General features: G+C 35.9%; 1 protein-coding gene across 1 annotated transcript; it reads left to right on the top strand.

Moving 5' to 3' along the window:
* Positions 1-3417: 3417 nt before the first annotated feature.
* LOC148834985 (kazal-type serine protease inhibitor domain-containing protein 1-like) lies at positions 3418-25036 on the top strand. Its single transcript, XM_088916751.1, has 5 exons — positions 3418-3566; positions 7377-8000; positions 19645-19805; positions 22059-22206; positions 23817-25036. The coding sequence occupies exons 2-5, from the start codon at positions 7493-7495 to the stop codon at positions 23909-23911; spliced, it is 912 nt and encodes a 303-aa protein (XP_088772877.1). The 5' UTR covers positions 3418-3566; positions 7377-7492; the 3' UTR covers positions 23912-25036.
* The last annotated feature ends 47053 nt before the right edge of the window (positions 25037-72089 follow it).

Raw genomic sequence — 72089 nt, forward strand, 5'->3', positions numbered from 1 at the left:
AAAAATATTCACTTAAAAAAATCTGTATACATTTGTCATTAAACAAAATGGTATATCATTGGAAGGTGGTGAATACTTTTGCAAGACCCTATACTTGCAACAGGCCAAATAGAGAGAGAGATTTTAATGCAGGATTAGAAAAAAACTGATTGTGTCCTGTATCTTATTAAATCACTATAGATATCTAACAGTTCCGTTCATTTAAATTCATTCATCTGCGGTCACAATCTCTTGTTGGACTCATTCATGAGAGTTGATACAGATAGCTCCACCTGTTTTGAGGCTAGACCACAATATTTTTTTGTCTTATGCTTCTTTGGCTGGCATTTGTGCAGTAGTCCATGGATAAGAACTTGCACAAGCACATCAGGTTTACCTTTGACTTCCTTTTCATTCAATTGCCTCAAGCTGGGGGAGGGAAGTGTCAAGATCTTTTGAGCTTCAAAAGCAAAGCCAACTTCTTCACATCTAAAGCCATGACCTCAGTCTTCATTTTACCATTAGTATTTCTTTGTGATAGGGAAAACAGCCCTCACGGGTTAATGCTGTGAACTGGTGACCAAAAAATCAGGATTAGCTTGTCGTTTTAGTCATCTGCCATGCTTAAGAAAGAACAACACATCCCAATTATTACACTCTCCTTCTGAGGCTGGGCTTCCCGCCTGTCTGATTGAGGCAATATGAGTGTGAGATGATAGGATTTCATCTAATTAGAGGACAAGAATGTTCAGAATTACAGAAAAGGGTAGACACAGGCTGATTATTGATTTAAGAGGAGTGTGCAGGCAGGGTCCCAACTGGAATCTAGTTTCCTTGTAAAAATAACTGGGAGAACAAATGAAATGGAAAGATTCTCTTTCACTTTTATTTGGGCATTTATAACAATGTCAACTGTATTACTACTATTACTACCACCAACTCTATACCTGCTATTCTTATTAATGTTTCTTAAAAGAAAACTAAAATTATAGGCATGTGGCAAGACCACCACTGTATATTTTAAACAGTTGCACATATCCTTGGAAAACAGCAAAACGTTCCCAATCTTAAACTTTGTACAGGCAATTGCAGCACATTTTTCCACACATAATAATAAACACTTTTAAGGAATGATGAACTCAAATGGCTAGTCTTTCTCTTTGGCACGTCGGTTTACAGTAAAGACACTGGAAAAAAAGACAGAGAGGCCAGACCAATAATTTATTTTGTTTCCTGCTATTCTGACAAGACATTCATCAAAGACTGTCTGACTTTGTATTACCTGGGCCTGTTATATTATTATAGTTAAACTCTTTGACATAATGAGTGCCTGCATGCAGTAGCAGATATGTAATAGTCTGTGGCAACCTCACAATTGAGAATGTGGTCACATGTTAGGATCAGTATCAGTCTGTGATTTAGAAAAACGAATGGCACTTTAACCTCAGGGTGGAGTAAAGAGATACACCCACTGCTGGATGGTTAGATTTAAAAATAACCAATACCAAACATTTTAAAATCAAAACTACTGTTAACAGATAATCTATATGACATAATTGTCTCTCTGCATATAAAGCATAAAAATCTAAAATATTATATATACAAAACACAAAATATGTGAAAATAAAGCATAGTTCAGCCATAGTTTTACTTAAAGTTACATGAAGATGGTAGAAAAACATTTTGGGCTTCCTCATGCTGATTGGTTCATCTGCATTGTCTCTTTCTGACTGGGGAAACGCAGTTGAGGATATTAATAACAGTTTAAATCATACTAAATACTAAAAATAATATATAATATACTGATCAAGTAATCCATTTTGTCATCTCCTTAATAAAGGATCAGAATGTCCAAAATTGTAACGTGAGTATAATCAATATTAAGATCTGACTTGACTCTTTACTCAGCAGACTAATCAAGCTAATTCTAGTGAATTAAATACATGGACAACACAAAGAAAATCTGAGAATAATATAATGCTTTGACTGTGTTTCTTCCACTTCCAAGCCATTACCCATCAATTCAGAGCCAGTAAGGGTATTCATCCTATGATCATGGGTTCGAGTCCTTTGTACTGTCATTACCAGGACTCCCTAAGCAGCAGGCAGGCCAGGGCTTTGTCTGTCTGCAGTGGCACAATGACCCCTGTGGCCTCCAGGAAACTTGCAGGCTTGCAGTGCTGCCTGTGATGTATGAAAAGAAAAATGGTTCGAAGGTTAAAGGAGTCAGTCTACATTTCCTCATTCTCCCCTGTTAAAAATCATATGATTTGTACAGTAGCTGTGAGCCACGACATGAACAATACACAACTGGCTTTTCCTGGCTTGGTGGGTGACAAAAATAATTGATGATTCTAAATTAAAAAAAAATCCTTATACCAACCTCCATGAACAAATGTTTTAATTATTCAAGTTCAATTTAATGCTCCATTTATTGCTCAATCCATAAATCCTTGCATTTATTGCATTTATGTAGTTTTTTTATCCCAAAGGATTCCAAAACACTCTACATATAGAAGGGGAACCCACTGCATCCACCACTGAAGTGCAGAATACATTATAAGCCTGTAGACAGCTGATAAGTTAGAACATTGAGAAAGTGCTGCATTGATTGAATTGATGAAGAATTTTTAGAAAGGCCAGATTGTGCAAGCCCAAGATGGAATTTAGTCAGGGACACCAGAGTAACAACCCCTAGTCTTCTGAACTATGGAATGGGATTCCCTGACATGCATGGTCAGGTTCCATCTAAGCTCATGCATCTCAAGTCTACATGTTTGGAGAGAAAACAAGCAGAGTTGCCAGGCTGGAGGAAACAAGAGGGGGAGGAACAAAGTGTAGAGAGCTGGGAAAAAGTGTAGAGATTTGTTTCTGCAGCATCATGTCAGCACTGCTGACATTTTATTGTGTTAGACCTTTTTTGTAAGTTTGCTCCCTTGGGACCATTAACATACATGGACGTCAACAAATTCCAACACTGTGTTTTAACAACCATGGTTAACCACACTCAGAAGATAGGGTGAATAAATGGAAATGTTAATAAAGAGAAGAAGTGAAGCTTACTGAAGACTACAGTTCAGATTTTATTGGCATTTAAATCATCAGCTGCATCAGACCACAAAAATAGCTGACTATATACTGTAGTAACACTTTTCAACAGAACACAGTGAGACCCTCAAACTCACAGGGAGTGCTGGAGCTTTAGACCTTAGGATCAGAAAAGAAGAGAACAAAGAGAGCAAAGAAAGGAATAGACACAGAAAAGAATAAAAAAGGACTGGGTGGGGCAGTGAGAGGGGTACCCGACAAAAGAGAAAACAGCAAGAGACAAAAGGAAGCAAGAAGCTGAAGGGAGAGCAAGGGAAAGGCAAAGAACTGGGTGGGGGAGAGAGAAAGCCAAGGAGGGAATCACATTTCATTCTGACATCACAAGTCTTCATTGAGAGACGGGCTGTGAGTAGCAATAGCCACTGGAAAGGAGCTGCTAAAACACTGCATAGTGCTTCTGTTCACTAGACTGACAATCTCCCTTCAATAAGGGATTCCTGCTATCCACAGCAGCTGACAACTTCACAACAGATTGAACGGTAAGCAATACATTCTGCCTTAAGATTCCATATTCTCAACGAAGCATTTGCATCTTCTATAAAGATGGTTCATAGTAATATTATTGGGTTTTTTTCCATAAGTACTGTATGCCTAGCACACATTAGCCATGAAGAGAGAACACATCTGAGACCAAACAGAACTTTTACATTGTGTATTTAAACCTGAAATTTACATGAAATGTTGTAATTCCATATTTCATTCAAGATCATTCATTCTGAACAACTTTTTCTGATGAGAATATAGGGTACTTCTGTACATTTTCACCTGTAGTATCTGTTATCTACAGATTTTAAGGTGTTTTACGAAATGTGTGAACAAAAATGAGTTATAGTGAGGGATAATAAATGTTTTGGAGAAAATGATCTTTTGACTTTAGCTTTTTGTAGTGTTTGTATTGCTTAGCAAATAGTTTGCTGATTCACTAGGTGGTGGAAATATTTTGCTGATTTTATTTATATTAATTGTGCTATGTGCACTTGAAACATGTTATTTTTCTGAAATCTAAAACCACAGCATCTTCTATATTCTACCCCCATGGCTCCAAGTCCATATTAATTTTCCACCTGACCCTGAACTCAACTGAAATCTGATGAAAGAAATGAATCAAGATAAAGCAAAGCTGGCTTAGCTCATAGCAAGTCAGAAACGTCCTGCATGGTTTACACTTTACAGTATATTCAAAACAACCTCAGCCACTGTCTCATAATATATGGCAACATACTGTAGTTTGCCTCTGTGATTACTGAGGAATGTCACATTTATCAGCATATTAGAAATTTATGAATTTATATTTCACTTTAGCAGATGGTCTTTGATTAATCTTGTGAGGCGATAAACTTCACTATGTCAACAATATTTTTTCAGCCAACAACATCTTCCTCATTAAACTTCCCACTTGCAGTTAATCTGTTTCTTCAATAAAATTAAACTGGTGCATAATATTTCTACCTCACAGAAACAATCTTTCTTTGAGTCTTCCAATACAACGTACTGTAACTGTATGAATTATGTGCAGAAATGAGGTGGGAAGATTGATTCTTTTAAATATCATCTAAACTTTGAAAACTGCTACATTTAAAAAACCATCAAGAAAAAAAATAGTTTTATTTCAAGTCATATGTTGGTTAACTCATAAAAGCTTGATTGTGAGCTTTCTGATATTTTTCTGTGAGCTTGGCAATGGTGTCTACAGACAGATGTGATTTGGATTAAATATTGTAAGAAACTTCAAGTATAGCATCACTATTAAATGTTCAAATAAACAATTGACCATTTCAGCACAAGTATTTATCCTGGTCTGTTTTGTGCTGTTGGAGAAAGTTCATCTCTTGAGATAATCTCAGTGAAGGAAACAAAATTAAATTCAATAATAAATCTGATCTTGAGAGACTTCATGAAAGTGATGAAACTGGGCACAGCTAATAGTTCTTGGGTAAAGAAGACTTAATTTGCTTAATTGGAATAGTGTTTTAAAGCTACAGAGCAGGAATCGGGGTCAGGGGTCATGGCACATATGCAACAGATGGGGATGGTTTGGAGGGAGACAGGAAGAAGGGAAAGCTGCCTGTACAAAGAGTCAGTCTGCAATAACAGTTAAGGCATGTTCTAAGACTACCTTTAAAGAAAAATAAAGGATAAATACCACAGGGACTTAAAAAAGGAAATCAGCAAATCACACACTTTTTGCCATTGCACAACCATCTACTGTAAAACATCCATGCTTTTTATGGAGCTGAGTGATTTCTACTGTATACAAAATATGTGGAACATTAAAAGCAACCCAGTACTTTTTGTTTCAATACACAGAAGTGTAATTTTCGTGTGAGGCAAAGTGGCTCCTTAAAGGCGTAAAGCTTCTACTGTATCAATCTAGAAATATGTGCTTTAAATGAATTAAAAGCAGAAGAAGATGAAAGAGAAGTTAATATCCACCACAGTGATTAACAACATATGGATCTCCTCAACCTGTCAAAATCCATTAACAAAATAATCTCACGTTTTTGTACCTGTTCCGTGCCAGGAAGAATAATACAAACAAAATGTCTGAATCTATTAATTCATTTAGATGGTCTGTTTGACAGGTATTAAGGCAGCAGGAAATGCAAACTGTGACAGCAAGGAAAATAAGACCAAAGAGACGAAAATAAGATACCATATCTTTGGTTTCTTTTATTATTGTTTGAACAGTGGGTTAATGTTACAGCAGCCAAAGTATTATGTTGGATCACAACAATGTAATTTTTGTATGGCTGGCATTTCAGGAAATGTCACATTAAAGATTGGTTCTTCAAACTGTTTTATAAACGAGACAAATTCTGTAGTCTTTTAGAAGCTGCAGTTACTATAACTGCTCTGTTTTAAAACTGTGTAGGAATTAATAAGGTAGTTAAAGTAATGTAACACAAAACATTTCTTTCCCACACCATGTATCTTCACTCCAAATTCATAAACATTATACTGAATATGATTTGAGCAGAGCCATATGTTTTTTTTAACATTTGTATAGAAAAAATTAAAGAATATATGGGCTTGAGTGCATTACAGTAAAATATTTTAGAAAGAGGTCTTATGCTATTATAAATCACAAAATCAAAGCTAGAGTTGTAAATTATAGATTAGATCTAGTGCATATTATAGATTAGGTCAAATGAAGTAGCAGTTTCAGTACCACTTATCTCCACCCCTTGTAGCAATTACAGCAATTCATTGACTTAAACAAAGCTCACATACAGTATGATCTTGGTTGATTTGATCTTGGTCAGTCTTGCTCCATTATTGCTAGGATTTAGAAAATCCTTTGAAGAGTGCAAAATTGACACACAGTGATGTCTCAGATAAAATTCATGTGATTTAAATCTTAATTCATCAGGGAAAAGCACAATAGCCAGCTGAATTGGGTCATCCATTTAACTACAGCTTGGAGGTGTCTGGGGACAAGAAGTGGTCACTGAACAGACTGATGAACAGAGATTTCTTTTATACATAAGTGCCTCAGAACAGAACACAGACTAATACTATCATGCCAAAGAAGAATTTCTGCTGTTCAGTAAGCACTATGAAAGCAATTTCTAGACTGCATTATTTTGGTGCAGTGATCATTGGCAGGCATACTAACTAATGTCTGTCCATTTTGTAACAGGTGCCTCATGGTCTTACCAGCATCTCCAAAGATACTAGACAGTTGTGCTTTGCAGTTTGAAATGTTCTGTTATATGTTAAACAAGGAGCTTTTCTGCAGAGGTTGTATATTAGGATATTGTTCCTTTCATGGAAATATCCCAGTGACATAAAAAGTCATTGACCAGCATTCAAATACAAACGTTAACCTTGAGGTTGTGAACAACTTTAGTAGCCTAAAGAGTGTGTACTTGCATGTGCTGCTCTTTAATCTCAACCAAGTGATGTCTCCTCTTTGAAAATGCTCTTTCCATCATTTCTGTTATTTATCCATAATGGTCTGTACTTTAATAATAATTAAATCAAAATGCAATGTATACCCGAAAGGGAATGGACAGTTTTCAAATAATAATGAACAATTAAAGCATGAAGTTGAAAAATGAAAAAAGTCAGCCCCTTGAGTATAAAATAATTTTCCTTTGCAGAGGCAGGTTTTGGTCACTCACGTGAAACACACTCAGTATTAGCAGTTCTCACCAAAACATGTGTTGCAGTTTCTTTACCTACTGAACGGATTTCCGCTACCCCATGCCATATATTAATTACTCACTGCATGAAAGAGTTCATTCAATTATGTTGAGGAAGAAGAAATTTGTGTTTTGTTTCCAAAGGGCTGGAGGGGCAAAAGTGTAATGACTATCGGTCAACCTGAAAGGAAACAAAGAAGCAACACAGGAGCAGGACTTGAAGTGATGGATTATTTTGGAAGAAAACTCCTAGCTTGCTGATGGAAATGCAGCATTTGAAGTACCATATGTCCTGTTGTGGGGCACTGCTTCTGCTCTGCCTGGCCTTAGCACCCCGGCAGCTGGTCTTGGCAGCTCCCAGCGGCCCGGAGTACCTGCAGCGTGGCTGGCAAAGACTGCTGGAAGAAGGGGAAAGTTGTGCAGACTGCCAGCCTGAAGAATGCCCTCCACCTCGTGGCTGCCTAGCTGGAGTAGTAATGGACCACTGTGACTGCTGCTGGGAATGTGCCAATCTGGAGGGCCAGATCTGTGACCTGGACAACACCAACCACTTTTATGGAAAGTGCGGGGAGAACCTGGAGTGCAGGCTGGACATGGGGGACCTGCGTGAAGGGGAAGTTCCTGAGCCACAGTGCATGTGCATCTCCAACAAGGCAGTGTGTGGCTCTGACGGGAAGACATATCCTGAGATATGTAAATTTCAAGAGGCTGCTAATGCCAGGCCTGATGCCAAGCTAAATATATCCCACGAAGGGCCATGTGAAGCAGGTAAGATTCTCAAATTGTGAACACAGAGTGTTAAATTCAGTACTTGGTGTTAAACCCTTATTAAGAGCAGAACACTGATTACGAGCATGTTACAGTGTTACATGACACCAAAAAGCTGGAGAATGCAAACACAATAAACCTTAAAACAGCATGACGTTACGAGTTCTGCTAGTATCCCAATTCACACATTAAGGTATTAAAACAAGAGTTTCCAGAGCAGAACAAAGCCACAGCTGTGAAATAGTTCTCTAGATTTTTTTCAGAAGGTGGTCAGTTACTCATTTCTTCAGCCATGGTACTTTTCCAAAACAATATGTTTTCTCTCCATGGAAAAGAGCTGAGAAAGACAATGCCGTACTGTTCAGTTTTGAGCTGTTTCTTTTGAATCCTTCTTATAAGAGTGATAGTTTATTGAACACAGTTCTGCACATTTACATTGGTTTAAAAACTTTTAAAATTAAATTAACTTTGATATGTGTGTTTTTGGATGACACACTATAGCTACAGTATTACAGTGCTTGAACCTTCAGCACTGTAACACAGCACTTCAGAACAGTACCTTCTGTGTGAGTTTGCATGTCCTCCCCATAGCTGTTCTCTAGGTGTTCAAGTTTCCTTGACAGTCCAAAGACATGCTGTTTAGATTAATTGCTGCCACTGAATTGTTTCCCACATGTGTTATATTTTTACATTACAGGTTAGGTTTTAGGCAGTTGTTTCTTCTCTTTCAATGATTCTCTGTTGTAAATGTTTGTTTATTGAAACAAACATCTCAACTTCAGATATAAGGAACGTACTAAATATTTTTAAATAATTAAAGCAGTGAACAAATTTCTGCCTTTTACAGTCAATTGTCAAATCCAGATACTGATGAGCACTTGCGTTTCCGTAGTTAGATTGTAATATTACTGTCTTTAGTGGAGGCAAAAACCAGTTTACCTCCATAACTGTAATACACCTGGTGGAAATGATTTGATCAGCAGCAGACATCTCTACAAAGTGCCACTAAATACAGTCACATGAATAATGCGTGATCAAGGCTATTTTAAAGTGTATTTCAACATATTTTCTTTTTCAAAGAATTGCAAAAGCATTTCATTTAATAATTTCATAAAATTCTGTAAAATCAGTTTACACAGGACTTTATTTCTAACACAAATGTTTGAGCTTCTCATTACAGTGTTGTGAATGTTTTACTGGTCTAGACAGGTGTAATTCCTATAAATAGAGAGGACACACAGGGCTAATTGATGAACACCTGGTCTGTGACCATTTGGCTTTTGGAATTCATGACGTTCTTGTTATGAAGAATCTTTTTTTAAGGTTGGTGGTGAAGAAAATGTTTGAAGCATCTGGTTTTAGACGAAGTCTTACTAGAACTAGGTGATAATTTTAAGATTTCAACTGCTTACTCCTGAAATCATAAAGAACAAATCCAGATTGCTGACACTTTAAACAAGTGGTTGTCTGACTTCATTGCATTGTGTGAGCAGCTATTATCCATTATAACTATTTAGACATTTTGTATAAATCTTAAGAAGGGACATTATTACATACTAATGACAAAAAAATTAAAAACCACAAGTAAATAACCATCTTCCTTACAAACGGAACTTTATAATGATAGTGTGAAACAATACTAAATATCCATGAAGGGCATTCAAAAGCCACCTTAACAAGCTGCCAGTACTTTGGGGAGCTGCCAAAGGCTGTAATTATTCCCTGATTTATGGGTTGTCAAAAAAGCTTGATACTTAGCAGTGTGATGGCTTTGGCAGCAGAAGGGACTAAACTTTTAAGTAGCAGTCGGTATTTTAATGGACAGCATTAAGTGCTCCTACTCTCTCCAATTTCTCTCAGGTTTCAAGGACACAAAAACAGAGCTGGTACGTTCTTCTGTCTTTTTTAAGGACTAGGGTCCCTCTCAACGTAAAATGTAAAAGTAAAATGGATACAAAAATCTTTTCCAAGGAAGGAAACATTCCAATTTGAGCTAATATCGTGTGGACATTCTATAACAACACAACTGCAAAAGCTAAAACACTTTCTTTTATTTGTCTTGTTACTAGTTAGCAAAAGGAAGACCATCAAAATTTCATTGAAGTCTATACCAATTTCAAAATGTTGAGTCTTTCGTTTGGTGTATGCAGATTTAGGGAAGTGATGAACAATTCCAATTCAAAAAAGTCTTGTTATAATGCACCATTCCAAAGAAGGCAGATGGTGTGTGGCAGCTTCTAACATAATTTCAAATGGAGACTGTTGTAAATAATTTTAGAAAGAGATTACCAAGGTGAGGAATGTCAAATTAATTTTTAAATTCAGACTACACAAACCAATATGCTCCACAACTAGACATGACAATTGCGAAACTTACCTACCTTTGCATTCAATGCAATGTACTAGGTGTTGTGGATCATTTTATTGTTTTATGGAACCCTCATCAAAGAATGATTAAGATGTTTAAGAAAGTCAGCCCTGCCAAAACATAACATAAAGACAATTGAAGATAAGATCACTGCATTATCATTAAAGAGGTGTGTTTTTCAGGTCATCTCAAAGAACATTTCTAGTTTCAAATAAAGGTAGTTTCTTTTCTCTTTTAATATATACTACAGTGTAGGAAAGTGGTTCAGGGAAGAAACCAAATTTCAGATTTCTACAATGTAAGTGATCTAAAAGCAGATATCCTACAAATCCTGCTGTGTTGCTGACTGTTTTTTCCATAAGGAACATTTTCACAGACAACTTCATCAACAACAGCTGAAACTCCAGCTCATACTCCAGTATAACTAGATTTAGAAAAAGGTGTTATTTTAATCCTTCAGAGGACATGCCAAAACAAAAATCACAGACAAGCCACAGTTAATACTACAAACAAATGGTGCGGCAGCAGTTGCTGTGTCTACCGACACAAACTGTCAGTTCTTCTGAATAATGAAAACCTAGCTTGCTATTGCTGTGATACCACTGTTATATAGGAGGTTTACAGTATATGCGATTCAGATTCACAGAGCAGTCGTGCATTGCATTGTAAACACAAAACCTTTGCTTGTCTCCTTGGTGTTTATTCATTTTGGGGTAATTTGTTTTTGCTGAAGAATTTTTTCATGTAACATTTTACCTGCATTTACCATTAATTTTATTAGTTGTTTAACTAGAACTACACACAATAAAAAAAGAACATGTCTAACCAAACAAAGAAATTAGTTATATATTAGTTATGGACCTTCAAGGCATACTAACAAGTAATCAAAAGTAAAATAATTAATAGAACTAATTCTAATTCCTGTTTAGTTGGCATTACATACATCAATGAAAATGCAATAACTTATGCAATATCTACAGTATAAATATAATTCTTTGGTCAAGCATCCTTGTTTAGCTGTCATTGTACCCTATAATGCCAAAAGGTCATGTGTCTGCTGGTTCTTATTGAAGTCATACTACTGTTTTTCCTTAAACAATGATATACTGTACTGTACATTTAAATTAAATGTAGGCAGTTGTCTGAAGAACCTGAAATTGTAAAAACAGACACGTGGAAGTATTTGTACTTCAGGTGCAGAATTACGTACTGGAGACATTGTTCAATTAAACATATGTTCCGTACAATTTTCCGCCAGTAATTCTAAATAGATTCTGAAGCTTACTGCATCAGTCTTTACAGCAAAAGAAATTTGAAATGACAGGTCAAAAGAAATAAAATATTCTAAGAAAGCAACAATGAATGATTCTAATAGTTGGCACAATTTTGCTGATTTTCTTAATCCTTTACAATATTTACACACAACTATTGAACTAGAAGATTTCTGCTACTTTATATACCATGGCATACAAACATAAGTCTTGAACTAAGCTGGAGAGCAGTTATGTAATATATAACTCATTCCACAAGGATTGTGAATATTGTATCCAGGTAAAGATTTTTATTCAAATGGCAATACTGCCATTGCCATTTCATTCTGCTTGTATTTAAACAAACACATTTTTGTATTTGCTTTATGCAATTTATTTTACAACATTAGTACATTTAAATAAAATCTCAAGATGAAGATCTTTTCTCTTAATTCTTCAAAGTACAGAACAACTCTTAACTCCAAAATACTGCAGGAATTCGTTGTAGCTTTCCAAAGTATATTTTAGTAGTAAAGAATGATCATACAAATTTTGATCCCTTTTTTAATGAGCCTTTTGGAATGTATTTAATATTTAATGATGTGTTATTAATAATAGAAATAATTTTCATTTGTTTAATTAGTATTTGCTTTAATGATAATGCAAGCAAGATTGCTTTTTTTAAAGAGTTGTGCAATAGTTAAAACAAACAACTGTGGTTTTAAACCAGTTCTGTGAAGTTCTGTTCCCAAACAATCCCAAACAAAGAAGAAAGCTTGCTCAAAAATAGAACTTAGAAAGTGTGTTTTGTATATAACAGCAATGGACTTGATGACCCTAGGCTATTTTTTCCTTTTTTCAATACCATTTTCCAAAACTGGCATAAGTGTTTACAGGGGTGAAAAGTACTGTATACCACTGAGAAAAAAAACCCTTCTATTTAATCAGTTTTATTGTTGCAAAAATAATGACACAATTCATCTAAACTATTACAGATGTTTAAGGCAGATGTTTCAATAATTTTGTTACCACCCTGTATTAGAATGTCTTTTCATAGAAGCAAAAGTGAGGTCTTGCATTCAAAGACATTCCCTTGCGTGCCTTGTTTTTGTTTTCAGTTATGGAGTCAACATAAACTGATTGAAATCTGTTATTCAACTAATAAACAAGGTAGGGCAAAATGAATCATGGGCCATAATGAGACAAACCAGAATCTCATCTCTTCAGCCCCTGAAACAACACTACCCTAGTGGTGAACACAGAAACAACACATCTAAATAATAATTTTATGACTGGCATTTGCCATCCATACGGACAGTAACAATGATGTTCGCATGGTTTAGCTACACATTGGTTAATGTTAGGCATTTTCCTGTGTTCAAGTAAAGTTTGTGTCACGATCACAAACCCCTCCTCTTAAGGGCGCTCCAGCTCTTCCTTGTTTGCCTCATTCCCTGCACCTGTTCCTTGTTCCAGCCCCTTTTCAGTTCCCCCTTAAAAGCCAGATGCTGACTTAGCCGGGCTCTGCATTGGTTTCCGCATCATGCGAGCCCGGGACCTGGATGTGCCTGGCTCCGTTATGGTTTTAGCTTCTGTTCTTGTTCCCGTTTCCGATTCCCCTGCTGGTCCCGACCCGGTTCTGGTTTTAAATCGGCTGTCCCGGATGGATTGTCTGGCCTTGGACTTTTGCCCTGCTTTCGGATTTCCCTCTTGACTCATCCCAGGATTGTTTGCCTCGGCCTCACCTCCCCCGACCACCAGCACTCCATGGACATGCCCCCCCTGTTTCATTCCCGTATCCTGCATGACTTTTTCAATCAGTTCTTTCCAGACCCTATGCGGACGACACAATCCAGAATTGTGAGGAAACATTAGGAAAAAGATCATGCAGGAATACGGGGATGAAAACGGGGGCGCGTCCGAAGTGCGCTGGTGCACGGGGGAGGTGTGGCCGAGGCAAACAATCCAAAAATAATCCAGAGAGGGAATCCAAAAACACAAGAATAAGTCCATAGCCAGGTGATCCATCCAACAAGGAATTAAAAACATGAACTGGGTCGGAACCGGCGGACAGGGAACGGGAACAGAGATTAAAACCTTAACGGGACCAGGCGCTTCCAGGTCCCGGACTCGCACGGTGCGGAAACCAGATGCAGAGCCTGGATGAACGTCAGCGCCTGGCTTTTAAGGTGGGCTGGGAACAGGGGTCAGGTGGACATAATCAAGTCTGAAGTGAAAGAGCCAGAGCACCCTTAAGGAGGAGGGACTATAATCGTGACAGGATCGTCTCGTCTGCATAGGGTCCGGAAAGAACTCTCTGACAGTTTGGCTGTTTACTGATAATCTGTGACTACATAATATATAAAAAAGGTCACAAAAGATATAAAAAATGAAGATATACATTTTTCAATTCAGCAGAAAACATGTATTATCTAATGATAATGGATATTAATTATATTTGAGATTCACCAGCCTTTGCTCCATGCAGCATCTCAATCTGTTCTACAGTTTCTACAGGTCCTGAATGATAAATGACACAAATATGAATTCAGATACAATAGCACATCAATTGTATAACAGCAGAAATCGAACAATATTAAGGAATTAATCCACCCACTAACTCAGACCTTTAGTACTTATTGCCAAGGTTTTGTTTGAATGACATATGAAATCAATATGTCTGGTTGACAGGTGAGGAATCTGTTTATTCGTCATTATTCCTGGTGTTTTTGGCAGTTCAGTAAAACATAGGATATTTGCAGCGAGGCCTAAAAAGAGCAAAACAAATTCTAAATTTTATTGGAACTTTTTCTAATAATGAGGTCTGTGTTTGATACTGAAGATGAGTTTCTGCTTACTATTCTTTACAATGTCTGACCTCTTTTGTATTGAACACTAAGCAGATTTTAACCTGTTTCATTTATGTATGACTGTTAATTGACACCTCACAATGGTGAGGGAAAAAACTGCCATAGATTCTTTAGGATTCAAGGGAGCAAAATCATCAAAACATCAAAATCATCAAAAGTTGGTATCAATTAACTATATTTTTTTACTGGTTGACAAATAAGGTCAACACTCGAGTCACATAAAAAGAAAATGAGAAGTGAATATAGGAATATGATTTCAAAGAAATATACAGTCAGGAGTAAAAGACAAAGAAATCCTGGAAATCCTTGAATAGCTGACCATTCTTCTCAGCTTCACAATCATTCACAATTGCTGTGGCTCTTAACAATGCCTCCCGTGATTTAAAAGGAGACATGAAGAATAAAACAGCAGCTGTGTGTGGAATCAGCAGCATAATCTCATAAACTAATGGCTAAATCTTTAAGATATTTTTAAAAAATTAAATATGCTCATATTAAATATGCTTTCCTTCTGCAAAGCAGAAGTAAGTAAGATCTAAATTTCCCTGCTGTTTCCAGTCGCTTAATTTCCCCTCTGTGCAGTTCTCAACTTCCTGGAATTTCATCTGGTCTGGTGCTTGTGGAGCTCCAGCAGAGGACATACTGTCTAGGGCTGGGGTGCACCATCTAGTTCCTGGATGGACAGTGCATCTACATTTTTTTTTCAAACTCAGCTTTTAAAGACCTAAATGAGCATATTATTGGCTTTATAGGAAATTTATAGGTTGAACTCAGGCTTTAAGGGGCTGGTGCTTTAAATAACCTAGAATCCCTGCAGACACGTAGGACCTTCAGGACCAGAATCTAGCAATAGAAGAGTATAGCTTGTCCAGTGTGAGTTATTTTTCACCTCTGTCATCCACTCTGCTTAATGCTGTCTAAACTGCTCACACACTGTAGTTGGTCTTGTGACTAATGCTCTACAAGATTACCTTTCCTCAAGCTGTTTCTCACTCTCTTTCAGTTCTTCCCATACAGTGCATGTCTGTCCATCTTTAAAAATGGAGGAAAGGGCAAATGAATGATTTGCTTCAGTTTAATTCAAGGGTTTTATTCATTACAACTGATGGAATTGTTTTGGTAAGCAAGATATAATGAACAGAGGACAAAATATAGCAACAAATAGAATAAAATTAATTCAATCCAAAACATAGTTAATATGTAACAAATTAAATCTAGAATATAGCAAGATAATTCAGTCAAATTTCCTCACCCTAATTTATAACTTATAAGGTGACAGATTGAGAAATGTTTTGTTCACAGGGTTCTTGTCACGTAGCAGTTCTTTCCGGGCCCTATGCAGATGACACAATCCGGTTGGTGAAGACACAGTAGGAATAAAATCATGCAGGAGAAGGGATGGAGACAGGGGGCGTGTCCAAGGAGTGCAGGTGTCCAGGGGAAGTGAGTCTGGGGCGAACAATCCAAATAGGATATCCAAACGGGTAATCAGGAACAGAGGCAAAAGTCCATGGCCAGGCGATTCATCCGGGGGGATAGGGAACAGGAACCGGGTCAGAACCGGCGAGGGGAATCAGGAACAGAAAGTTAAAAGCATAACGGAGCCAGACGCAGCAGGACCCCGGGCTCTCACGAAACGCGATTCAATGAGGAACCTCGAGTGACATCTACGTCTGGCTTTTAAGGTGGAACTAAAGAGGGGCTGGAATAAGGAACAGGTGTGGGAAATGAGGTAGAACAAGGAAGGGCTGGAGCGCCCTTAAGAGGAGGACTAGTGATCGTGACAGCTCTTCATCACAAGAACTTAAAATGTTCAAAAAGACACACATAGATATTTCACCCTTAAAGAGAATTCCAGAGGGGAAAAGAAACACCATGTAAAGCAAAAAGCATCTGTTGTGGCTTATTATGTATCCACCCAGATATTTTTACTGCTTGCATTTGGCATCCAAAGAATGCAAAAATGATTGGTGTGTATCAAGTGATCCATGCAAAAGGTTTCTTCTCTTGAAATGTAAAGCCAATCTGAGCGTGCAGTGGAACAATACAAAACACTGTAATCCCTCTGAGAAATAATCTTGTATGGAATGTGCATGCCAGTGGTCAACCTAACAAGATTTTCCAAAAATCATAAATTCTAAATTCAGAAGAAATAGTCCCTTCATTCACATTTGGGTTTAGGGAAGGAGAATTGATGTGTACTCAATTATAGAAGTATTGTGACAGGAGCCTGCAAAAAGTTATGGGATGTTAATATTATTTTCAAATGCTCAGTAGAAGTTACCTTATAAAGTGAGTATAAAGTATATGTATAATATAATACAATAATGAAATACATATAGTATATTAATTAAATGTGGATTTTTTTCTTTGTCATTAAATGTTGAATACAATAGACTATAGATCGTAACATCTAGAAGAAAGGTCTTTTGGGGTTGGCTTAAAATTAAAAAGGAGATCACTAGTGAGATCAATGTGCCACACAATGAATCTGGTAATAACGAGATCACTTGAAACCTAATGTATCCTATAGAATGAGAGTACCAGTGCTACACCATACTAACTGTTCTGAAAAAGAAATACGCATGAAGTTGTGGAGTCTTTTCACTAAAAGACAAAACAGATTAACAGCATAAGTTTAAAAAAGCATGAGTAATATTTGAAGTATTGTTTAAAACACAGAGAATAAAAACATAAAAAATAAAAATGTACATGAATAAGGAAATATGAATTACTGAGCCTAATTGCACATGACAAAATGAAATCATTAGGATATGAAGATTTCCAAACTTGACAGCAAGCAAGAATGTTTTTATTTGTGAGAGGAGACAGATTACTCCTTGCTGAGACTACACAAAGGGACTTTGTTTTCCTGAGGTCTCTAAATATTCAATAAGAGAAAGGTAGAAGGTTTTGGGATCAAAAGACTATCTTCTGATGAAAACATAAATTTAACATATTCTTACTATACTCTGAGTCTTATTGTGTTCAGCAGAGTCTATTTAGAGCTGACGATAAAAGACCATCAGTTTTTTTTTCTGAAGAACAAATAAAAAACTGCATCTTCATAATCTTTAAATGATTTAGCATTCAACAAGAGAAAGTGAGGTTCCTTTAATTACAGACTCTCAGCTTTAAATTAAAATGGGCATGTCTTGCACCATTAAATCTGCACGTTGAGTACTGAAAAAGATGATGGTTGACTTTAGTGCCAGTTATGCAGCTGTGAGCATGACATTTTCAAGAAAAAATAAATGTATCCTCTAAACGCAAAGCTGTAATGTAAATAGTCTGTGAATTTCACAGTTACTGGTGAAGTCTCTCAGTATTTCGAAGACCAGCACATGCATGCCATTTTTCAAACAAGGTTTTAAGTATTGTTAACAAGCACATTTTTAGGTGTGCTGTGACCCAAAAGACTTTATAGTTGTTCTTTATTTCTGTTCATTTTTTTTCTTTTATCATTTTGGGAGATACAAGGCTGTCTGTTCTTATAAGGTGGGGATTTACATCGGTAATTTAGAAAATATTATAAACAGGTCTTTACGTGCAGATATTTTTTTCTTTCTCTCCAGGTTTATGAAATCCATATTGAAAACCTAGCCTACGTAATATTTAGGCCTTACTTGTGTCCAAGTTTGTCCCCTTAAGGGATATAGCACTAAGTTCATTTTATTGCTCAATTTACTCAAAAGCAGATTGAGCGGATATTACAACAACTCTCTTAGCTTCTTTGAGATTGCAGGGAGCCAGTGCTATGCTCATAAATTCTCAGTGCTATGCTAGTCTTATGTTAAAAACGTATACCTATGGGAAGATATATAACTGAAGGTCACTGCTACTTTACTGCTAGACTGATAACAAGAATGTACATTACAGGTGATGTATTGTCCCCTCTGTAATGTTTCATGCTCTAAAAGTCAGTATTATAGCTTTCACCCATTGTGATTTACCTAAGTTGATCACTGCTGTTTGCTAAATTGACAAATCTTTTGCAGTTTAAGTTCCCATAACAGAATTTATCAGAGTTCCCCTGATGCACTAATGGCATCAATAACAGTGAAACATTACAGAAACAGCAACCCTCTGCAAGATTCCCTGGAAATTAAATTCCATGTCTCTAGAGGCAGATGGATTTTTTTTCCCCTGCCGACATTGCTTGATTTGATTGGATTCTCTTCTTGCCAAAGAGATTGTCAAATCTGGGATCTTCAAATTAAAGCCGACCCTCTGCAATGAATGAAGGAAAGGGCTATATGAGAGCATGCCATGTGCCCAGACTGTATACCCAGCTGTCACCATGACCAATCAATTAAAGTAAAGACTTGCATGAGCTTTGTAGAGCTTTCAGGGCCTAGAAATTCTTCTCTTATGCAGGGCTGTGGGATTCTAAAACACATTTACTGTAATTAGAGAGACAACAAGATGTATTTTTTATTAATGTAGAGTGCTTACACAAAGTTTTTCACACATCCCAAAACTAGTTTGATAAATATTACAGGTATATATTTCTACTGCTCTGTTTTGTGTTAGACTTTAAGTCTAATGTGGGTACTTGAATAGTCAACGAAAATCTTAAATTTTACAGCTGAAGTGGAATTTAATTGGTTTTGTGAGTGTTGAACTGAGCACATAATGTGTCCTTACAAGACAATATAGGCAAACAAGACAGTTTCACAGAGCTCACTTCATCCTAGATTTTCTACTGACCAAAACTTTCTTCATAATACAAAAGGAGTATTGTATCAGAGTCCTTCAAATGGCCAAGGGACTTGCTCAAAGATGTTTGCACAACACAGAATTTGCTCTTTATTTGCAGAATGTTTTTCTGAAGACACCAGGAAATCTAGAAACAAATTAGAAGTTAATTTCTTTCATTTTAATATTTTGTTCTTTAAAAAGTGTTCCATTTTGAAAGAGTAAACAAAAAGTAGATCAAAATGCGTTCACGTTGGTTTGGTAAGTACTTTGTTGGAGTATGCAATAACTATATAAAAGTACATTACAGTTTTGTTCAGGGTACATTATAATTGAAGTGTAGTAATAGACAAAATGGCATCCTGACTCACTCCTATCATACAATCCCATGAACTCTACCTTATGGTCTAGTTATGGTTTCCCTTTAGCTGCTAACGGAATTGTATGCTTTTGTGCAGCCCCACATATCATCTCTCCACCGTATGACATATGGAACGTGACCGGTGAGGATGTCATTTTCGGTTGTGAGGTATTTGCTTATCCCATGGCCTCAATTGAATGGAGAAAAGATGGAACAGAAATGTTTCTGCCAGGAGATGATCCCCATATCTCGGTCCAGGTAATTGACAAACACCTGTCTTTTCCAGTGACAATAACAAGAGGGTAGGTGACCCAACAGCAGAATCCAAATTTGTAAAACTCGAAAGATTATGGTAATAAATAAGCCTAGGGTAGCTTTTACATTAAAAATATGAATCTAATTTTGAGTTTGCTCTACACTGTTAAGTCGGCAAATAAATATCAGGCATAACATCAATTATTTTGGTTTTGTCCTATGTTAAGAAAAAATCATTATAGGATCTAATTAACAATGAAACATTTAGTTTCTCGTCTCATGGATAACAAAACCATAATAAGTACAAAAATATATCAGTTTTAAAGATATATCAAATATTTATTATTAGCATAACATAAAGTTATTATTATAGAAAGTTTAAAAAATGCCAACTTAAAATACATTTCAAAATACAGGTGTGTTAATAGTAGTACTACCATAAACATCACATTGATTATTTTATCTATATCTATAATAATCTGAAAAGGTTTAAATTCACACTTACTTACCATAGCTAAAATATGCATTATATTAGTAGCTATTTTCACTGTGATTAAAGTTCGGAATTTTACTGTTGAAACAAGTACTATTACAATATTAAGTTTTCCAGATGTTTTTGCTTATCTATTTGCCACCTGCCTATTTAGACACATGGAAACAACATTTCTCTAAAGAAAGTAGAGTTTGCCAGAGAAAATAGAGGATTGATAGAGTTTTGTTGCTAACTTAATTGCTACCAAGATACATTGCTCTGTTTAACTGAGGGATATATTTTCTTTGTTTGATTTTAGACAGTCATTAAAACAGAATGAATTGAATGACCAAGTAGTGAATTATATTTTAACCTTTTTTCTTCATGTATACAGTATGTATATAATTACCCCCCTTTTAGCACAGCTAGTGGTGGTCTTGATTCTTTTTATGCTTTAGTGAAGGCAAGGTGAAAGAGGGTTTGAGATTGTGGTTACGACATTTCTGTTCACTCATTATAATATTATGGAAATTCTTTCCATTGTACATTAGAAAAGAAGCAAATAAACATTTATTTTATTTTTATTTATTTTTTAGTTCTCTCTCATGATATCTGGATCAAGATAGTTACAAAGCTTGTATATGGCTTTACAAGTAAGAGGTTTGCAGGCACTGTTATACAGTATGTATGAATATGACCGTATAATGTAGCTTCTTCAAAATAAAGAAGAGTGGTTTAGTTTAGTATTCCTATTTGCTGAATTTGGGTTTATGCATCAGCTCTACACAATTTCATAACAGTCCAGAGCACTCAGAAGAAAAATGTCAAAGGATAACTGTCCTACATTAGATGAAGCACTGTGATTTATTGACAGATGAAAAACAGAAGTGACAAATTTCCAGATTGTTCAAAGTGCTTATTGAGCAGATATTGAGTTACACTATCCAGCAACATCAAGGCTATTTGGATATAATTACTATTCCTGCTCTGTTATGCGTTTGGTCTGGAATATGTGTCTCCCATCTCATGGAGAATAAAGGCATTAGAAAGAAATTGGCGCAGAAAAGAATGAACAAAGCAAGAAAACTAAAATACTCTATATTCTTTACTGAAACCTAAGTGCTGCCTTTTGCCACTTCTCTACAGCCACAATACTACTTATAATAGGATTCAGATGTTAGCTTTTCCAAAGTGTAATTTTCTGCCCAAAATACATATAATTTCTTGCTTCCCAGAAAGAATTAGTACCTTCAGCCTGAAATTAAATGTGCTGGATAATGAGGTGAGTGCTGTGATCAAATATTTTAGATATTGTATATATATAGATAGTGTGATAGCTATTTCAGCAAAACAAAGACAACTTTTAGGAGCAGCATAAGAAGATTTCTGCTGCCAAAAACAAAAAATTAATTTGATCAAAGTATTAAAATACTTCATTTTTTTCTGCTGTTTTACAAGTTTTGAGTAATTTGTTTTTTCATCTGTACTTCTGTTCTGTTATGAATATAGTGCTTGAGTGAGTATAGTAGTGACCCAAAACACTTGAGTCACAGCATTTACTGAAGTTACCATAGGAGCAAAACTGTATAAACGAAGTAAGAAAAGAAAACAGAACAAGAATAAACTAATAGTTATTGGTTAACCAATAAAGTTATTGGTGTCAAGAAGTAGCAAACGTTGTATCAGAAATATAACCGTTCAAATAAAATAAAACTAATAGGAGCAGAGTACTGTATGAACCCCATTTTAATAAAGCATATTAATAGAGTAATCATCTACCTCAGTTCAGAGGTGGCCCACAGAAGTATGAGGTCTCTGGGTGGCTGCAGATCCAAAGGGTTCGTCTGACAGATGAGGGGACCTACCACTGCTATGCCAGAAATCGACATGGAGAAGTGACAGCGACAGCCACCCTAACTGTAATCACTCCAGGTAAGACTGCTGAAACCTCCTTATGGTCATGGTTGTCTTGCCACTATTTGTACAGTATGTATGAATAGATGTTATGTGATGCTGCGGAGAATTTATTACAGATGTGTACTATAGTTCTTTAAAATATGGGTTTATATTTTGATTTTTATCTCACAGTGATAAGAGCATAAGATTCTAAGCTCTCTAGATATTCTTTCCATAGGTTGGCACATAAAAACATCTTATTAAAAAATCCTGTTGTTAACTTAAAAGCTAAGCAGAATCTCGTCTTCTGCCTGCCACAAGTGCCAAACTATTCACTGGAGGTGAAACCAATTGAAACCAATTTAAAAAGAAACCTATTAATTCCATGGCTGCTTGTTGTGCATTTAGTCAGTGCTGTTGGATCTCCAGACCCCATTATATGACAGAGTTTTGATTTGAAAAAATATTTGAAACAGCTTTTTTTCAGTTACTCAAATCCCTTTACAGAAAGTTTGATTCCCTATTCCCTAATCTAATTCTAGTGTTGACATGACTCAATTTCTCAATCTGATAACTCTGTAATAGAATTTCCATTGGATTTCTCCAGCAAAACAGACATAATGAATGAGATTATATACTTGATTTAAAATGACCTTTTTTTTCTTATACTGCTAAGGCCATTTCAGATGTGTTAGGTATAATGCACTCATACTTTTGACTGCATCATTACAAAGTTCTGATGAATTAAGTCTGAAAGTGTATCTCAGGTACATGTAGGAAAACAGACAAACTCTTGAAAGAGCACTGAAAACACACAGCGCCCTTGAACAAAATACACGGCATAATATAAGAAGGACTGCAATTTGGATTACTTCCAGTAAAGGTGCAACTACTTCTGACTTGGTTTATCCTCTTTTTTTTCATGTGAACCTGACTTTCTCTCTTTCCCTTAAAGTGCAGATAAATTGCCACTTGAAAAGCCACGTAGATCCTTTAAAATTACAAGATGTGCAAAAAGCATCTTTGTACCCATTTCATTTGAAAAATGTCATCTTTTATCTGAAGGCAAGACAAAGTTTCTTATTATTTATTGCTGGTTTGGGAGCCTTGAAGTGTACACTAGTGACACTATGGACCTTTTCATCCTTCTCAGGGTCAGATGTTTTCAGTACTTTTAAAGGCAAGACTCTTATTTAAAAATACTCAATGTACTGTTGCTTTGGATTATAGGAGTCTACAGAGACATAACGGCTGTTAGTCACATAATGACAATTAAAGGGATGTAAGAAAATGTCTAACAAAGCAAACTTACTGTACAGTAGATAAGTGTAATAGCAGGTTTATTTGATGAAGATATGGTGAGACGCGTCTCCCTCAATCAATTCTTTGGGATCTACCCATGTTTCTTATTATATATGACTATATGATATATATAAACTCAATATATGTCACATATGAAATAATTATAGTTTTTTTTACCTGTATGTATGTAATTAACTACTATAATATGTCAAAAAACACTATTTTTTAAAACCTGGTCCCCTTACATTTTTGTTTTTGTCTGTCTTAGCTGAGTGTGATACACAACTCTCCTGCTCTAACTAAATAATATGTTCTGAGAATCACATCTCCTGTTTGTGTTCCAGACCAGCTGAATTCAACTGCACTGCAGCTACCTAAACCACCTCGTCATTATACTGAAGATTACTCTGACTCGGAGGACTTTGATGACTATTATTGAATTAGTTTTGCTCTCATTCTGTTTGTGTGTCATCCAGGTCCAGGGTTTCTCAGGTTCAGTCTTTCAAAGAAATGCCATTATTGACTTGCTGTTTTTCATCTGTGAATTGGTAAGAGTGGGATTGAGCAACCAGTTTGCTGTCCCTTAGTTCTTTCTCGGTACAGCTTATTTCATGTGCAATACTTGTGGAACTTCTATTTCTTTTGACTGGTTTCAAATGTGCCAAGTAAGAGGTAAATTTCTATTCAGTTGTCATACAGTATGTACTGTAGGTGTTCATTTAAAAGAAAGTTTAAAGTTTTTTTTTAAGTAGTTCGCATAGGAAGCTGCGTCAGCATGCGTAGGCTGCAAAGAAACAGGTTACAGGTTTATTCTATGCTGAAAAGAGAAGAAAGGAAACAACGTTTCGGCTGTGGAGCTTTCTTCGGGTGTGAGAACCTGTTTCTTTGCAGTTTTTTTTAAATACAGGTTTCTTTATTCTCAAAAAATTAAAGTATTTTTAGCCTATGTTCTATTTCCAAATGCATTCCATAGCTAGATGTTACTATATACTGTAAATATAACAGATATAATTTGCTTGATTCTATAAACACTGATTTTTATTGTGTATGGAGCATAAAAGTATCTATTACACTGTTCATTGGTGACACTCAATATAAATCACAACCAACATCCCTGTTACAGGCCAGTATTAGCAAGGAAAGGAATTTTCACAAGCACTTGTTACATTCCCCTTCCTGTTTTTTCTATTTAACATCTTCAGTATTTTTTAAAATAGGTTGAGAACGTTTGTGTTCTACATGACAAAAACTAAAATGGTAAAGTATTCAGAAACTGAGCAATATGTGCTTCCTATTTCTATCTTTTGTTTTATGAAGCAATGAAAAAGTTAAAATTATATTCTGATATTTGTCTTTGTAACAAGGAAGTGAACTGATACTTTACAGTGAAACTGTCTAGAAAATATTTATTATTTTTCATGAATATTCTGTGTCTTTAAGTTCTCCTTAGTAGTGTTTTCTGCTGGTCAATCTATATCAGCTGTGTGTATAACAAATTCACTTGTTATGTATTGTAAATATTTAATCATACTATTGTACAAATAAACAAAGTGTCTGTATTTCAGCATCTGAATAAGGCTGTAATATATATTACTACATTTAGAATTTAGAAAATAACTATGCCTGTATTAGATCCAAAGTTAGATGTTTTGCTGTCATTCTTGGTTTTGGATTTTTAAAGTTCTGTGAAGAATTCTTTGCACACAAAACACAAAAACACAAAAAAACATATTTGGGAAGTGGTTACTTGAAGGGGAAAATTAAATTCAGGCCTCTATACTTCTTAGCAGTATTAACCAATAATCTGTCTTCTCATCTGGGCAGTCTCATCAAACACTTTTTCAACATGGTGTTGCAGTTTGGTTTTACATTTTTCAGTACAGCATGTGTTTGACATAATATTGGTAACAGGATTGTTTCCCTTGTTTTTCCTTTTGTCTCCGTTATCTTAGTACAGCAGGTATGCGAGCAACATTAGAGAATTTGTCTGTGCCTTCAGCTGTGCAGGGTAATTTTAATAGTACAGTGTGTAATTGCATTGAAAGTGACAATGAAGGGGGATAAACACAACCAACCACCTGATTGTGGTATCTATCAATGGTTGTAACAGAAAATGTTGAAGTCATTTACTGAGAGCACTAGTTTTTTTGTTTCTATTTTTTTTTGTGTGTTCTTTTCTGGGAAAAAGAAAACTTCCATTATATTCTGTTTCTGTGAAGCCTGCATCTTTTCCTCAGTCTAGAAAGACATTTTTATGATGACTCTCTAGTTTCTACTTCCTACAAATCAGACTTTAAACATGAAGTTTTGGTAAAGTTTCTCTTATGTTTCAAGAATTCAAAAAATGATCAGCATTTTATAGGTGTCCCTACCTTTATCTCCATTAAGATACACTACATAGCTCTGGAAATGCATATATTACTGAAGATCTAGTAATCAAAATCATGATGACTGACAAAAACATCCTTATCATTTACACAAAACTGTTTTTTACTTGCCTTTGGAGTCTTTAAAAACATAAAGTACAGCAATGACATTTGTGAAATCACTTAGTCCGGTAGCTGAACTTTTTCACAGAGGTACTGCAAAACATCATGAATTATACAAAATTATTAAGGAAGCAGTGTCGCCTAGTGGCTAGACAGATTTTAAAGAGATTATTCAAAGGGCACACACATATTTTATATTGGTTCCTCACCAACTGCATAACATTAATGTCACTACTGCCAAATTCCTGACTTATAAGCAATGGCAAGGCAAATGTGATAAGCTTCAATCATGACTATGTAATTACAGCAAAGCCAAACAGTGCTTTTTGAAAAAAGATCAATTAACTTTCACTTTAGCCATTCTCCTCCTGTTATTTGTCATGAAAAGAAGCAATACAGGATCACTGTCTTCTTTTATTATTTCTTCTCAACGGAAGCCCATTAGATCTGATTGATGACCCCTCAGAGAAGAATTCCAGTAAAACATTGTGACACTCGGTAAACTGTGAAGTATTAAAAACAAATAGAAGCAAACAATTCAAAACCCTGTCTTTTGGAATGGCAGCTGTTTCATGCCAACCAAGAGAACTGATTTAGAAAAATGTATTTCAACTAACACAGTCTGGATTAAGAAATCTCTTTAAATCTTTTCAACACCATGTACTGTTGAGAGAGAATTTAAGTATGATGTTTGCACTACAGTCTTCACAAACAGCAAAACATTCCAAAGTGTTCAATGTGACCAAGCACAAGAGATGAAACCCTAGGAGGACATGAGCCTAACACAAGCCCTGCTGTATGCCACAGTCCATGGCAGGGAGTTGCAAAAATCCCAAAAACATAAACCAATGTTTTGCTAGTTGTGTGAAGTATTTATCATAGGTCACAGACCAAACTTGGTCCAGTATCCCACTAGAGCTGTAGTGGTAGTTGGGAAACTCAGTCAGTGGATAAACAGCCTGACTCCACAGTTTACATTATCACAGCTGTTCTCAAAGGCTGGCTCTCAGTTAGCATCTAACTGGCAGATGATCTGAGCAGCCGTGCCCACTCATCGCAGAACTGAAGTACTTTGGCCTGCTGGAGCCATAAACTGTTTAGACAGCCTGAATATAAAGCTATTAAAACAGATCAACTTAATTACTTCATACAAAGTGTGCAGCACATGAGTAATAGGAGTGATTAAGGGGATGCTCTTACATGGAATCAATGAAGACAAAGGGCAGAGTACATAATGGCCACATTAGTGTGATGAAGGCCTAGGTATCCTAGTGAAAAATATTGTGATTTGGGCATTTTGGATGTTTAGTAAGTATGTTTTACATCTGAACTCCTGTTGAAGACCAATACACAAAATATAATGTATAATTTAAATAGTTTCTGATATGTATGGCAAGGTAGTAATACATTAAGTCTCATCATGACACAGCTGCCTGTGTCTCTTGAACAATAACCTTAACCTTAAAGTGTAGGACACCCACTCCTCAGCTGGAAAAGCATCCCCATCCTATTAGGCATGAAAAAATGAGGAAGCTGCAAAGTGTTTGTGTAAATGTGAGTGAAACACCATTTTCCTGATCATTATTACTGATGTGTCACTGGAATTGGAGAAGACTGGAGGACATTAGTGGCATTTTTTTAGGAAAAAAGGTATGTACTACTCACGTAGTAGCTGGATGTTGTTAATGACTTTGCTGACTTGACATTCTGTTTCAGGGGACTGGGGAATGCCAATTCCATTGACAAAGGAGTGCCATTTGGTTCTAGTTGTTTTGCTATTCCATTCCACCACGTACAGGTGCAACTGGGGAAGACACTATGAGAGACCTGAAGGGCCACCCCAAGAGGGCATATGCCATGTTTGGGTTCATGGATGGTTTCCAGGGACTACAAATAATTTAAGAGGGAAGTCACAATTTAGAAGAAAAAAAACAAAATTAGCCTTTTCCATCAAACATCCTGTGACAGAAAGTGAAAAGTACAGCCCAAAGGCCTTTTTTTACCTTATTATTGCCCCATATTTTATAATGAAAGGATCAAGTATTTTGGAAGACAAGCAAGGATGCTTAGTCCAAAAGAGACCTCTGATATATGCGTGAACCAATGCCAGCCACTCTCCTCAAAATGTATAACTAAACCATCGCTGCTGGCTTCATGACTTTGAACCCAGCTTTCCTGGGAATGACAACAGGAATGACATTACATAATTTTCTTAATTGCATATTGGACAGCGAGGCCCATTCCATAAGTGGGAAGAGTGCCATTAAACTGAATTGGAGATTACAGATATTGTCACATTTTTCTTTTTAGTACTAATGCTGTCTTAGGCTGCCTGCATTGCAAAGTCCACAGTGATAGTTCTTAACTAAAATATAATTCTATTTATTAAAATATAATTTAAAACATACTTATTTAGTCTCTTTAATATCTGGTATATACCATCTGAAAGAATATGCTTTCTTTTCATTCTGTTTGTATTGCAAAGCATTTTGTAATTGGAATTTAGAATGGTATTCTACAAAAGAAGTTAGTGTGGAGTGTCAGAATTTTCACTGTTGACACAGATATTAATGTTTTATGTAATACTCCAGAGGCTGTGCAGGCCCATTATGCAGTCTACCATGTAATAGTTTATATACAATATACTTCCTCGCATTTCTTTTTTCAGACAACAGTCAAGTACTTTTGAAATGATAGACTCTTTGTGTAGTGAGACAAAGGGAGAACCAGCAAAGCAATAATGAAAACATCAGCCCTTCTACTGAACTAGTAAAGTCCCTTTAACATATATCACTGCAACAGTTTGACAAGGTCAATGTATCTTTATAAAGCTGAGGGTGCAGTACCTCAATATTAAAAGTAATTGGCTGCATTACATCAACAGATGTAGGATGGTGCATAAAGTCTTGCTTAGTGCAGTTGCCTTTACTGTGAGTTCCTCTATCAATAGTTTAGTTTATGATACCCCAAAATTAATTCCTCCACTGTCTAAATATTCAACTTTGGAACCATCTGCTGTTTCCAGTACTGTTTCCAGTTTGTTGAACCTAGTGGATGTAAGAGCTATAACACAGGTTGTACTCTGTTTAAACTTGCTGTGGACACCTGGTAATGCTGCAATCCTGAAAGGCAAAAGCATTTTGATTGCTTGGTTTTCAATGGAGGGAGTAGTCATTTATATTTCTGTAAACAGTCTGACAGATCATCAATTAATACAAGGTCCTTTAATAATATACAGAAAATCAAACAAACTCAAAGACATTTATGTTCTTGGAAAACGTGAATTCTCGTGAATTAGATTTGTTTTATTTTTATATATAAGAGAGAAGTGAGGACTTTTTAAATCCTTGGACATGCTCTCTCATCCAAGATGTAATGCTGAATTGCAGTGCTTTCATAAGACACTATAGCACCACCTACTGATTTTAATATATATTCAATTGCACTTTTCAAATGATTTGGACTCCTCAAATGATTTGACTTGGACTTTTTTTTGAAGACACTACTGAAGTTGTGCTGTAAAATGGTTTCTACTTAATTTTCATTTGATAAGGTACTTCATTTTGCTTTAAGACTATTAGCTCAGTCCTGTGTACATATGATTAGTTCGTTGTATGTGCACAGGATTGAGCTAATAGTCCTAAAATAAGGCTTTTAATAAATGGTGTCAGGAAATAAAGAGCTGTGACAAATCACATTCTTTTTTATAGGGCAGCATTATTTTGTATCTTGTTAATTCCAAAGTGGTGAAGGATGGAAACCTTTTAGGTGTGGTATTTTATGGTAATGATAGCATTATATGGGAGAGGAATTGCATCTTACAGTGTTCTTTTAACAGGGGAACATTGCTGGAATCATTACATTGCTGATGGAAAGCCATTTTAACATAATAATCACCTACTATTTCATCTGTGGAAAAAAAACACTCTTCAAACCCCTAGTCTTCTGAGACCACAGCTACATTATTTATGATCTATAACTTCCACGATGCACAACACTTAATGCCAAGATGCTAGGTTTTAATAAAAGATGCCATAATTTGACGTACACTTTATTATTCAACAACATGCAAATAGTGTAATAAAAACATTAGGGGCACTGAATGCAAAGCTACTATTGTAAAAATGGTTGAGATGTGGTTTTTAATAAGTAATGTCAAGCCCATCTTATGATGCATTGGTTTGTTCAATAATGCATTGGCTGTATAAATTATTCAGTTTTACAAACAGATATTCGCACTTGATAGAGATTGTGACTGATAGCTCCGCTGGATAACTTGTTGGTCTCATGTTTTCTTGTTTGGAATCTAGGTGTTTTTGTGTATTTTCTTTTATTGTGGGGGACCCTTTCTTTTGCTGTTTCACACTTATCTTCCCATAGTGACTGCACATGGACATATACTGTAAATACTGTATTTCACATGCTGTAGCTCCTATAAAACCATTTGAAATGATCTCAGAACCAAATGCATTCATTTGAAAAATCATTAGACCCTGATCTCTGCATTAAAGTCATACCATATCATGTACATTTATAGCTCATGACCCTATTTGCTACGCTTTCATTACAAAAATGCTAAAAAATTAATGGCAATACTTTAAATATATCGCACTTTTTACACAGTATTACATTTTTTCTTTTTGTCTTATATAATGCATCTTTGTGCTGCATACTATTTCTGTACTAACTCAAGCGCCCCCCTGTGGTAACGGAACAGTCCTTGATCAGTCTTTTCTTTCACAATACTGTATGTATTAACAGTGGATATCAAATTCTGTGAAAAGCCCTAGAGATCTACAGAATAGTCAGTCTCCATCTCTTTATAGTTAACCATTTATATATAAACTTGGGGTATTTGGAGTACTTGGAGTTAATTATTTGGTGAAGATCTTCTTCAACCTGCCAAATTGTTTTTTCCTTAACATTCTTCTGAGTTTTGGAAGCATTTAAGTCTTATAGCAGAAATATCTGAATTTCATATTTCTTCAAAAATGAGTGCAGGCCAGGGGCCAAAATCAATCTTCATTCAATAATGTACGCCCCTTTTACATCAAAATCTACTTTCCACCACAAACGTGTTCTGATAACAACATAAAGTAATGTGTTTGTCTCACATGCTGTATCTTCTGTGTGGCAATGTAATTACTGGGGAAAACCCACCCTGGAGCTGATATTAGATCTGTGTGTGAGCATTAAATATATATTTTATTTGTCCATTACAAATTTTCAGGTGTTGCAGTCTTTATATTACTCAAGTTGTTTTTGGTCCTTGCCACAGGATCGTGAGAATATTAACAGCTATTTTTTAACTGGTTAATGTGGTGCATATGGTGTATATGTCATTTATAAGAACAGTTTCTGTGTTTGAGTGAAAAGTTGAAAACCAGGAATCGGTACTTAATCTGCAGAGTAATGCAAATACACTGTATTGTGCATCTAACATTGAACCCACCAGTTTTAGTTTGATATTTTCAAGATTTTATTGTTATATTAGTGGAGAAAATTAGATTCTTGTTTCTTTTTGGTGACTAAACCTATGAAATGCTAGCAGTAGTGATGGTACAGCCTTAAGTAATATTTAGAGATATTTTGAAATACCAACAAAATACAGATATGATGATATTAAGCTTGAAAAAATAATCATCTGTTCTTTTGTTCACACCTTATGTCCTGACCATACATGTACACATCTTTACTGTATATTTATATGTGACGTTTTTGTGTGCATGTGAGCTCATGTACATGAGATACGAGGTACAGTAGTTCGACAAACATGAGGTGGCTTGTACGGAGTGTGTGACATCCTGCCTTGAACGACAGCCGACTGTTTCTTGCAGCTGATGCTGAGAGGAAGCTGGAGTACTGACAGCTAATCTTGTTTAGAGAACCCTGACAAAGAGCAGGGCAGGGATTGGAAACAGAAGCGGATGTTTGTCTTTCTTACAGATCCCACTGGACACTCCAGAGTAAACACCGGGCAGCATCTTCTCAACACTTTTGACAACCCATCTCGTTCCGACACGTGCAAGGTTAGGTGGGTTCTGGTGCTGGAGTCTGCAAAAACCGGGGTCATGGTGTAACTCTCCAACCTCTCAGAGGATGTTCCTTCTTCGGGGTCACCTCCTTGTGGTTTTATGGGAAAAAAATGTGTGTTAAATGTTGCATGATTGACTTGTTAACGCTTTATATGCCAATCTTAGCCCAGAGAGCCCAGCAGAAAATTCTGTTTTTGTAGCTAGTTTATACCACAAGTCAAATCAAATCATCAATTCTTAAAGTTACCCGAAAAGACTGCCAACTTACTGTGTAGATGTCTTGAAGGATTTGTTATAAGCATTTAGAAGTTATATCCCTTTGTGATTTGGATTGAAGCAGCACAGTAATGCCTTTAATGTATTCACATCAGCAGTTAACGAATAATCATCAAAAGAAAATACATTTGTGATATACCTATATTTATTCTAATATACTCAAATACTGTGTTCTAATTTCTCACTAAGCATGTTACAGAAAGAAAAAAGCAATGATTGGGCTTTTAAATCTGTGAAGCATGATATGAAGAAAGACAATCATGAATAATTCATATATTACTCAATGACCGTCATTGCAGACACAGATTTCTCTGAGCAGAAACCATTCAGTCACTATGTTTCCAGGAAAACATACTATTCAGCAATGTATGCAGGCTACATTTATATACTGAAATAAAAAGAAACTGTCAAATTACTGTAAATGTTTAAAGCCCCATTTATCTGTCCAACTCAGATGTGTCTATTGTCACTTTAAAATAGGCAATGTGTTACAACCATTTTATACAAGGCAATAATTCTTGTTAATACTTGCTTTCTACAGTAGATGAAACTACAGTACCCTGCATTTATTGTCACATTACTTCTAGATCCTTCTAGAAAAAATAAAATCTTTGACCTTATTAGTCTTAACTAAAAGGACATTTTAAACATGTTTTACACAATTTATGTGTAAAAATTTGGCAATTCTAAGAAAACATAAATAAATATCAATACTCGAAGCATAGCATGAGACAAGTTTCCTACGTCTCACTAAAAACTCGAAATGTCAGCAGAGATTTAAGTAATAATAATTCCTTACACTTATATAATGCTTTTCTGGGCACTCCACTCAAAGCTCTTGACAGGTAATGGGGACTCCCCTCCACCACCACCAATGTGCAGCCCCACCTGGACGATGCGACAGCAGCTGTGACCACACATCAACTATCAGTGGGGAGGAGGACAGAGTGATGAAACCAGTTCATAGATGGGATTATTAGGAGGCCATGGTTGGTAAGGGCCAATTAGAAATTTGGCCAGGATACCAGGGTAACACCCCTACTCTTTTCAAAAAACACCCTGGGATTTTTAATGACCACATAGAGTCAGGACCTCGGTTTTACGGCTCCAGGTACCGACCAGTCGCACACCTGCTTAGCTTCAAAGGGTTGCCAATTGTGAGTTGCAGGGTGATAGGGCTGCTGGCAAGTGACATTGTATGTATTACGTCTTTCCAAGCTGTTTGAAAAAAACAAACAAAAGGAAATTAAAATGCTTTTAATGCATCTAAGAATATATATAAATAAGAATAAGATGCACTCAAAAAGGTGGGGGCCATGCTGCTTATCTTGGTCATTTTGTAGTTAAGTGTTTAAAGGAATCTAAAATGTTGCCCACTCACATCTAAAAACAGCCCAGAGTTTAGGCAATATTGTCCCAAATGGCAAGCCTGTTCCAGATACTTATAATTCTCTTTTAGTTTCCGATTTTGATCCATGCTCTGAAGCACACCTGAAGAAGGCTCCACGGCCGAAACGTGTTTTCTTTCTTCTTTTTTAAAATAAACCTATTACTTGTTCCATAACTGGTAAAGGTCTTCTCTCAATCTCCTTTGTTCTAGACTGAAAAGATTTAGGTCCCTTAACCTTTCTACTGTATATATGACCATAATTTGAGGCCAAGATTTGTTTTTTCACAAGAATGTTGTTTAACAACATATTTTGATGTTAAACGTTTATGTCTACGATTTAATAGTTAAATTGTTATGTACAGGTATGTGTGTATTTGTATGTACCGTAACTATCATTTTGATGTATTGTTATATATTATACATTCTCAATATTTACCAAAGGGCATCATTCTTTTGACCACTGAATAGTACATGTGATATTTATCATACTCATATAAAAACAGGTTAATGTATCACAAATAAGTGTTCCCTATGATAAATTTAAAACATACATCCAATTTTTCACGTTTGTGGTAAGCTTTAAGCTGTGCTGTAGCTGATTCATAGGTTGAATGCATTAAATGTAATTGCCTGATATCTTCAGATTTGTAAGAAGTAATATTTTGGAAGAGGAAACTTTGCTTCAGTGCAATGTAAAGTAAAACTTGTTTATATTTCTTTTTACTACTTTATTTCACCAAGTACCCATAATAATGTACTTAACAATACTGTCCTTGTGGAAAGACCTGGGGTCATTATTATATGATTTGTTCTCTTCTTTAGAGCGCACAGCACACATCCAAGTGTGGGTGTCCTTAGAAAGTGGAAACAATCAAATTTAAGAAGTGCCACTTTACTTTCTTAATCACCAGTGGCCTGTCCTCAACTTGGCAGAGCAACTGAGGGTTTCTCTTCACTTATCTGCCACATGATGAAGCATTTAAGATTGACACAAAGGGTGCTGAGAGGCCAGGATATCTGGGTCCAGTAACAATTTGACAACATGGAGCTGAGACAGCAGGGGAAAATATATTTAAATATCTATACATTCTCCCTTGCTGTTATAGTGCATCTTATCAGATTATGTCCATGTTAATGTTTTCATTTTTTGTGAATTGAGTCAAGGTGTGAACTACATAATAGCTTTAACTTGTCCATAACAAATATCGTTTCTTCTTGATCTCCCTTTAGAGTTTTGTTTCCTTTTACTCACAGTTTGAACATTCTGATCCAACTCAAGTTTTCAGGTCCTGAATCTTTGTAAAAATCAATCTAACAGTCTTTGCTGTAGTAATTAAAATTCAAACAAAAATATTTTACATTTAGGAAGGGGAGTGTATTTCTGTTTTTAAAACGAACAGCAGCAGTTCTTAACCAGAACAAATATAAGTCTGAGCAGCATTAGCTCATACAAGTGGTAGTTATTAACTGAAGTTAAGGATAACAACAAGTCAGTCTCACACAGCTGCACCTAATCACCATAATTAAGGAACTAACTTCACATACTGAATTCAAACTCTTCCCTTCGCATTTGTCTCAAGCATCCCTCCTCTACCCCATCTCCACCTTCAGCAACCCCTTGGTTCACTCAGTCTGAGTGGGGTTCAAACCCGTGTGTCCCTTGGCCAGGAGTCTACCCAGTAATCAAGCAGGTCAAGCCAAACCTTTCTCACCAAGTATTCCAAACATTCACAAAGCATTCAATCCTTAGATGTTGTTGTCCCAAGTGAACTTATTATGTTGCTGTTCAACAAATAAAAGAATCAGCACAAACATATTGAGCAAGATTTTTATTTTTAAGCAAAAACTGCCCCAGGATAATCAAGAAACAGCACCCATTTCATGATCCAAATGTAATTTCAGTTGCTGTTTATAATTTAAGATTTAAATATGATCATTTAAATGAAAAAAATAGTGTTATTCGAAAATAATTTATTTTGTTTTGTCCAATTTTAAAAGACCTTGATGCAGGAAGCTAGACATAGAAGTAAATCTGCTGTTTTGTGGATTTTGTGTTAACAGCTGAGATTGAGAAAAATAGAAATGGAGTTCATTATTTTATTAAAAATATTAATAAAATTATTACATTAAAAAGGTTACACATGCAAGTAATAGGAAAGTCAAGTCTTACATAAACACTGTCTCAACAATATAAGCCTTAGTCACTGTATAAGTACACTTGGTATTATTTGTCTTTTAGTCTATTTATTAAGTTACTGTTCCACAAATTTGGTCTAAATTAATATCACTTCCATTAATAATATAAAAGTTTCTCATCCTTTAATAATGAATGTTTATTTAGAAGAAACAGAAAATATTGAAATTGTAAATTCTTATAACATTTTGAATGGTTGAAATGTAAATTGTTTTTTAACATTTTCTCATGTGTAATTTTGTTTTTTCAAAATATATCCTTCAAGATACAGTACATATATCATTAAACACTTAAGCTCCTGGAAAAATCAGTCATACTTCTGAAACCAGTCAACATATGAAATAGTTTGTTTTACTTTTCCTCAAATTTGCGTGAAATGTTGTGTTATGGGTGAACCTGAAAGTACTTTCTAAAATTGACCCTTTTATGAGAAAAAGAGCATACACCCATTTATGAAAATGTTATTCAAAGGTATTTTTAAAGGTTGCTCCATGTTTATGTCCCCTGACAGTTCATGCACAGAAGTGATAATGGACCTTAATGACCTTTAACCTGCCATTACCAAATAAAGCTGAATTCCAGTTGCAAAGAAATGATGTTTTCCTCCCCAGGGGAAAGGCCTGCTCTTTGTTCAGTCCTGGCGTGGTGCTGGCAGGCAGGCCAGGCTGGAGATAAGACTATAGAGAGAATGACTTCTTTTCCTGGGTTGAAGCACCACGAGGAATAAACTGTCAGTGTGTGCTGCAGGCTTCACTTTGAGGCCAACTGTGGGCCCTTGTGACAACAAGCCCCAACTACAAGTTTCAGTGAGGAAATCCCAGCATGGGCTGTGCTGGTTTAAATCATTTTGACACCAATGCTGAGTTATCTCATTGAGTTATGGGGCTGTCTGCAGTAGTGGTTTATCAAATGCTCTGTCTGTCTTCTCTGAAGACATTTAGGAGGTTGGCACTTTATTTTCATTCTTGCTTCTGTAACCATATTTAGGAGTAACCATATTTAGAAGATGTCCATAAAACTGAGGGAGTCCACCTTTTGAAAACAAAATGTCAAAATTGTGAACAAGTCTCAAAGTGGGGAAGCATACTCTCTGCAAATACTATCTGCTTTTGTATGTGTCATGTCAGATATAAAGTGTATATGTGTATGTATTATTTTTATTGCATTAGGATATGAGTCTTGATTTTAAGACAGTATGTTTGTCGGTCCCAGTTTTAATATAAGGCATCAGTGGTAGTGTAGCGATTAGGGCTCTTGACTCATGATCGGAGTGCTCCCAACAAATCCAGCTGGTAACCTGCATGTCAAAATGTGCTAGCCAAAAAGGTTATCGTAAGCATACGCATAAAATCTAACTTTAAATGACTTATTTCAGCATCTCTTTTTCATTAGATCATTGAAACAGAATTACTATGGTGCTCTCTTGGAGTTCACAAAAACCCACAGAAAGTCAACAAGAGTTTTTGGGAGGACATTGTAAACAGTTGATTAAAATGTACTTGTAACACATGGGGTATTTTATTCTCCGGCAAGTATTACTATATACAGTATATAACCTCAGGGTTTCCTCCATATCATAAGTGACACATAGGTGGTGTTTTGTTGATATTGTCTCTTTAGTAATGATTTAAGTGTTTCCTTTCACTTAATCTAGTTTGTAGTTGGTTAGTCTAGTAGTCACATCACTTGGAATTCCAACCCTACTTTTCTAAACCTACGCCAATACTTATCTTATTGATTAATGATGGTGCCTTGGGGGATAGTAAGAACACTAAGGAATCTGCAATGTGTTTCCCACAGAATGCCCATCTTTGTCAGTATTTGTTTCTCTGCTGTACACCTGATTTCAGAAGAATGAATCTTGCTAACCCTGCGGCTTCCATCTTTTCTTTCTCATATAACTTAACACATACAAATTCTCTTCAACTGCTGTCAAAGTTCATGCATTTGCATCTTATACAGAATTTTCAGTGCCATTAGAATGTTACGTATGCTTTAACTATAAGCTGTATGGTTAGATCATAAATAGAGAAACAGAACTGGTTAAACCTAGATTTTGACACAAATCTTAATTTACGATCTTAACACCGTCAGTTTTTTGTGTTCTCTTAATAATCTGTTCAAGGTTTATATACAGTATACCCAAATGCCATGACAAAACAATGTATTGCATATTCTTTCGCTTAGAAGAAAGCTCAAGTGCTTTTGTCCATTTTATAAAGACTGCTTACTTTATCAATGTGAAAACAAGAACTTCAACTGAATCACCAGGAAATTGTTTGAATCCACTGATGGCAAGCATTAAAAAAGTCATACAAAATGTTCGCTATCGATTCGACTCATACTTACCCAGTGGCTCCAGAGAGTATTTTTACAGTGGCTGCATGTTGTACTGTAGATATTTCAAAATAATATTTATTTTGCTTTTCCCAATATTCAGACTTTTTTATGGTTTTCCACCCTCCTCTTTATGCCCACTTTACAATGGCTCCAATTAGTACAGTACAAACAGTTAGCGTTTATTTTAACTGCCAGTTTCATCATAAGATTTGTGTTAGATGATGGCAGTTGAATTATTACAGCTGCAGTCTGCTTTACTGCATCTCCAAAACACTGAGAAGAAAATCACAGTGTCAGCAACACCACTACACAAGCATGTCTAAACACTCAAGGCTTTCTGTTTCTATCAGACTGCTATTTGCTTATATTACTGGCTACTCATCTGCAGGGCAAAGCATAAAACCTTATTGTGTAGGTGCATGCTAAGACATCAACAGGTTTTCAGGTGCACCTTGAATATATATATACACAATGATGTATATATCATTACAATCTGCAGCAGATTACATCATTGTGGAGTAAGTGAGTAGTATTGGGAATAAGCAAGCCCTTCTTTTTATACTCATCTCTAGTGTGAGATCAGGAGTAGTTGTATTCACAACTGGATGCAATATTGCTAGTTGACATTAGAATCAAATGTGGTATGGATAGTGAAAAAGATTAAAATTTAGTGCACTACACATACACTGTACAGTTGTTGGTCTTGGAGAGTGGTTTGCTGTTGTTATTTTGTGAATATTAATAATGGTTGTTTTTCATACATGCATGACAATGATGCATCTGGAATGTTGTTGCCCGTTTACTAAGGTAGCATGTTAGATGGATTTACATTACAATGTGTGGGTGGGCAGTATCCTCTGGTATGTATAAAAATATCTGTACAAGGGAGTTCACAGCAGCTCAGCAGAGGTAAAGATTGCCAGCCATGTCAAGCTCCCACATGAGAAAGTGGTCTTTTCTCTGTCAGAGGACCTCAGATTGTTGTTTATGAATCTATGTCCTCCTTTCAGTTGTGTAATAACTCTGTGAATGTCTATGTGGTCACAGAGAATGTGTTTGTGGTCACTTCAGGTCAAATGAATGACTGGAAATGAGTGCAGAATGTGGATATGCATGTTAAAGCACAAAAACCTCAGGAAAAACAGAATGCTTTCTGTGGTCTCGAGCTTGCTGAATATTTGCTATTCTTGGGGAGAGCTTCTTTCTTCTGACCAAGGAGGGAAAGCAGTATGTCGTGATTGTTGTGTATTGCAGCATCATGCAGGGGAGGTGTCTTTTTCAGGTCAAGTAAGACTTTAACAGGCAGCCTCTGTATCTGAGAAATGGTGAATGCAGCCGAAACTAACCAATACAGCCTTTATCTGCATTGTATTACTTGATATCTAAATATATAAAAAATATGATAATAACTTAAGCAAAATAAAGAAAAGAAGTGTATGGTTATTGCCAAGACTGTCAGTAAATTTACCATTCATTTCATGTGTACATACAATAGTTATACAATAGAGTATGTGTACTCTATTGTAGAGTAGAAGTAGACTAGTTTATTGCCATATGTACACGTACATTGGAATTCTTAATCCTGCTGATCTCTCGGGACATACACAGTACAACAGACAACACCACACAATGTACAACAGACAACAGGAACAATAAATATATTGTGGAAAAAATAAATAAATATATAGTGAGACCAAAAAAAAGGTACACCACGTAAAAGTGCGTAGTGCAGATGTGTATTAAGGCACTGCAGTTAGCTGTTGAGAATGTGTACTGCAGTGGGATAGAAGCTGTTCTTGAGTCCAGTGGTCCTTGCTTTAACAGTCTGGTACCGCCTGCCAGAGGGTAGGGGGTAGAACAGTTTGTGGCCAGGATATCTGGAATCCTGAATGTTGGATGGGGCTTTATTGCGACAGCGGATGGTGTGGATCTCACTGATTGATGGTTAATCATATCCTATAATCCTCTGTGCAGTATTGTATTATGAATTTGAGAATACTTGTACAGGTGTCAGTGAGCTCAGTCTTCATTGTAAAGAAAATTAAGCCCCTCCAAGATAACCTCCAGGAAACATTCAAGTCAAAAATCTTGAAAAGCTTCTGAAATAACATTGATCAGGCTAGCGCTGAGTATCGGATTTGAAATACTATTTGAAATAATGCATAGTATTTTAATTATAGTTCCAAATTAAAATTAAATGCTGTCTCCTTATCTGAAATTAGCATAACGCTTAAGCACTGACAAGATCAAATACTGTATATGTTTAGCTCTGCTGTTTCTTCTCTGTTTATCTACAAACACATTTGCTTTTTTTCTGGTATTGTATGTTTTTTCTTTTTTTCCTTTAAGATTTACACTATTATAAATCATTATATTAATATATTAATGTGCACATTTAGGATTTCATTGTGAGTTTCTTATTGGTATTATGGGATAACACCCATATATTCAACTATTAACAGATTATTATAAGCAGTTATTTTTTTAATATAATACTGTACTGCATTATGTTGCCCATTAGAACAGTATTTTACTAATAAAGGGTCATTTCATTTTCCTCCAAACATATAAGCCTTCAGCATTGGTCATCTATATTCCCATTTTTCCTTAATTCTCATTGCATTAAATTTCTACATTTAATTAAAGAAAATCTCCTGGTGACCATTGAACCTAAAATAATCTGAAATGATCTGCCTGTTATCTTATATAGATGAATTACTGTTGCAAAATAGAGAAATACTATTTTCTTTGACTATTTTAGACTGTTGCACAGAATCCCCACATCAACATGCTCACCCCTGTTGGTATAAGATCTACCCAATATAAACTCTGATCTGCAACCCATTTGGCACTTGGCTTAATTTGGCTATGAATCTTTATTCTGTTCTCGTCATCGATGGCAAATAGCATGAGGGCTAAGGTTCATGTGAAGCTGTACCTGTGCTTTGTCTTCATCTGTCACCCTTCCTGACAGTCAGATCCATCTTCAATTGGGGAGGAAAAAGGAAAACAATAATTAAACCTCTCCGCGGACTGAACCCAATACAGCCGCCGCACGCATCATGGGTTGACACTTTTATTGCTGTCTCAGAGATGCAATATCCTGGCTGGCTGGCCAACCCGCAGTTTTGGAGCAGAGCACTGTAAGAGACAGAGTGCATCCCTAAACCCCAGCTCAGGAAACCAGCACTCCACAGCACAGCCGCGTACATACAGTACAGAACACAGAACATACAAAGAGTTTTATGAATAGACTATGCACAGGTGTCCTGGCTGAAAATAATTAGGCAACTGCTGGAAATGTTGGTATTGGATTTTAGTTAGCAAGGATATCAAGTGTAGATATTTTCACTGAAGAGAGCATTTTGTAATTCCTGGAACAGAGGAATACCTGGAACAACTGAAGGATAAGCAAAAAGTCAACGATGATTAGTAAAAATTCTACAGATCTGGAATAATGACATTATTTTCATAAAAAATGGTGGTTATATCAAAATGTCTTATACTAAGAAATCCTTGCTCTTTTATGGGGTTGTTCTGACTCCAAGGATTATCCTTACAAGATGAATAGCACATAATAATTGTATTCATGTTACAATTTTAGTTATGAATGCTTTCAAAGATTTGGTGAAGCTTTTCCTTCTGAGTGCTTTCTCCCAGTCATCATTTTTGATGGAGTATAGACTTGTTTGCCATTAACAGGTACTGGCAAACCATTTTGTGTGAGGGTCAAATGAATTCTAACACCAATTCAGACATATCAGACAAGGTTTTGATGAATGGCGTATTGATAAATTGTTTTCTAGTTCTGAGGTTTGTGCAGCAGAGTTTTATGCCATAAATCACATGAAAGCAGGGAATGGGTTTCAAGGAAAAAGCAAGTTACCTTTCTTATTTTGCTTTTCCTAGTGCCTGACTTAAATCTTTTTAATATCTATGAATGATAGATATTAAAGTATAAATAATAAAAAATAAGAATGTTCTTCAAAGGTAGGACTGCAAAGGAGATTAAGAAAGCATCACCACAAAGCAATTTGTTGGCATTAAGCTCTAAAGGTCATAAAAGTAATTCTGCAACTTTGTAGTAGTCTACAGGATTGTAGAAATATGTATTAACATTGTGTAATAAAATAGTTAATTCAATATTAATATTTACAACAATATTGTACAAAGAGGATTTCATAAACAGAAAAGATTGGCAGATAAGTATAAATGGAAAATAAATTATTATGATTATATATAATTATAAATTAATACATTTTTGGGAAATGATATATCATATACATATCATAAAATGGTTAAATTATTTTTACTTGTAATAGCAAATGTCATTTAAATGTTTAAATGTTGATCTATCATGGTTAATCCATATTTTTCCATCCATCTTAGTCTCTCTTAAGTTTGTGGGTTCAGGACATCTAGAAAACATTTCTGAAGGTAAATTTTGTTTCTTGTTCTTACTTTATCCAATTTGTTACAGAAAACATTTCAAATACTATCCTTTTATTGATATAGTAAGGAAACTCCTAACTGTATTTTATTTTCTTCTAATTTCAGTCTGTAGATTGACATGTATCCTTTCATTAATCTTGGAATGAAATGGAATGAATGAATAAGGAATGAATGGGTCATAACTAGAGACACTATTAATAACTGTTTTGGTGATTGCTTTAAGAACTTCTCTTCCATGATAGAAATTCATTCTTTGTCCTTTGAGTTATTTAAGCTCATGTAGCAGAAGATTAATGGCAAATCTTGGAAAAATATAGTTTTAAAAAACTACTTTAGGAACGTCACTCAGACAGCTGTTGTTGGTTTTACTGGGTAATGTCATACAGTACATGACATATCATTAGGACTCTTTTTCTATTAAATGTGTAGAAAAAGCATGGAAGAAAATCACAAAATCAAAGTTCCTTGTCATTTCTGTACATCATGCTCTGTGTATCTGTTGACCATGGAACAGACACAAAATACTACTTAATACTCTGGCAAGGCAAATATTTTCCTTTGTTTTGTACTCTTCAAGAAGTCTTACCTCTCTGCAGCACTTTCTCAAATTATAACTAAACGGTGCAGATCTGCAGTTTGAAACATTATGCATAAAATAAAAGGTTAATTCAAATTCTTAACCAATTTTAAAAATGAGATTTTAAGATGATTTATCAGATCGCCCCCATCAATTATTTTATATGACATTGAATGTCAAACATTTTGCATCCATCAAGAAACATATTTTTAAATGTTAGCATTAGATTATGCCGCACATAAACAATTTCATTTCCAGACAAAAGCACTCTTCAGAAAAAAGAACATACCACAGCCATTGTCACCAAAGCACTTTTATCAAGTAAAATTAATCAATTCACAATTCTTGTAACTGATCATCTTTTCTTACTACAAAATCCTCCAAGCAACATCTCTGAAAAGCTGCAAGAAAGCAACTCATCACATGAAGAAAAGGCCTCTAGTACCACTATTGTGATTGTACATTAAATGTAAGATTTAAGTCATAAGAAGATAAGAAAGATTACAAACACAGGAAAACCTTTGTCCCACTTATCTTAATAAATGCTGGTATCTAATGTACTGATGATTTCATTCAGTCATTTCTTGGAGGAAATCAGGGTATTGGCTTCAATATCACGGCTATCTATCCCTGTCTGGAAGGGAGTGTCTGCTGGTTTCAGTTGTAAGTCTTACTTTCTTACATCATACATTTGAACATGAAGCTGGTGTTGGACTATTCTTATTTTTATACATTTTAATACATATTTCTATCTGGTTTTAAGTCTTTGTCAGTGTCAAGCTCCATTAGGTAATACTAGGAGAAGATACTATGGAAGCAAAAGTATTGTTTAGTCCCTGCTGCCCTAAACAGAAGAATGTATCAGAAGACATAAGCATACCAACTGCTTATTTCATTTTTTTACTACTGAATGTACTTTTATGTATTAGCTAATGTTTAATAGATAATTACTACCATATAAACTATACGACATCAGGTCGCTAAACAGGTGGTCACCATCAATCATTAAAATTACTGTCTAGTATCTTTCATATAAACTATTTAAACAAATAAAAATATCCATTGAATATGACTGAACAGGCTTAATTGAATGCAGCTGATTCACACTGGAGTAATCACCTAATGTTCAAATTTTATTTAAGGCCTCTGATTAACCATATTAATCATGACATTTATATACATGAAAAAAAACTATTGTGAAATATCTGTGTTGGTATATACAACAGGGCACTATTATATCTGGACAACAGATTCAATTGTGGACATAAGTGCCACTAACCATGACCAAAAAGGTTTGGCTTGTGTCTTCTGAAGAGCAAATAATTTTGATGCCTGACAGGCATTGTCATGTGATGATGGTAATTCAATGCATTTGAGAGTCATCTGTAAGACTGCTACAAAATGATGAAAAAGAAGTCATTCAATTCAGATGCCATTTACCATTGTGTACACTATTTTACAGAAAACAGCTCTTTCATCTAAGGCATTATTCCTTGGACTGTTCCACTTGCATCTGAAGGGTGAATATCAGTGGAGGTTATGGTGGTGTCAAATTATTTTCTGTTGTGTTCATTTTATGATCAGTAGTGTAATCTTTTGTCTAGTCTTCAGAGTGACACGTAGGAGTAGTGAGATTGAATGGTTCCATAACTTTGCTGATTTACAAGTACTCTTCTCATCCCCCCAACATTAACAAGCAACGCTACAACTGTCAACATCTCCAAATTTCATCTGTAGCTACTTTGCTTTGGTGACGCCTTTTCATTTTGTCTATTCATTCTCGCTTAGATTGGGCAGAGTTAAGGTCCTTAATTAAGTCGGTAAATGTAGATCGCCAGGGTGCTTGCTGTCTCTTGCCGGGGTGAGCTACAGAAAAGAGCAGCTTGAAGGGGGTAATCTATCTCCATCACTTTAATGATTATCCCCATTAATCCACCGTAAACTAATAAAGTAAGCAGTTTTTTCCCTTCATGTTTTTTTGAACTTCATTAAGTCTTTAGTACATTAATATGTCTTACTTAACGTCCTTAAAGCATTTGGTGGCGCAGGATCACCTGATATACAATTCCCCAAAGAGCTGACTGAAGGATTGAGGCCGTATGTCTGTTTTTCTCACTTCTTCATGAGAGTGAGCCTGCCTGTTTGTAAGACGTGCACAGAGAGAGAGGGAGAGCAGTGGAAAGAATGAGCCTTGAAATTGAATTTTCGAAGCCAGACCTCAGATGGGCCCCCACAGTCAAGGCTTTAATTTGGCTGATCAAGTTATAAACGCAACCAAGCCAGGTAATCAATCTTAGACCTGTCAGGCAGACAGGCAGTTGTCCTAAGCAAGCAAGACTTCCCATAGTGAGACCATTTTAATTTCTTTCAAATTGACTGTTTTTGTGTTTTAGTGATGTCTTATAAAGTTGTGTTCAATTTATAAAGTAAAAGAAACCTCCCATCGGGGTATTGGAAGACATTACTGTGTCACCGTATATCGTGTTGCCACTTGACTTGTGAATAAAGTTTATTGAAAGGAGAGGGCCTGCTGCACAGTGTTAGGACCTGACAGTGTTTATAATAGAGAATTAATGAGATGTCATTAAGCGCACGCCTGTAGATTTGAAGGGGAAATCAATCGCTGCCAAAATCAAACAAAAACAGTGAAAGTTGACTTTCATGGCTGCAAAAGGACTAATTTGACCCTGGTTTTTGTTTACAAAAATTCATAATTAGTTTTTTATTTTTACAGTGTATTTGTAATCTCCACCATGGAGTGGTTTAACTAATAAATTAACTAACATATTAACTAAGCACCACATTTATTTTATAACATGTCTTTAACTATGCATATATCTAATATCTCATGTTTAAAACGTGCTTCCTTACTTTCACTAAAGAAGCATAAACTTTGAAATCTCAACCTGGAAAACACTTTGAAGTATTTCTACTCTTGCATCAGTCCATGTAGTTTTCTATTTCTCTAGTGCTGGAGAAGGTAGAACTTTTGAGTCTCTCTGTCTCCTTTTTCAAGGAGTTGTATCTTTGTGGTGTTCATTATAGTAAAACCCAATTGAGAGGCATGTGACAAGAACTTTTCAGACAGAAAGGGCAAAGCTTTTTCATCTTCAGCTTCACTTTCAACTTAACATTTTAGATTTTTTTACATGTTTTGTGTATTAAGGAGCTGTCATGTTAAGTTATTATTAAAATTATATGCTTAACAGTTATAATGTATACAGGAGCTGGGAGTTAAATACTTTATAGAAGGATAGTACTAGGATGTATGTACTGTAGCAAAAATTCACTCAGTAATTCATGTATGAAAAAGCACATCACTTCTTATTTGTAATATGACTTTTTATGTTCATCTAGGAAAATCTAACAAGATACTCTTGTACACATAGATAGGTTGTCAATAACCTAATATTAAGCATAGAGAAAAATTTTAATATGACCAATGTGTTTAACCCACAGAGACCTGTAAATGAAGAAGCTACTCTACTAATAAATGACATCAGGGAACAGAACAGTCTAGTATTTCAAATAGGATTTTGAAGTTGCTCTGGGAATGGAAACAATGACAATTACACATGCACTGTACTAAATTTATTAAATACCCTGAGGTATCTTGAAAATAAAAACAAGTAAGCCTAATCTTTTGCTATCAATATTTATGTTCAATTTTCCTTGCATTTCATATTTCTTTAATATCTCTTTATTTAGTAATATTGATAGTATACAATATTGCCTTTTGTTCTCAGCAGTTAATTATTCCCATTGATCCAATTGGATTGAGAATAGTTGTTCAGTAAGTATTTGAGGGGATCGACATAATGCTACAACACTGAACATTCAGCAGTAGTCTAGTAAATTTGCTTATTGATTATTTTCAGCCTTAAAAATGTCATTCTGGCTCAAGGTATCCAGGTTTCCTGAAACTTTATGGCCACCCTACCCACCATCTATAATCACATCCCTCCCCTACTTTTAGGGGACAGGTTGACTTGTGAATTGAAAAAAACAGCTTGGCTTTCAGAACCTGAGCTTGTAGTATTGCCCAATATGGACAGCAGAAAAACTTTTCCAGAGTTGAAAAGAAATGAAAACTCTTCGTGCATATAATTTGAAACTTTCCACTCAAAAGACAATGTGGTCAAAATATGTTATGTGAATATGATGCAGGATATTCTGCAATGAAATACATGTTCAGGTTTGCTAGGTTTTTAAAAATTATTTTGTCTTTCTTGTTTTTACATATAAGGGTAAAACTCCAGTTCCCGGAACAGCTGCTCCAGCCCCTGGATGTTGTAAATTCTTTCTCAAGTGTGTTCTTCCAGTTTCCATACCAGTTAGGCTGCGGGAAACAGTTAAAGGCTAATTTACTCTTTCATAGATATTTATGGTTTAAGAGGGACAAGGGTCAGCTTCCAGATCATGACCTTTTGTTACACATGATAAGATATTCTAGGCTTAGAGTTTAGGAGATGGTGGGGTTATTCCAAGTTCATGTTGGTTGCTTTCATAATAATTATTATATATTGTATATCCTGCCTTGATAGGTAATAAGCTTTCAAGTTTCATATTGGCTAAAAATGATTCTTTTGTTCTTGGTCCTAAGTACTCTTTTTCTCATTCCCTTGGTTTATACAGAAGCTTAAAGACAAATTCTGTCTTTTTTTAACACCTGGAGTTTATTTTGTTACTAATACAAGGCTATTCATCCATCTGAATAATATTAATATACAGTACTAACATATTAGTTATTAAGTGTGGCTCAAAGCCCTGGAATTGTGTCTACATTCAACTACCACAGGTGAATGTTCAGGCAACTCTACAAAACTAGCCACATTTATCATTATTATTGAGATTATTTACCATTCCTAACTGATTTTGTCTGAAAGGCTTTTCTCTAAGAAGAACTCCTCTACATCTGGGATTGCAAATTTCACAAAGGATACTCTTTAAATCCAAATAAAATCAGTTTGTAATGGCATTAAAAATGCCCCAATAATTGATGTTGACACTATATTAATGTAATGTGAAAGAAAACACAGAGCAATAAATCCCTGGTTAACTGGAATTCTACTTTTCATAAGGAATCATTAGAATGTCTCTGTCATCACCTAGGGGTCTTGGTCCTTTGAAAGCAAAGTTTTACTAAAGAATCATGAAAGAATAATGAGTATAGTAATGGTGTGGACTAAAGTCAGTTTAGAGTGGATATTGTAAGAGGTAGTATCTGTCATTTGCTTGTCTTTGTTGACATGAGCACATGCTTGAATTCTCTTCTGTATCCTGGCTGGTGTCATATACTGTAGAGCATGGAGCTGTAAAAGCCATCTGATGCATAGAAGGACACAAACTCTCAATATTTTGTTCTTTGCAAAGGAAATCTAGCAAAACCACATTGTGATACTGATGAACACCATATTACTGGAACACCATTGAAGCATCCCCTCCCAGACACATCCACATGCATTAAACTAGGGGGTTCATTGTGATTAAAGTGATGATTGCAGGAAAGGCGCTGGGTGACATTAAGAGCTAATGGGGTCAGTAATTCAGAAGAAAAAGTTAATAAAGCCCTCATTATAGATATCATTACCCTTAATTAAAGGGTAGTGGTGCTGAGGGGAAATGGGATGGAGTTCCCAGTACAGCCAACCAGGCCTATGTGAGGGTGAGATTTAATTAGATGTGTTAAAAAATATTGTTGCTGCCTCTCAGAGCCATTCTAAATGGATAGGGAGCATTTTTCTCCTTTCTACTTCAACAGTTAATTTGCTTGTGTTATAATGTCCTCATGACACTTGCAGAGAAATGTGTTACTAAGCCTCATTAACAAGAAGTAAGCCTAATGCTAACTTTTAAAAATAGCAAGCACTTCTACATTTTACAACAACTTTACTATTTTGTTTAGCATCATGATATTCTCCTGTAGGGAGCTGTTTTTTTTTCTCTCTCCTGAATCTATATATTAAATATTTCCTGTTTTTTCAGCAAAACCAAAACAGAACTTTGAAACCACAATTTTGGTCCAAGTTCTCATATTGCAAAACACATTGTTATATTCATCAGTGATCTAAACTCCTGATAAAACAAAAAAGAAAACCATATATTTTTTTTAAATATATATTTGATCTTTGTTATTTTTTACATAAACATTTAAACATTGTGAGTAATTACTGAAGCCCATGAAACGATATGGAAGATTACAAAGTTTATTTTATAATAAACTACACATGTAAACCCTGCACAGATGAAGGACTAAAGGTCTTGTTCTCAATCAAGCAAAAGAGAATCCCTTGAGTACCTAAAGACAAGCCAAAATGCACTCTCTCTTATTTCTTTTGAGCAGCCAGAGGCTATTCCCTAAGCTTACAGTCCTGCTGGGTTAGTTTGTTTAATGACTGGTGTTGCTGATTCCCTTTTCCTAAACTCTTTTGTGATCAATAGCTTATCAGTCTTCCTGGCGATTAGCTTATCAGTTGTTGAAAAGCTGCTTGTTTTCTTTACCATGTACCAGTAGCCCTATCTGAATTAACCTCTCACCCCTGAGTGTGTTGTCTTTCTAACATTACAGCTCAACAAAACAGAGGGAGGGTGAGGCAACCCTACTTTGGGCCAGAGTTTTCTTTGAGCCGCATGTGGAAGTTAGCACAAGTCGGTGTTGTTTTCTTTGGCACAGAATTACTTTATAAGACCTTACAAAATGAGAAATAATTTTTTATAAGATGGAGATTGCACAAAGCTGCAATGGTTTGTATCATTAGATTTAAAGTTTTTAAACTGAGGCACAGAAATTCTTTTCTTTGGACATCCAACTTCAAGTCCAAATTCGCATCACACATGGAGTCACACTGAATGACAAGGTGATGATCACTAAGTTCATTGTTCCCCCATGCATATTTAAGTGAGCCTGGCTGTATTAACATGTCATAGGTCACATCTGGCCGAATGCATATAGACTATGCAGGACTGAATGCAACAAATTTTCACCAAAAGTAAGCCCTGTACAAATGTCTCTAAGTTGACAAAAACGAATCTTGAAGTAAGTAGAATAAATTAGTTTTTGTACTGTACTCCAAATACTTGTGGTTTATTTCAGTTTTGCAGTATTAAAATCTATTATTTAAAATTCCAGCGTAGCTTATGATGTTATTAAATTGTGTAGGTTATCACGTCCACTAAATAAGACTGTACCTGATTGCCAGCCTGACACTGAATTCCCCTAGGCCTCAGCACATATAAGCTAGAATGAACTGGTTTTCATATTACATGATAGTCCAACTCCAGTCCTGTAGGATGCCTGCAAGCTTTCTGAAGAGGTGGGGGACATTGGTAAATTAGTCCAATTGGTCCATGAGAGGTGAGTTGAGGTGGAGAGGCAATCCAGACCCAGATTTGGACCAGTCTGATTCTGATTCTATCTAATTTGTCCCATTTAGGCTCCCTAAACAGGGCTTCCTAGTCCTGGATCTGTTTACACCAGTGTCTCCTGGTTTTTGGTTCAGCTGATTTCTTCATTACTTTACCGATTTATTTATTGGACTTAAACCACCAGAAAAGAGTGAAAGTCGTAAAACACAATAGCAGCCAGAAAACACTTAAGGAATGGAGCTAGACACACCTGATATAGATTGATTGTGTTGTGTTCTACATTTGGAGAACTTCAATCATCAACATCACAATTGTGAGAGATCCCATAACTGTTTAGCATCACGTCTGCTCTGGTTTGCATTGTGTGAGTGCTCCTGGAGTTACATTCACTCAAAGAAAAGAAAGCATAACAGACTAGACGTGCCACTATGCATTTCAGTAACATTTCCCAGTATTGTGTAGTGTTATTGTGGAATTGTGGAATTTTACACTTCTAAATCTTCTATACCTTAAAATGTATGCCTAGTATTTAGATTATTAGATGTATTTTACATTTTAAACTTGTAATTTGTTTTAGATAAAGGCAGAAACCACAGACAGAAAATTAAACTAAAAAGGACATTACTTTTGTACTTTAGTCTGAATGCATCTATGGTATCTGACAAAATTCATTTATTGTATGGATCCTTATTTTTTTTCATCAGTGCTCCTCTTTTTCCCTAATCTTGTATCATCCTATGGTTTGTGTATTCTTCAAAGCAAACCTGCATATGCTATGTATTATACGGGTGTTGAGTACAGATTGTAGAAAATATTTAGTACTTCAACTGGCTTGCACATGCAAAAAGACAGATTAGATGTGTGATAGACTCATAGGTGCATTAAAAACTTTTTGTGTTGAATGCAGTTTTCTTTCAGGCTGCTTTGGACAAATGTGTTTTGGGTGTGTATAAAGTAAAGACCAAGTTAACAAGCAATTGTTTTTTTAGTTCTATAAAATGTCACATCAAAGTGCATTTGCTACACATTATTCTGTTTTTAATTCATTGCATTATTTAAGATATCCACACTTTTTGCAAAGTATTTGCCTAATCTCTGGAGATTTTGAAATGCAAACATACATTCTTATAAACAGAGGAAATTGTTGTCCTCTACATTTGTCAATGCCAAAATATTTAAAAAGTTCTGTATCTCTAGTGTTAAACGGACACCTATGAGCATATATTAGCAGATTCATTCTGGGACTATGCTCATTCAATAAACCCTTATGGTAAGCTGTATGTACATCCTATGCTATTTTCCTTCAAACCAGTGCAGTTTACAGTACTGGAGTTAGCACACGAGCTGTACAATGCCACTTTTACTGAAGGTTGTTTTGTGTCTTAGGGTGCCTTAGTTAATAGGGTGTTAAGGTTGTCTATTCTTAGTGAAGTAAATAACTTAATTAAATAAACATAACATTATTTTAAAATTATTTGAGACCCCTCAATAAAAATATATATTAACATCAAATAGAGCAGGGGACTCATGTCTGCAATGTTTTCTCCTTTGCTCCTTTGCTCTTTTGCTCCAAATTGGCTCCTTATAGCCAAATAGAAACCAAACCATCCAGACATAAATGATCAGAAAGGCCCTTATTCCTGGTAAGGATCATGACACCCCAGTGCCTATCAAGATTCAAGATTCAAGATTTTTTTTTGCCATATACAACAAGTGTATTGGAATGCTTAGTCGTTCAGCTGTACCTAGTAACGGTAGAGAAAAAAAATAGGCACAAATGACAAAGAGACATGGACAATAAATTTAGACAATAGACATTATAATACAGCCGAGACAGGAGCAGTGCAGTACCTTAAAGTGCAGGTGCTAATTTGAGCTTGCTTGGAGGAAGAAACTGTTTTTAAATCTATTTGTCAGTGTTCTGATACTGCGATACCTCCTACCAGAACCCAGGGGTGAAAACAGATCGTGGCCAGGGTGAATTGGGTCCTGAAATATACTGTAGCTCGAGCCCGGTTGTGGCAGCGGTTAAGATATATCAGGTCGATGGAGGGTAGCTCAGTCCCAGTGATTTTCTGTGCGGACCTCACAACCCTCTGTATGGCTTTTCTGTCCTGTACTGTGGCTCCACCATACCACACCGTAATACCACTGATCAGGACACTCTCAATCGTATAAGGGGAAAAATTGGTGAATGTTGTCTTGCTCATCCCCCACTTCCTTAACTGTCTCATGAAGTGAAGGTGCTGGTGGGCTTTAGTGAGGATGGCAGCAGTGTTCTCTGACCAGCTCAGCCTCTCAGTGATCTGGAGGTTGAAGAACCTGAAGGTGCTGACAGTTTTGACTGGAGCCCCATGAATGATGATGGGTGTGTGACGTCCTCCATGCCTCCTGAAGTCCACAATAATCTCTTTGTTTTGCCAATGTTAAATGTTAAGATTACTGTGGTGTCATCAGCAAACTTGATGATGTGGTTGCTGTTGAATCTAGCCATACAGTCATGTGTAAATAGAGAATACAGCCTAAGGCTCAGGAAGCAGCCCAGGGGGGGGGCCTGTGTTGAGGATCAGAGGGGGTGAGGTTTTGTTTCCAATCCTCACCACTTGGGGTCTGCCTGTCAGGAAGTCCAGGACCCAGTTGCAGATGGAGTTGCTGAGGCCCAGACCCCTGAGTTTGACCACCAGCCTGCCTAGCACAATTGTGTTGTAGGTTGAGCAGATGTCACATCCAGACACAGGTGTTCCTCTTATCCAGGTGCTCAAGTGTGGTGTGAAGGGCCAGTGAGACAGCATTGTCCACTGACCTTTTATTCCTATAAGTAAACTGCAGGGGGTCCAGGGAGTCCGGGACAATACTGTCGATGTGTCCCCTCACCAGTTTCTCCATGCACTTCATGACTACTGAGGTGAGTGCCACCGGGCGGTAGTCATTCAGACATGACGCCTTGGTGGCTTTAGGCAGTGGCATGACAGTAGTCCTCTTGAAGCACAGTGGGACAGTAGACAGGGATAGTGACGTTAAATATTACAGTGAAGACAGGGGCCAGCTGTGCTCCGCATGCCTTTAAAACACAGGAGGGGATGTCATCAGGGCCAGCTGCCTTGCGTGGCTTCACCTTTCAGAAAACTCTCCGTACCTCCTGTTCAGACAGCTGCAACACAAATTCCCCAGGCTCACTGGTTGTTTTGTGTGAAGGGTCCGTATTGTGAGCATCAAACCTTGCATAGAAGTTGTTTAGTTGGTCAGGCAGTGAATCATCAGCTTTTGTTATACCCATTTGTCTTTTATCCTGAAAGAAAAGACCACAAGACAGGACCACACCATGAACAGAACAATGTCCATCACAGAACATATACTCAAGAATAATTTTCTATGCTTTCCAGGCGGATGCTGTGATAGACAATATCAAAATCTTCAAGTCAAGAAAGAGGAGAAAATTGTGATCCAGATTCAGAACCCATCAGCAAATCATTTACTTCATTAACATGTATCTTTGTCTGAACTTGACTGGTAAGGTTCAGAGAGCTCATTAAATGGAAGTTATTAACTGAAGTTCACGAGGGATAAGAACGCCAAGTCAAGCTCACACAGATGCAAATCACCATCATCACCAAACTTGCTACATAAAGTGAATTCAAACACCTGATTTCGTATTTGTGTCAAGCATCTCTCCTCTGCCCCATCTCCACCTTCAGCAACCCCTTGGTTCACTCAGTCTGAGTGGGGTTCAAACCAGTGTGTCCCTTGGCCAGGAGTCTACCCAGTAATCAAGCAGGTCAAGCCAAACCTTTCTCACCAAGTATTCCAAGCATTCACAAAGCATTCAATCCTTAGATGTTGTTGTCCCAAGTGAAATACAGGATGAGACTGTAACTGAGCTACCACTACCTGTGCCGGAATGGTGGTGTGAAAAGGCCAGCTGGAAATAGAAAATATGATTTAAGTACTTAAGAATCTGAGACACTTTTTTAACAATGGTTTTAGAGCAGAAGATTGTAAGCCAGAAAAGACCAAAATTTCTGGGACCCATTGAAGAGGTTTGAAACAGACAAAGAGTAGAAAAGCTACATTTAAATAGAGGTGTAAGAATTGGATCCAAAACAAAAGGTAGTGGGTCTCATTTAAGTTACCAACTCTGTCCCATAAATGTCATCAACACCAGTAGAATCCTGAAAGCAGGAGTGGGCATAGCCCATCATTGCAGGTGCAGTGAGCAGCAGAGCATGAATATGCTGCACATTTTGGTAAAAAGAACAAAAGCAGACTCATTCATTGGATTGAGAACTCTATCGGTGATGGAAAAAAAGATTTTAGAATTACTGCAATATCTCTCAATAAGATGAGTTTACATGGAATGTGGGTGCCATAATGGCATCATAAAAGGCCCATTGGTGATGTCCGTAAGCTGAGTTAATATAAATTAGCAAATGGGACAAGTTTTATGTGTTAATAATTTGTGTTTGGACTTCCACATCAAGTAAAACAGCACTGTGATCACAATTGTGACTGTTCATTGTTCTGTGCCCACACCAAAAGGATTGACTCCGTGCAACATATGGTCCCATTAAAAAAAATGGTTCAGTAGGTACCATGTTTCAATTAGATAAAAGAAGCCCTCTTTTTAGTCAACACTCATTGAGAATCAAAGCTTTATTATTGATCAAGTATCAAAGACAGAAAATCTAGTAGAGATTCTTACCAAAGTAAGATTATATTCAGAGACAGCACATGTTGCAGTTTTAGGAAGAGAGCATAGACAGTTGTGATCAATACCATCCTTTGGGTAAATACTATCGTTCATGGGACCAGATAGCACTAATATTGCAGATACAAGCATTTCACCTCAAAGTTAAGAGAAATCACAGTATTGCAATGCAAAATCAAACTTCTGAGAATGCCCAGCATACAGCACTTTGACAAGGAGAAATGTATCGTGTTTAAACTTTTCTGGTGCCTTTGAGGGTCCACAGAATACTCCTATAAGATGTTTTTATATTTATAATTAGCGCAATTGTCTCTACAGTTTAGTTTAAATTCAAGAGAAAGGGTAACACATTTGCTGCATTCCAGTCAGCCCATTAATCACCATGTAAGAGTGACATAAACAATTATACAAGGACAGTCTGAATTTTACATCCTGATAATGTATACACCAGTATCTATTTTTCATCCATACTCTGCAATGATTTGTATGATTTTCAGATTTTTCATTTAAGGTCCTTCTACTGATTACTTGGTTCAGATGAAAATCTCCATATTCATACAGCATTTAGTAAATCATTATAGGTATTCTAATCTTGTAAATCTTTTGATTGATAGTAATTCACATAATTGTCTAGATAATTCTAAATGGAATATTAGCTATAAAAGACTTACTTGAGCTAAGTCAGTGAGGTGACTATTAAATTATATAAATATACATGACAAATTTTGAAGAAAACCTTTTTTATTTCCTGTTTTGTCCAATTAAATATTAAACATCAATAGACAGAGGAAGGCTTTTAAACATTTCAGTGTTTTGCCTGTAGGTAGGCCCTACAAGAGGCAACATAAAACCCTTATTCAAAGTATTTTACAATTATAATAACTAGATCACGTAGTTTCACTTTCTCAAAATCCTACATCTTCTATAATCCTAGCAACTGGCCTTGTGAATGAATCCATGCACAAAGGGTTAAAAAACACCTGATCCTAAAAGATTACAGAAAGACTGTGAAAGTGAACTGACCTGGAATTCCTCAAGTCAGAAAGCTGTAGTGAACAAGTTGTGCAGTGCTTTTCTACATCCTTCTCTCTTATATGTAAACAGATCCTCAAAAGTGGAATCACTCCTGTTTGTTTAACCCTGTTGCCCCTCACACACTAATTACTAGTGTAAAGTAACAACAGAGTGTGGTTTTAGGGTGGAGAGAGGGGTTCATTAAGATTCATCTGTTACAGGCCACATTGCAAGGTCATATTTGTTGATGCACTTTTGGACAATATGTTGGCTAATGATAGCAGTAACTTTATATTTTCTTCACTCCTGAAACCACACTTTTCTTCACACTCCATAATTGCTCATAAACAGGACAGTAAACCAAGTCAGATGTCCGAGAAAACAAAGATGAACTTTACTGTCTTCATAATTGATCTCTTTAGTACCATAGTGTGTGTTTTCTTCATAACCATCCCCACAGTGAAGCTGCCATCTTGAGACAAATCTTGGCAATAACTAAAAGCTGAATGTTGTTCAATTCATAGGGCTCATCCAATGCCAAGAAGGAAACTTAAAAGAGGAAGAAGAGAAAAAAGACTTTACCTCACATGTACTGTATTGTGATTCTATCATTATGTCATTACATTTTGTTAGTTTTCAGATCTACTTATTTAAAAATTAGTTTAATTCTATATCTCCAGTTGCACCTTTTTTTCTGTGCCACGTGTTTCAAGCTGTTGTCAATAATGGTTTGCACTAAGATACTTCTCTTTCCCTAGTGGGATTTGCTCATCATGATCACATTACACACAGTAACACATGCCACACTGTTTTACTTTGTGAACTTGTCACTGATTTACATTTACACCCCCAGATTCATCTAATGTTTACATCCAGGTTCATAACATGCTCCTTTTTTCTATCCAAAGAGCAGATGCTCAAATATCAGGTTGTAAGGTCCTTATCTACTGTACCTTATTTTTGGAGTACATGAAAAAGTGTCTTACTTGTTTCTGCTCTAATCTATTTTCAATACCTTACCAGTGAGCTCTGATTCCAAGCTTGTATCTCTCTTATTATGTTCTGATAAGCAACAGAAGAGAAAGCCGAATCTCTTTAGTCTAAGTGCTAGTAAATAAGGGTTTACTGGCTATTTAAAATGACTTTATATAGTCATTTTATATCAAATCATATATTTAAATCACATCAGCACCTAGATGTTTTTGTTCGTGTTTTTTTTACAGGAATGATAAAACAAAATAGTAAGATTTAAAGTTCAAAGGATGTTTTCTCTAATTGTACACTTTTACTTTACTTCTGGAAATTAGTTACTTCCAAACAAGATTGACTCTGTTTTTGGCAGGCCTGTTGTAGTTATATTATGTTATGTTAGATTGCATAATGTCATGTTTCCTTTTAAATCTTTCCTTTTATGCTTACACATAAAAAAATGGGTGGAAAAGAGAAATTTAAAAGTTTCCAAAAATTTTACCCATTTTAGCGGTTAAAATGTGCTTCATACAAGGAAAAAATAAACCCAGAAATATGGATATGTAAAACTTGTAAATGGTCCTAAAATAAGCACAAATGTAAGTGACAAAATTCTGACCAACAGACCCTGAATGAAGTCTTTCGTGAAGTGGGGCATGGAGGAAATGTCTGTCTTTCTTGTGCTGTCTGAATCAGAAACAGTGCAGAGTGAATGCTTCAGTCTGAGCAGGATGGAAACTAGTTCCAATTATCTATTAATTGATGATGCCCATCTCCCTCATATTCCGTGAGATAAATTGACAGAAGCAACAGCGCCTCATTCCTGCAGACCTGGGCCCTTCAGAGAAGGTCATCAAGCCCAATTATCAGCCCTCCAGGCTTGACATGGCACCAGGCTGTCTGAGTCTGTGTTGTACGTTTGGGCTTGAGTACATGTTTGTTTTTGGTGTAAGGTGCAGCATAATTGGAGGGAAAGATAAACAAAAAAACAGCCCCGAGAATGATGGAGAAATACCTGCTGAATTTACTGCGATGACAGATTGCATTGGGGCTGCTGAAGAGGAAAAAAAATGCACTTTTTCTTATAAGTCATTTGTTGGCTCTCTCTTGTTTTCTCCTTTTCTTTTGTTTATTTTTCCTTCAGCTTGCTTTAAAAAAGCTGTCCAAGTAAAATCTTTAATAAATAGCTAATGTTGCATTTTATTACATTGTTACTCCAATGGCAAATTTGTTTTAATGAGGGGAGGCTTTAAAAATAAACGAAAGCATATTAATCTGTTTACCCCCACTAATAAAACCCAAGGAAAGTGTTAATAAGAATTGAGGTAATACATAATTAATTAAGATAAATCAGGCCCTGTTGACTTTATGGCTTTGATAAACGTGACCTGTGCTTGGATTGTGCCACTGTTATTACTCATACACAGAAAGTACTTTGTATGATTAATTTGGATGCTCCACTCTTTATAATATAGCTAATGGCGTTCCAGAGGGGTGGCAACCTTATTTGTGTAGGGAAATTAAAGTAATTTGTATAAACAATGGCTGAGCATCTATAAGACTCCAAGAAGGTTTTCTAAGCAATTTTGCAGAACTTCACAGTGGTTTGCTTCTGCCCTTTCTGAATCAATATTGCAATTCACTTGTATATTATTTTGTTAGAGTAAAACCTGCTTGAATGTCAAGTGGTGAAATGTTTAAATCAAAGCTTTCAGGATCACAAAGAAACTGGCCTGAGTCTGAGACATACTGTATTGTGGGCCAAGAATGAGAAAGTGCCCAGATGTTAAAGGTCAGACACAGACCTGCTTAGATCACCTGTCTTGGCTCAGTAATGTTATGTTATGTTTCCTGGTTATTGAATCACCAGCTCAGCATCACCACATGAATACAGGATATAGATGGGTAAAAAGCAAGAAGAAAATGCATACAGATTCTTATACTTCCATGTACCATGCAAAGGTTACAAAGAACCATAATTTGGACATTCTGAATTCAATAAATAATAGAACTTAATTAAGGAAATCTTTTAAAGAAAGTTACCCAGATGTTAATCATGCCATACATTAAACTCCAAGTTTCCTTTAATTGAAAATTAAAGAAACTTCATTTAAATCTTTATTTTTTAAAAACAGAAGAATGGTTCATGAATGTACTTGTATTTATTGCAGTGCCCTTTGTTCCACAGTGCAAAGTTTGCTCAATAATTGAACCCTCCATCTGTTTCTTATAGACACTTCAGAGATAAAAGTATCTTTTCAGTGGATCATTGTGGTGATGCACACAAATTAGCAGTAGCTCGTGGGATGAGCCCTTCTGTCTCTTAGAAATAAACATAGTGCAGCTGGGCTCCTACTCAAGGGGTGGGAGAGGGAAGTAGGGCTGCCCCTCTTGTTCTAAAATAAAACACCAAAGACAGGATAGACCCATTCTTGTAGTGGGAGAGAGATGGACAGGTCAGTGGCTGTGAGGCCTGGAGTCTGGTGCTGTCAAGACATCTATAATTAGAGTGACTCCACATGCTAGGGACAGTGATGGTTCTCATGTGCCAAAGCAAAATCTTTCTGGAAAATCCCAGCCGTCTTTGGTATCATTTAGTGTTATCCCTTTTTTCCAATGTCCTGCTGCCTTAAGTATATCTAGAACTTGGGAATCAAATAGAGCTTAGATACTTGCAAACACTTTCTTATTTTTCTGAACTCATAATTTCATTTTTTTTTTAGTTTTCATCTTCATATCATACTTCAAGAGGGATGTTACTAGGGCATCTGTGAATGCTTACGTAGAACCAAGGTAGAAAGGAGTCCTGTACATTTGATGTTTGTGTGTCTGAGGGAGGGAGGCAGGAAAAATCCAATTAACCTTGTTTCTCAATCAAAGAAGTAAATCAAACTTTTCCTGCTCTTCTTAAAAAAGGGTAAAAGTATTAATCTAAAGAATTGAGATTGATGAGGGGTTAAATATTTTCTGCCTATTCTAGACTGGCGCCCCTGAATGTCTCACTATTGGAGAGTCATGAGAAACCTTACTGATGTATTTGCAAGACTGTTTACATGATTGAGCATTTAAAAAACAGTACAATTAACTATGTTTCATGTCAAGTAGCCAAAAAGTGCTTTCAGCTGGGTGAAAAAAGGCTTAACATGCATAGTTTGATTTTTCAGGACTACCAAATTTTTGCGATACTCTATATAACTATATACTGTATATTATACATTTATATTAAATATTGATAGTATATTTCAGTGGATAATATTTGTCTTGATTCTTTTCTAGAATGCTTAATTATTTTTTTAATGTCTTGTTATAACTTTGAGAGATAATGTGGAGCAGATTAGGGAATTATTTCTTGTACTCACAGACCTTACAGAGAATTCATCATTCAAAATATTTCGAAACTCAAAAACCCACCTGTGCATTTTTTAAGTCATCTCAAGGAATATCCATTGTACATGACTCTTTGGAATTTCGACTGACTCGTTTCCCTGTTCCATAGCTTCTAGGTTAGAAAAAATGATTTTTTTCTAAATAGCTCCTGAGCCAGGTGGTACCAGTTGTCCTGGTTGTTTAATGGATTTATCTTTGGCATTGGCATTGATTTGATGCAGGCCAGCAGGAATGAGGACCGTGTTTTCAGCCGACCTGTCACTAGAGGTTAAGGCTTCTATTGTTTGTATATACCGTAGGTTCTCCTGTGGTGCATTATTTGAGCAATTATTAGTTAATTGGTATGGGGCTGAAAGTCACATCATCACAGGGGGTTCATTTAGATTAGTTTGATATATAAAGGGATTCAGAAGAGTAGGTGGTGTTGAATTAGTTTAGGGTGTGTTTTTCTTTGGGTTGTAGGGTGGGCTTTTGGGGAGGGGGCAAATTAAGTCTCTTAGTACAAATGTTCTTGCTGTCTGTTTTCCATTTGCTCAGGCTTCATGAGACCACTCATGGAGAGGTAGGCATGTCACAATTGTCTTTTTATCCTCATTACTGTTGTATTACTCCACCTTAATGTGATCTTGACAAAAGTTTAATTGTGGGCGCTTGCAAAACTTCTAAAGTTTAACCAACCATGAATTGTGAATATCTGCATTATAAACAATTTCTTTTCCCATAGGAATGGTTAAAAATATAATGTTCTTTGGACATCAATTCAGTTTCTTATCTGAATTTCTTTAACAAATGGTTGTCATCACCCTGCTACAGACAGAGCCAGAAATATTTGGCAGTTTATAATTAATAGGGATGAACCTACACGGACACTCTAACCCTAAAGCACTTATCAAAACCTGATGGCTGTTTCCAATAGCTATATCAAACCTAACAAATGGAATAACTAGTAATATTGGCAACAAAATACAAAAGCTGCTACCCTTGTGCTTTGTTACCCACATGTTTTTGTGGGTTGAGAAATTGGCATTTTTTTAATCTATTACTAGAACTGGCTAAAATCCCTGTAGCAGAATCTACAGAAATGTATTATATGGAGTGCAGTTATTCTACCAAAAAACCAAATGGTACTAGGTACAGTTCCAACACACTGGCTTCAGAAAAAAGACTCGATCGGTTGTAGTAACAATTACCAACTTGTATTTAAATGTGCTTAATTTAAAACTGTGGAATCTTAAAGGTGCATTTGTTTTTTTTTCCCCAAGTATTCTATAGGGACCGGATCATATTATAAATTAGTCTAATGTCATTTTTGAAGAGTTTAATCTTTTCTGAAATAACCAGCAAAATTAAAGTCTTTATGACCTGTCATCTGCTTTACATGCCTTAATATGAGGGTTGTGTTTTTGAATTTGACAAATTTCACCTTCAGCTCACATTCTCCTTTGCTCTCTGAGCTCTGCAATTGTAACTGAATTGGTTTGTGTTGACTTGCTAAGCTTGATTCACCTTGCTGACTTTAAATCAAATAAAGGAATCATCTGGGAACTTGTGAATCAATTAAGCTTTTTATTTTCCCCACTGAAATTAGAACAAAACTGCAGCACAACATGTACAAACAAACCACAGTGATCTGTGGCCAAGTGATGTCATTACTGTCTAAGTTTGTGCAGCCTCAAATGTTTTATGCATAATACTGTACCTCTATGGTTGCATACATTGGTAGTCTTTTCTGGGACTTCAGCTTCATGTCTGGCCTTCCTTATGGCTAAAGTCTCTTGGCTTTAAAACCTATTTCCATTCAGCCAGGAAACATCCCTATTGCATATTTGATTGTGCACAATGTGAACTTTCCTATACAAAATAGGATGAAGTTCAAGTAGGTACAGTAGCTGCATCAGATGTGTAGGCTGCAAAGGAACAGGTAAAGGTTGATTCCAGGCTGAAAAATGCAGCACTTCAACTGTGGAGCCTTTTTCTTAAAAGGAAAGAACATACCATGTGGAATATCACCATGAAATGGTAATGGGTACAGTGGTGTTATTAAATCCAAGATATGACAGACTACTCCTTTTCATTAGCTCAGTTATCTTTTTTTCATTAAGGCATGTTTACCTTCATTGTTTCCATTACATCAGTGTCCTCTCAAGCAGTTGATGAGAGATATTTAACATTGACAGATCCAAGAGCAAACTTCCCTATTCCAGAGACTCCCTCTGTGGAATCTATTATAAGTAGGGGAGGAGGGTGGGTTTAGAACATTTCTAAGTCCCTCTGACCCCTGACCTGCACCTCAGTGGCCATTATGATGGGGGACACTGGAGGTCTAAGCTGAATTCCTTTTTTCTCTCGATTCGTTCCTTAGGTGTTTGCCCTTTTATTTACAATTGTGCACCAAAAGTTGCTCCTATGCTTGTTTCCCTAAAGCAAAAATTCTTTAATTCAGGTTGAAGGTTACCATTTAGAAAATGTGCATTTTGATGTAAATACAACAAATCTTCCTGTTTTCATCCTGCACTAGATTGTATGTTCTATATAATGGCAAGAGCTTTTTTTTTTTACAAAAAACTATACATCTTGTAAAGTGTAACAACAGTTGTGAGGAAACTGCATTTTCAACAAACTACATATGGGCATGCAGAACTTTCCCTTTATTAAGGCTTCTTTCCTCTTTTATGAATTTTGCAATGGAGTAAGTAATCATGGTGGGGAAAAATGTTTTCAACTAAACAATTTCTAAGACTTTAGAAAATGATTTTTACACTGACATTTTGTAAGACTAGTGGAGAGGCATCTATTTTTTTCCCCTGTATTTTGGGTTGATGCTCACTTAAGTCCTATTGAGAAAGTACAAAAATGTTTAAATGATCTGGATTTTTTTCCAGGATGTTATTTTGGGCAAATTGTAAATGGTTCTTTCTTCTACCTATAAGAAATTTTTACTGTATATGAACATTTTGTGTAACTTGCAAAACGGATCAAAATAAAACCTTTTCCTGTCAACATCGTTGATTTTAATGAAATACTTCGTTTACATTTCACATTGGGGGGGGAAAATCCCCTCATGAATAGTATACTCAAAAGCAGTTTCTTGGAATTGCCATGGGATAATTCTGGCAAAGTTTCCCAGATGTCATTTTTTTTCCCCTCCATAATAGTCAATCCAATAGAAAATCAATTTGATATTGTAGAAGACTGACATCTGCTGATGAAGGATGATGCCATATTTTAGAGAGCCTAGAGATCTGTCTTTCTCTGTCCCATGCCACTATTTGAAGGAATGTTAACCTGAGTGCCCTGGGTACTGCCTAAACTTTTCCCAGTTCATGTGAACTCCTGGAATCTTACATATCCACCTGATATGCTGTGACCTGGTGCATAATGCTGCTATTTGTCACCCAAGTGAGTGCTGCACTTCAGCCTGGGAGGAAGAGGTTGCTTTCCCCATTACTGTTGTAATACAGCTTGTGTATCCAGAAGCTGAGGTAAAGTATGATTGCTTTCCGAAATCAAGGTTTTAATTTTCATTTGTAGGGCTTAAATGACTTTCTAAATTTCACAGGTTTAGCATTAAATTCATTTTTTAACATAGTGAAATGATGGAATCTTTAAAACTCACTTTTTTGTTCATAAATTGTTTTCCATTTCTACTACAATTTGAAGTTTCTTTCAAAAGTCTTAAAACACTGGACTCCTCAATCATAGTCATTATTCAGTTTGATACACTGGATATTCTATGGGAATATAAGAATTCCACAGCCTACAGTAGATGCATAGCGGGCAATTTACAATTCTTCTGTTTTGAGGGGTCAAATGAAAGACCCAAATCAGAGAACCATAGAGAATGGCTAGGCATGTTCTTTATCAGCAGAAAGGTAAAGCGGAGGATACCCTTAAAGGTCTTAAGATTAGCGATTAGCGAATCTGTCGGTGAGTGCAATAAGCTGATCTGAAGTGAAACTGACCGAAAGGTACTAACTAATTTTAATTGCATTATCTCTTCCTGACATGAACCCAGTGCATTTTTAAAATGCAACATCTCCCATGAAATGATTGATCCTAGCACAGTTTCTCAATTACCTTGAGCATGCCTTAAGCATTTTGGCACATCATAAATGAGTGGTGCATTCCTGTGAATAAATAAGTGTATTTTTAACCTACTTTCCATGTGTGAATGAAGGTATGGCAAAAGTATGCAATGATGCATCATTACACACATATACACACCAATCAGTCTTTGAACTTCAGTTAATGTTTTGTGTCCTTAAGCTTTACAGTGACACATGACAGCTGTTTGTTCTTTTTAAGTAAGAACTCTGAACCCTTCTAATTGATCTTTCAGAAGAGACTGGGATCAGGAAATCACAGTAGCCAGTTTCACTCTAGCTGCTGGCAGCAGGGATGAGTTAATTGAAACTGGCTCTAGGATGAATTGTTTACTGGGAGCTAATAGCCCGGGGCTGGAAAGCTGATCCATTAATGAGGATATGTTGAGTGTAGTTGAGATACCAATTGGGATTTGCACCAAAACAGGGCAACTGCTTGTTGGGGTATATATTTAGGGATTTGCTAACCAGCAAAAGAAGCCATGGTTATCAAGGCTATGTGTTCTTTGATCCAAAACTTTTTTCTGCGTTTGTCTGCTTAGTTTAAAATACATTAGCCAGAAAATCACTGCAGGAGTACACCCATTGTTAAAGACAAAGAAAAACATCTCCTTCTGGAGCATTAGTTTCTTGCTATATATATACAGAAAAGTTCATTTTGTTTACTAAACATTCTTCGATTTACAGTATTCTTGCTGTGTTTATCACAGATGTTCTGATATATAAAACATTTGTGTTAAAATAACAAACTTGGTGCACTTACAGTACATTTTTCTTAATTTTATGTCTGTTTTAAATTAGAAAAGCAGCACAGTAACTTACTGCAGCTTGAGTGTTTTATTGGATAGTGTCCTATGGAGGGGAAAAAAAGGTGAAACATAAATCTTATTAATATCGTTTATTCTTTGCAGTGCAAAATATGCATCAAGTTCAATATATCCAGTTCATTTGAAACTGTTACTCTACATAAAGGACCGAGCACCTTTTTCCACTAATTGTTTACATTAAATTAGAACTATTTGTCTCAAAGAGCATTTTGTCTGAAATGTCAAATGCCCTCAATTTTTATCCTCAAACCTATTTCCTAACATTTAAACTGTTGTCACTAGATGAACTTTGTTTCTCTATTCTATTTGCCCCTGTTATCTGGAAAATTGCCACTTCCCTGTTATGCAGTTTGGATTTCTGAACAGTTTTACATATGAAAACATTATGTAAAGCCGCTGGCTTTAAAACAATTTTTCTTTAAAATGCTTTGTACTTTTTTTGCCAAACATTATTGCATGGGAATAAAATGTCAAACGAGTTGCTTTTAAAAGTGTCAGGTAACAAAAGCGCATCTCATGAATTGGCTTTTAATGGAAAGTACCAAAATGTAATGCACTCTCAATTCTCTGGAAGCCCTTTGTGCCCACTTTGCAAGAGTAAAGATGTTGAAAGTTATAAATGACCCCTGGAAGACTGCCTTGACTTTCTTTTGAAGTGAGTCTGCTTCTGTGAGCCCGATGAACACCATTGATTGGAAAGGGGCCTTGCTTTGGGGAATTTTGCTGATAAAATTAAAAGGTAATGTTGAAAAATAAATTGCAGTTTTGTTTGATTTTGATAAGTTTGATATAATTAATCTAATATCAGCTCTTGGTGTATGTATGGTTTTTTTTTTTCTTGAAAACTGAATTTTGTCAGCACTGTTTTATATGATCTTTCTTTTTGCCTGAACAAATATGAAAATTGTGATCTTCCATTTCGACCCAAGCCTAGGGCTGGAACTCTATATGGAGCTGTGGCATATTGATTGAGCTTTCTGTGTAGCCTCTATATTACTGTATGCTTTCGATCTCTTGTGCATATTGTGCAAAGTATTACTTATTTTGTCTGTTGCTGCTACTGGACTATGTACCTTGTCTTATACTGTATACTTCCTTGCAATTCAGTATTTTCAATTAATAATTATTTAACCCCTAGGGTGATAGAAACTGTCATTTGGACATTACTTTATTATTTTACATGCATTGGAAAAGTATAAAGTAATCCTCTAAATTAATTTTCACTTTCCACAATATTTTACACAACTTTTTCCCTAAACATTGTTAACATAAACATCTGATGGTTTTTTTTAATCAGAGAAATAGAGTAACTCCAGACCTTGAACTGCCTATCTCAGACAAGAGCCTCTTAAAATCCAAGACTGGGAAATCTTGTTTTTGATCCTTCATGTTGCTGTGGGGGGTTTAAATTCTATGGGATATTTAACTCTGTGAATGTCCTGGGGTACATCAAAGCCTAAATTCCAGTATTTATCCCATTTGTACTCTTACTTAGAGGAGATTTGCGACCTTACTTTTCAGCACCTTACACCTTGCATCTTCCATTCTCTTCCCTGGACAGCTCCTGGAATGTTTTGGGCCTGTGAAATAAGTGATAAAGCCATCCTCTAATCTTATCTGAAATAACTTTTGCCAGACACTTTTCATTGAAGAAAATAACTTGAAGTCCGTAATTTTTAAAGCATAAAATACCATCGAATTTGAATCATTCATTTCAATAGAATTATTTTGGATTTTTTTCAGCACTGAAGGCCTTCATGCTGTCAGACAATGCAAATTGGTGGCTTTATTAATGCAGTACAAGACTCAGAATCTTTTGGCTGTGTTCATTAGTGAAACAGGATAAGAACCGCATTACAGATGTTCTCAATCTACATGAATTGCAAAGTATGTTGCAGTTTTTACATCAAATCTAATTAAATCTAGTTAAATAATACATTTTTGTGCTTATTTCTATAGCAAACATTTTAGATGGAAAAGAAAATGTAAGTGAAATCTTTTAAAAAGTGTAGTACAGAGGATTTTTTGTCATGAAGAATTAAAATAGATTGACTTGTTGATTTAAAAAGGATTAATTAGAAACATTCCTTACAAGTATAGACAATGTAACACTCAGGTACTTACATACAGTTAATGAACAGTCATAAGCACTAATGCATCTCAGTAGCATTTAGAGGGACGTTTCTCCTAGAAATTAGAAACCTCAACAGACTCCTTCAAAGGTGTTGTGGCATTCCTCTCTTCCACACACCATGAGGCCATTCTCACACAAATACCTCAGGAGGCCAGTGTGATTGTACAAAGTCAGCTGAGATGAGCACTTTCTGGGCTTTGTGGTTAAAATAACTTTGTTTGTCTGACATTCACATCACCTGTGGAAATAACCCCTAACTTCACCCCCCAAAATGCAAAACTTTTTCTAATGAGTTATTTCTACTCTGTTACTTCATTAACCTGTAGTCTGAGTTGGGTCTTAAGATCAGGATGTCCGGTGTATAAAATCATCTGAAGTCATCCCATTAAAAGGCACTGTAAATGTGTGCCTGAATAAACATTGTTCAGTGTCCCATATTATACCAGCATGCATACATGCCAATTAGTATTTCCTCTCAATGGTAGCTATATTTAGGATTGTAATTATATGTAAAGCAAGCTGGAATGGAAACAGAACAAGCTTTGTTTTTCCTATACTTGTCTTACCTGTCACAATATACAGTATGTGGCATAATACAGCTTAGTCTATTGAGGTTTCAATCATTATAAGGATGTTTGAGAGGCTTAAAAAAACAAGGCATTGCTGTAAGAGCAAACCCCTAACAAAGAGACCTGTAATTCACCTTCACAAGCAAAATAAACAACATGGTTTATGTGGTTAGTACAGTACAACATACTGTACTGTAGTAACATTACATCCCTGTCTGATCAGCAGTCTTCATTTGTCCATCACAGACTAAATAAACTTTTTAAATGTTTTAATAAATAATGCTATGTCACATGCAAACAATTTACATTTTAATACAAAATATGCATTAGTACATGACATTGACAAATGACATTTAGATTGACATTTAAAAACCACAAGTGCCACAAAACACAGATTTATCATACTTATACAGTATTCACATTTTCTTTTTATAACGCACATACTGTAAGAACCTATGACAGAAAATTAAACATACTATCAGCCTATCAGATATATTTTAGAATTATAGCCTTCAGACACTTATTGAATATCTATTGACTTTTAAATTGTGTTATGGAATATAAAACTGAGTTAATATCCACGAAACATGGTTAAACCAAAATCCGAGTACCTTGTCAGTATTCTGCACTTTCAAGAAAACAAGGTTTACTGGTCAGGAATTTCAGAAAATTAAACTTGTAAACAAAGTGTAATTTATTTAAGCTGGATTGTACCTTTTTAAGAATAAAAAAATCATACTTTCACATGAGAATTGTACTGGAAATAATTTACAGAGCAGCTAGGCAACATTAGTCGCAAAATGCTCAATCACATTTTCTATGTACTTCAAATAGCTCTAACTGATTGGAAAAGGCCAAGTTTCATAACTTTCTTGTTCATTGTTTTTGTAGCATACTGTTATAGTTTATAAATAGTCTCTGCAAAGAATTTGCTATTCCTCCATGTTAAGGAACATTAAAGACCTGAAGAACTTAAGAAGTCAAAACATTGAGTGAAGACAGAAGCAGCAGAAACAAACCATTTTTCCAAACTGTTTACACACTGGCTTCAATCTGTTAGAAAAACAAGTGCAAATTGTGATCCAAACTGCTCAAGTGAAGTGATCCATCATAGACTTACCATAGCTTTGCTGTCACATTTGCTCAACAGTGTGGCATGGCGTAGCCAAAACAATAGCTCTGGTGTGAAACACTTTTCTAATGCTGGGAGCAGCTGAGAGTTTCTAAATAATATTAGAAAGAAAAATCATTCTGCCCTCTTCTGATTCTTTCTCTTTACGGGTAATTAGAGTTCAGGTGTTCTGCTTTCTGGTCTCCGTTTCCCAATATGTTTCTAAAGAGGTTGAAGGCTCTGATGTTCTCCAGTGACCTGTAGAAGAGAGTGGCAATTTTCATAGGGGAGAGGAAATAAACTCTGCCAAATCATTAATCTTGGCTGAAATATTTTGCCTCTTCCTTGACTGCCAATGGTGGCAATGTTCAGTGTGGACGGGTTCAAGCACAGTTTGCTCTCACTTTTGAAGCAATCTCATCATCTAATCATTGGTTGAAAGATAAATTGTTTAGTGGAACAGAACCGTTTTATAGTCTTGGTTTACAGAGAGTAAGTGGTCATTAACACAAAGGAAAGAGGGAGTAAATATCATTCATATTGTATATTTGTATTTGTGTTCTTTTTGTGATAGTCTACATATTCTGTACAGGTTTTCTGATACACTATCAACAGATGAGATTCCCCAAATGCCTTCAGAAGGTTGCCAAAGAGGAATGAGTATGAGAAAATAATTTGCAATAATGTGCTCATTGACAGATCTAGCTATATTTTGCTGCAAGAGTTTCCACACAGAGAACAAACATACAATCCCATGCTGAGATTTAGGTAAAACCAAATTGTGGTTTTCAGACTTTGAACATCATTGCCTGAGTGAAACTGCTGACAAGGGTTCTTAAATTCCCCTGGGTGTACAGTGTTAACCTTTTAGACAGAGGCATTGAACATTTGGGACAGGTTTTAATTTCTCTCCACATGGATTTGTCTTACCTTTCAATGTTTTATTCACATTTTGCAATATAATAATCCACTCTGCATTGCTCATGGGCAGAACACAAAGATGCATTACATACACCAGTGTGTACACACAATCTTCATGTTTGACAAATCCTTTTAGAAATGTGTATTCTTGCAAAAAACAAAGCATGATTTTTGCAAGAACAGCAAAGTAGAATGTAAACTCGGTTAAGGAGTAGCAAATTCAGGCGAAAGAAATAGTATATCAGGTGACAAATGACTCAACAGACAAAAATTTCCTTTAAAATGATGTAACAGCAAACAGCAGCATGTAATGGGAATATTGATACATGTTGGATGGAGGATATGAAACATACTATTTCAAGGGTTTGAAAAGCAAAACAGCATAACAAATACCTGAAAAAACAGGAATAAGTTGTTCCAACCATCTTAGTTAATCAATCACATGCAGCTCATTTTCCATCACTTAAAGATTACAGTTTAAAAAAAACATTTAAAAGAGTACATTTAATACACCTACAGTTTACAGATTACATTGCTCATTTTCCTAGGTATTTTTATTTGTGTCTCAGATTAATGATCCTGATGCTTATGTTCCATAAAATGCTTGAGACTAAAAAACATTGTTTCAGACTATCATGTGATGCACTCTACTCTCCTTCCATTTGTTTACTCATCTATTTGATTTATCAGGTGCCGGTTTTCAGCAACAGTCAAGAAAAAGGGAACAATGGGATAAGATGTTATATATACAGAGGAGTATATATAACCATGAAAAGTGTTTCTTGTAAGACACAGCATACACACCTTTTCACTGGTCAAAGGTAGCTGTGGTTCACTGATGAGCCTAAAACACAACAGCTGTAAACAGGAAATAGCTGACTGGCTGCCAACTTGACTTCATACAAGTATACAGTACATGAAGCAGAATTGGAAGACTAGTTAGATATGAAATGGCAAGAGCCAATTAATATTTCTCATTCGCATAATTCATAACTACTGCTTGTTCTGAAAGCATGTCTTTACTCTGAAAGGTGTTCTTTGTAAAACATTGTGTTTAGCATTTTCTGAAAATACTTTTCAATCATCTGTACCCCTTGTACTGTATGGGGGAATAAAACAAACGTCACAATATTCTTCTTACCCATTTTTACCTATTAGAGTGTAACCTTTAGATTGCGTTCACCTTCTTTCAGAAGTTTTATCTGACATTGTTACAAGAACGTAATCCCATTAGCCCATCCAACTCATTTGATTTTTAGTAGCTAACTGGTCAAAGGATTTCATCATGCTGCTCCTTGAAAGAAGTAATGGAATGGTAGAAGTTCTAGGTGGCTTGTTTCAGGCTCCCACAACCCTTAGTGTAAAGATGTTCTCACTTTTAAGTGGATTTCCCCTTAGTTTTGTGTCCTTAGGTTCATAGTTCACTTTTGATTCTGAAGCTGTCCATCTGTCAAAAGCTTTTGAGGATTTTGAGCACTTGAGTCAGGTTCCATAGTGATCATTGTCCAAGACTAACAATGTTCAGTTCTTTTAGCCTGTCAGTGAAGAGCATTTCTTTGAGCTAGGTTATGTAGCTGTTCATTCTTCTGTGGACTGGTTCCAGGAGCACCGCAATATAAAACTCTGAGTATTGTACAATTTTAACATAACATCCCCCTTAATAGTTCAAGAATGGGGAGGGCCCAGAGAGGAATTTAGTCAGCAAAATAGGGTTAACAATCTTACTCTCACAAAGAGTGTCAGGGGATTATTTAAAGAA

This window comes from Atractosteus spatula, chromosome 5, assembly GCF_055471065.1.
Source record: "Atractosteus spatula isolate fAtrSpa1 chromosome 5, fAtrSpa1.hap1, whole genome shotgun sequence".
Taxonomy (NCBI): Eukaryota; Metazoa; Chordata; class Actinopteri; order Semionotiformes; family Lepisosteidae; genus Atractosteus; species Atractosteus spatula.

Bases quoted from the DNA above. Each gene is read 5' to 3' on its own strand.
- LOC148834985 (XM_088916751.1), top strand. From the start codon at position 7,493: ATGGAAATGCAGCATTTGAAGTACCATATGTCCTGTTGTGGGGCACTG. The intron at 8,001-19,644 runs GTAAGATTCTCA...GCTTTTGTGCAG, and splicing joins CGAAGGGCCATGTGAAGCAG to CCCCACATATCATCTCTCCA. The intron at 19,806-22,058 runs GTAATTGACAAA...CATCTACCTCAG, and splicing joins ATCCCCATATCTCGGTCCAG to TTCAGAGGTGGCCCACAGAA.